This window comes from Mustela nivalis, assembly GCF_964662115.1.
Source record: "Mustela nivalis genome assembly, chromosome: 9".
Taxonomy (NCBI): Eukaryota; Metazoa; Chordata; class Mammalia; order Carnivora; family Mustelidae; genus Mustela; species Mustela nivalis.
This window is the reverse complement of record NC_139028.1, coordinates 47916273-47988361: the sequence shown is the minus strand read 5'-3', so window position 1 is coordinate 47988361 and position 72089 is coordinate 47916273. Positions and strand designations below refer to the sequence as shown.

Below are 72089 nucleotides of genomic sequence, written 5' to 3'. Positions count from 1 at the left end.
AGTGATTATTGATAGATACGTTTTTATTGACATCGTGTTACCTTTGAAGTCTTTCTTTCTGTAGATTGCCTCTATATTTCTGGTCAATGCTATTCTTGGGCTTTTTCCTCCTTTAAAGAAGCCCCCTTAATATTTCCTGCAGTATTGGCTTGGTGGTTGCATAGTCTTTTAAGCCTTGCCAGTCTTGGAAACTCTTTATCTCTCCATCCATTTTGAATGTCAGTCTTGCTGGATAAAGTATTCTTGGCTGCATGTTCTTCTCATTCAGTGCCCTGAATATATCTTGCCAGCCCTTTCTGGCTTGCCAGGTCTCTGTGGACAGAACTGACATTATTCTGATGGGCTTTCCTCTGTACATAAGGATCATCTTTGTCCTAGCTGCTTTCAAGAGATTCTGCTTACAATTATAATTCTTCATTCTTACTATTAGGTGTCTTGAGGACTTTCAAGAATCTGTAATCTTGTGGGGAAACCTTTCGGCTTCTAGTACATGAATGCTGGTTCCATTCACAAGATTTGGAAAATTTTCATGAAGAACTTGTTCCACTATATCTTCTAGACTTCTTTCTTTCTCTCCCCTACAGGGATTCCAATAATTCTGATGTTGGTATGTTTCATGGCATCATTTATTTCCCTGATTCTGTTTTTGTGGTTTCTAAGCTGTTTGTTCCAGGCTTCCTCCTGATCCTTTCTCTCTATCTGTTTGTCCTCCAGATCACTAATTCTATCTTCTGTCTCAGTTATTCTAGTGTTGAGAGAATTTAGATTAGATTGGAACTCATTGAGAGCATTGTGAAGCTCATCTCTGGTAGCTTTAAGCTCTTCCCTAATGTTGAAAACATGATCTCTGGTCGTTTTCAGTTCAGCCCTAATCAATTCTTTTTGGTCACCCATGGCTTTCTCCAACCTAGCTATTTCTTGGATAATCGTTAGCCTGAATTCTCTTTCTGACATATTGTCTATGTTGATAGCCGTTAGCTCGGTTACAGAAGGTCCATCTTCTGTATTTTTCTTCTGTTGGGCATTCCTCCTCCTAGTCATTTTGGTGAGAGATGGCTGAACAGTTGTAGCCGGGTGTATTGACTGTGGTGCAGTCAAAGTGCACCCTGGAATGCTTCTGAGCAATCAGGGTTCCCCACCCAAATGAGAGGAAAAAGAAAAGGAAAAGAAAAAAAGAGACAGGGAGAGAGACAGGAAAGAAAGGTGAGATAAAAGAGAAAGTTCAGCCCAAATGGGCCCCAAGGTAAGATTTATGAAGTATACAAACAAAAACATACAAACAAAAAAACTGATAAAAGTATATGACAAGAGAAAAAAAAAATATATATATTTGCATATATATATACATATATGCAAATAAAGAAAGAACATCGTCAAAAAGAACCCTGAGTGTAAGATTTATATACTATCAGGACAAACATAAAAACACAGAAATACTGGTGGAAGAAAAAGATGGGAGAGTGGTTGTAAATTCTCAGTGTGGGTGAGGAAGGTTGTTTTGTTTCTTCCTGAATGTATCTTGATATCTTTGTTAAAGGATTCAACTTTCCTAAGATAAGGAAGGATTAGGAATTGGTTTTCCTATCAGGGTGGCATTGATTGGGGAAAGGGGATTACCTTGAAGTTTAACTCTATATGAATATTAGAAAATAAAAATTAAAAAAAGGAATAAACTAGACTAAACTAAAATAAAATAAAAAAAATTTAAAAATAGAAATGCAAAAGGAAAAGACAGGTGTATGTATCAAAAAGTTCAGGTTAGAAGGTTATTATGGAATCAGAAGAGAACCCAAATTGCTAAGGAAATGTTGAAAAACAAAAATAAAACGGGGACCATCATGTTACCTGATTTCAAGCTTTACTAAAAAACTGTGATCACCAAGACAGCATGGTACTGGCATAAAAACAGACACATAGACCAGTGGAACAGAGTAAAGAGCCCAGATATGGACCCTCAACTCTATGGTCAAATAATCTTCGACAAAACAGGAAAAAATATACACTGGAAAAAAGACAGTCTCTTCAATAAATGGTGCTGGGAAAACTGGGCAGCTATATGTAGAAGAATGAAACTCGACCATTCTCTTACACCGTACACAAAGATAAACTCAAAATGGATATAAGACCTCAATGTGAGACAGGAATACATCAGAATCCTAGAGGAGAACATAGGCAGTAATCTCTTCGATATCAGCCACAGCAACTTCTTTCAAGATATGTCTCCAAAGGCAAAGGAAACAAAAGCGAAGATGAACTTTTGGGACTTCATCAAAATCAAAAGCTTCTGCACAGCCAAGGAAAAAGTCAAGAAAACAAAGAGGCAACCCACGGAATGGGAGAAGATATTTGCAAATGACAATACAGACAAAAGGTTGATATCCAGGATCTATAAAGAACTCCTCAAACTCAACACACACAAAACAGACAATCATATCAAAAAATGGGCAGAAGATATGGACAGACACTTCTCCAATGAAGACATACAAATGGCTATCAGACACATGAAAAAATGTATATATATATATTAAGATATAATTTGGGAAACAAAAAAGTTATACTGAAATTGAAAAACATAATTATGTGTTGATCATCACAAAGTTTAGTAAATCCTAATGAGAAAGAAGAACACAATTGAGGAAGCTAGCAGAAATCACGTTTTTCCTCTAAATAGCATTATTTTTGGTCTTTTCTTCCATAATTGGCTTTGGTGGTGAAGCGGGGTTAATATTATGTAATTTTCACAAAATAAAAACAATATCAGAAAATAAATGAATTTAAAGAGGGTTTCACAAGCTGAAAGAATTGAAGGAAAAAAATCTCTAATTAGATCTTATATATTCAATCATGTGCTATCTACTCTCTATGGGGCCACTAGCTTTCAGATAAAGTGGTTACTTCCATTCAAGTATATTTGTTTATAACCTTATTTAGGCTGTCATCTCCTATTAGCCCCAATAAAATTAAAAACACTCCAAGAAGTCATGTTTAGATTATTTTAACTACTGTGTATTTATTGAGGATGTATTATGCACTAGACTGTTTTAGTTTCTGAGAGCTGAAAAATATGTAATCAAAGTCAGTGGTCAAGGTTCTCCTGGAGGCAAGCAAGCCTGGGGAAAGGGAGTGTTTGGCAAAGAATCAGTAAGTAGAGTACAGTGAGATCTGTGTCATTATGGAACTAGCATGGGATTTTATTGGACCCAAGATGGGGGAGCAGCTGAGGAAAAGAAAGGAGATACAATTACCAAGGTAATTTTTGCTCTGAACCAAACTTAGTTCAATTATAATGAACTGAAGCACCCCATAATTGGTTCATTCTCTACTGTGTGCTGCATACACAGCCTTAATCTCAAAGTATCATCATCTTTTCTGTTGGAGGCAAGCTATGAGTGGCATCTGTAAGCCTCAGACCTCCCCATCTCCTTAGCCCCCTGCTTGTGTGGCAGCCCAGCATGTCCTCTGATCGAGGACCATGAGCCACTGCCCATTGCCAGAACACACAGGCGGGTGGCAGCAGTGGTGTTCTTTCCCTTAGCCCAGCTATTATGTAAGGCACATCAGGAAAGTATGTACAAAATTGGCATCCAGGTGTTAAGAAAAAAAGAAAAAAAAATACACTGAATGTGCCAGGCCCAACTGAACTCATTGTACTGTCTAGAAACCACTCTTGCTCCAGCTGCCCTTCAGACTGTCTGGAAGAATCACAACAGAGCTGGGGCAAAGTACAAAGGAAGGTTAAAAGAATGCTTTTTAAAAAGAAAGGCTTTTAAAAAGCTGTCTCTCTTAGCTAACTTGGAAATAAAGAGATTATAGAGGGCCTTTTCATTTACTTATTACTATGAGGAGACAATAACATTTCATAACACTATACAGGTGGTAATAACACACCCCTGTAGTATAATTTTTAGAAAGATTGTAATTTTTGCCTACCATTGTTGCTGCATTATACCAATTGTATAATTACTGGATTGGGTATTTTTTCCTGTAGTATTTGCTTGCTTCCCTTTCTTTCCTCTCTCTTTCCTTCTTTTCTTCCTCATATACTCCCTCCTTCCTCCCACTCTCGCCTCTTTCCTATCCTCCCATTGTTCTGTTTCTCTCTATTCTCCCTCTCTGTCTTCTTCCTGGCTTGGTTTTAAGCCTACAATGACCTGATATGCCTGGAAATAATAGTTGTAATCAAAGTATAAATACTATACACACTATCATTAAAGCTGCTTAACCTCTGCATCCTCAGTTTCCTCATCTGCAAAATGGGTAAAACACAGCTTGCTTCCTCAGCTAGCAATTACATAAGATCATAAGATCATATCCTTAATACAGTTGTTGACATATAATAGACCTTAGTAATTTAAGCAACTGCCATTATATTGCCCTCAAGCTTGAATTTTGCTTAGAATTTTTCCTTGAGATACATTATTATAACAAAGGTTATAAAACTGTTTATTTTTAATATTGCCAAGTTGTATTATAAAAAGATGTATGCAAATTTGATATAACATTTTGATCAAACAAGAATAGAAAAAAACAGCTGTTTCATCCCTTATACTGATAATGCTAAACTAATTACATTATTTAAACATAGTAAATGAAATCAAAATGTCTTATAAGAAAACAAAAGCAGTAAATTTGCATAGTCTTTTATATAAAAGAATCTTCTAAAACCACAGAATGAGAAACAAAGCTTGTGATTTCACTGATTTTGCTGCAAGTAAAATAACAGCAACATGAAAAGAGAAATCACAAAACAAAAAAATAACAAATTTGGAATAACATTAGCAAGTATTTTATTGGAAAAGAAAATTTTTTTCCTACTATAGAGTTCTTACAAATCAACAATTATGGATAGAAAAGGGGACACGAAAAAGACATTCATGAAAGCAAGTACCATTGCTAATAATCATTTTGAAGCATGCTTAACCTTACTTAGCTATAAAATAATTACAAATTAAAATGTTGTATCATTTTCTATATCAAATAGTAATTACATGAATTCTATGTATCCTTAATATGCAATAGTATAAAGTCATTAAATTGGTGGGGCAGAATAATATTTAAAATATATATATACATATTTTTTAATTTTTAATTTTTATAAACATATAATATATTTTTATCCCCAGGGGTACAGGTTATTTTTTAAAGATTTTTATTTATTTATTTATTTGACAGAGAGAGAGAGATCACAAGTAGGCAGAGAGGCAGGCAGGGAGAGAGAGGAGGAAGCAGGCTCCCTGCTGAGCAGAAAGCCTGATGTGGGACCACATCCCATGAACCTGAGATCATGACATGAGCTGAAGGCAGAGGCTCAACCCACTGAGCCACACAGGTGCCCCAGAATAATATTTAATGACAAAGACAAAATACATGATAATATAGCTAAATACAAAAAAAATCAGGTAAAGAATGTCCAATATAACATTTAAATATATAATCTGCATATATATATATATATATATATGTATATACACTTTATCATTTATATAGCCTATAGGTATATGCTGTTTATGTATATAAATACATGCATCTATGTATAAATGAGTATATATATACACATACTACATATAAGTGTATATATATCATACATATATTTCTTTATGTATAAATATAGGTATTTACAAGCAAACATGCATGTTTTGTGGGGAGTATCAGAAAGGATATGTATCCCTCAAATTAATTGAGAATATTTCGATATTTGCAGTATGAATTAGATTTTCTGTTAGTTTTTGGATTATATGTATATTCAAGATTATCATCAATAGACATACATTTTATATTAAGAAAACTAATAAATTATCATTAAAATAAATTTTTCATTGGGGCATCTGGGTGGCTCAGTCATTAAGCATCTGCCTTTGGCTCAGGTCATGATCCCTGAATCCTAGGATTGAGTTCCACATTGGACTCCCTCTTCAGTGGGAAGCCTGCCTCTCCCTATCCCACTCCCCCTGCTTATGTTCTCTCTGTCAAATAAATAAATAAAATCTCAAAAAAATTTTATTGAAATTAGCAATGAATTAATGTTTTATTGTGGTTGCATAAATACCATGTGTATATTAAACAAGTTTTTTCCTCATAATTGGTAAAATTAGATAAAAGAAACTCTAATACATTTATTTGATTATTAATATTGTAGAACTTTTTCAAATTTGATTATTTGCATTTCTTTTCTGTAACTTGAGTTTTAAAACTTTTTCACTTACAGGTACTTTTTAAAAAAGATTTTATTTATTTATTTGACAGACACAACGAGAGAGGGAATACAAACAGGGGGAGTGGGAGACGGAGAAGCAGGCTTTGCACAGAGCATGGAGCCAGATGCGGGGCTCAATACCAGGATTCTGGGATCACGACCTGAGCCGAAGGCAGATGCCCAATGACTGAACCATCCAGGCACCCTTTACAGATACTTTATATTTAAAAATGTGATATGTATATAATAGTTACTCACCTTTATCCTATTTGTTACTAGCATTTTCCTAGTTTTTTGGAATGTTTTTGACTTTCTAATTTTTAAAAATTATGTATTTTGTTAGTTGCAATATCATCAAATCTGAAATTATTTTTAGGAATGTTTTTGACTTTCTAATTTTTAAAAATTATGTATTTTGTTAGTTGCAATATCATCAAATCTGAAATTATTTTTAGCTCTCTATTTTAAGACTTGACTTTAACTACTCAAGATAATATTATTTGATAAAGCATATGTTTCATAACACATAAACTTTGATACTTTTGTGGTGATTTTATTTAGCAACCTATCAAATTGTCTAGGATCAACAAGAAAGCAAAGAGGGCTAGGATTCTATTGAAATGTAGCCTTTCATACAAGGTGGTCCATGGATTGAGCTATGTATGCTGCACATTTACTGTTCCTGCATTTAGAAGATGTCATTTCATTTTTTTTCACTTTATTCCAGAATCTCAAATTATGTCTAGTAAAATCATTATGATATTAAAATGACTACAAGGTCTAAAACTCCATTTGGATTATGTAACAACATGCTGACAAGTTGAAAATTGAGCCAAGTAATTATATATATACAAATTCCAAGAACTAAGCTTAGTTTTCTTCCTTTCGTTACTTTGGCCTGTTATTTGACTTTCAAAAAAAAAAAAAATCAAGTTCTGTTCTATACGAACAGACATCTACACATCTCAATTTGTAGAAGAGAAAAATGAGAAGTTTTTTTGTTGCTAGAATGAAAGAAGGGGTGGCAAGTGGTCAAGGTAAAATGGTAAAATTAAGTGGGGTGTCATAGCAGTTAAAGAAGTTGCACCTTTATCCTAGAAGTAACCTGTGCTATTCAAGAGTTTTAGTCAAAGGTGTTACAAAGTAAGTCTATTCTAAAATGATTCAGATTTTGTGGTCACAGTTGGACTTGAAGAGAAGTCTCTGAAACCAAACACCCCTGCACAAGCGTCAACAATAGAGAACTCTGGTTTAATGGAACAAAGAGCTGGTGCATTTCAAATGATTACACTGTAATAATTCTATTGACAAAGGACTGGAAACTGCTCTTCTAAAATATATAATATTTTACATTTGACCTACAGGGTCACAATTTACAAAGTTTACATATATTTATGTCAGTTGGATTTTACAATACCCTTTGGAGTATGTTAGACAAGTGTTAACACTGTTTTATCAATTCCTGCACTAAAACTAGTAATTAGCACAATTCGGTGTAGAGAAGCAATGTAGCCATGTGCAACACCTACAATGGTGGACTCTGGAGTGCAATAGACCCAAATTTCAATTCTGACAATATTAATGGCTGTGTGAGTACTGACTACCTGTAAGTTGAATACAATTTAGTGTCTTCACCAGTACAGTGAGAATAACCATATCTATCTTACATGGTTGTTTTGAATATAAATGAGACAAGCTGCATAAAACCCTTTCTTGCCTGGAAACCGGGTACAGAGTAAGCATTCATCACACCTCAAACAATTTTATTATGTAAGTTTTAAATGATATTAAATGGCAGAATCAGAATCTTTTGTTATCTACCCATTCTATTATTTTAATTTTACATTATACCATTGTGGTAGGTAGGCTGAAAAATATTCCCCAAAGATATCAGCTCCTAACCTGTAAAACCTATAAATACTGTAGAGTTTGAAAAGACTGTCTTTGTGGAGGTGTTTAAGGATCTTGTGATGAGTAGATGATAGTGGGTTATCTGTATGGGCTTTCTATGTTATCACCAGTGTCCTTTTAAGAGGTAGATGGGGGATATTTGATGGTCACACAGAAAACAAGGTAACGTAAAGAGAGAGAGTGATCAGGGTAATGCAGCCAGAAGCCAAAAAGAAAGTGACAGCCAATAGAAAACTAATATAAACAATACACGTTAATTAAAACAGTAATACTTGCTATATATTTTCTTATGTAAAGTATTGATAGCTAATAGTAAAAGAAAAGTACATTTTTGAGTACTTTTTTTTTAGTATAGGCTAGATATTGTGCTAAATATTTTTGATGCATCATTTCATTTTTCAATAATCTCAACTGGCATTTTTTTCTTCCTAATGAGATCCTTGGGTACTGAGAACTGCAGAATTCTACCTTAGATGATACCACTCCATTCTATAAAATCAGAGTTCTCTTTAAGGACACAAATGAACTAGGCACATTTTGGCTCCAGGACATAAAGATTAATCACTTATTCTTATTCTGTTCTGAATTCACCTATACTCATATTTTCTTATTATCAAAATCAATAAAAGACCTGTGGGGAAAAATTTAAAAAGTTATACTGTATGGAAACTTTGGGAGAGGAGGTAGTTCATCTGCAAGATTACTAGGCTTACATTGTCCTGGGTAGAGTTTTTTTTTTTTTTTTTGCTCTTCTGAGGAATATTCTGGAGTGTAAGAGTCTGTAAGATTGTCTAAATAACTTTTTCTCCTTGCTTATTCATTGGACAGGTAAAACAGAGATTTTAGAGACAGCCTTGGGTCATGCCAGAACCCCTAGACCGAGGCAGTCTGACACATCAGTCACCACGCAGAAGACCAAATGCCTAACAACTTCATGGACTGTGATATGAGAGATAATGGGGCCTTTATTGTGTTAAACCCTTAATAATTTAGGATTGTATCCTATAATTGCTCTCGTTAATTATTTTCTTCACATACAGAAATCTATTTATATAATTCCTTTTGTCTAATTTACTCTTCCCTTATGGATCACTGAGATTGAGTTGCAATTTCTACCCTTGACAAAGTAATTAAGCTGAACCTCTTTTCTTCATCATACCCATCTAATCTGAATTTTTCAACATAACCTTTACTTTGTACTGTATTTGGATGTCTATAAGCCTCATTCTTTATGTGAGGAAAAATGGCTCAATTTTGGTATTCAGCTTAATAGATTTTTGTTCTAACCCATAGCCAGACATACTCCAACTGCCCTGAATTTTATTAAATGGTAAGAATCACCACTGTGAGTGATTAAAGCCATTAGCATCTAGAGAAGGACAGATCAACTCTGATGGTCATAAAGCTCTTTCATTTCATAGCTCTGTACTTCAGAAAAAATATCCCAAGTTCTCAGGAATTTGAATTGTCTACGACTGTTGATATTCTCACAACTCATAAATTTCTATATCTGGGATTGTGAGTTCATCACTTGTTTTGGGGGTTACCTTTTTGGCACTTTCTAAGTAGAAAAAAAAATCTTACTTTTTTATACCATAACATAGTACAAGTTAAGGACATCAATTTTGGAGCCATACACATCTGAATTTTAATACCATCAGGCACTTAACTATATGTGAGAAAGCTCCCCAGCTATGACCTTGTTTTCTTCTTCTTTAGGGAGATCACTGCTGGGAAGATTTCTTAAATACACATAGCATGCTACTGATTCTGACCAGCAAGGTCTTCTGAACCCTCACCCTGACCTCAGGTACTCCTGACTGCATTCTAAATATGAACTGAAGACCTGTGACAGCATAGGAAATCTGTAAAAACTCAGATATACCTGTCTCCACAGAAAACTATCCTAGACTCACACTGTGAACTCTAATTTACTTGAAACATTCAGATATAACTTGTAATATACTTCAAGGAGAATGCTGAGATGCTTTCAGTAGATTGTATATTTTTTGCCTCAGTTACCATATTCTGGTTCAATAACAGTCTCTTCTGAAGAGCTGACATATAACCCACAAGTCAATTTTGAAAGGACTTGGTTTCTTGTTTCATTGCAAGCGCACCATGGACTATCACTCCCAACTCTGATTTAATGTTGATATTTGGATATGATATGGATGGCTGAATTAGAAAAGGACAATCATCAACAAATTACAGTTCGGTAGATATCAAATGCCTGACTTCTGTTCAGAAGTGGGTAATGTGATAGGTGTGATAGATGCAGCCATTTTGAGTAGGATGCAGAAAATGATGCTTATGTGAAGGGAGGAAATAGAAGATTATTGTTAAATTGTATTGATGCTCTATAGGAGAAACATGATAATCAATGTTGATAATGGGTAAATAACAACTAGAGAGCTTCTGAAGCAACATATAAAGAAGCCCTCGTCAGCTATAGTGGAAGGATGCAGGCAACTGAATGGCAGATTAAAAACTTAATTGCTATCAGACACATGAAAAAATGTTCATCATCACTAGTCATCAGGGAGATTCAAATTAAAACCACATTGAGATATCACCTTACACCAGTTAGAATGGCCAAAATTAGCAAGACAGGAAACAACATGTGTTGGACGAGATGTGGAGAAAGGGGAACAAACCCTCTTACACTGTTGGTGGGAATGCAAGTTGGTGCAGCCTCTTTGGAGAACAGTGTGGAGATTCCTCAAGAAATTAAAAATAGAACTTCCCTATGACCTTGCAATTGCAGTAGTGCAATTGGGTATTTATCCAAAGATAGAGATGTAGTGAAAAGAAGGGCCATCTGTACCCCAATGTTTATAGCAGCAATGGCCATGGTCGCCAAACTGTGGAAAGAACCAAGATGCTTTTCAATGGATAAGGAAGATGTTGTCCATATACACTATGGAGTATTATGCCTCCATCAGAAAGGATGAATACCCAACTTTTGTAGCAACATGGACGGGACTGGAAGAGATTATGCTGAGTGAAAGAAGTCAAGCAGAGAGAGTCAATTATCATATGGTTTCACTTATTTGTGGAGCATAACAAATAGCATGGAGGACATGGAGAATTAGAGAGGAGAAGGGAGTTGGGAGAAATTGGAAGGGGAGGTGAACCATGAGAGACTATGGACTCTGAAAAACAATCTGAGGGGTTTGAAGTGGCAGGGGGTTGGGAGGTTGGGGGAACCAGGTGGTGGGTATTATAGAGGGCATGGATTGCATGGAGCACTGGGTGTGTTGCAAAAATAATGATTACTGTTATGCTGAAAATAAATAAAAATCAATAAATAAAAAACATAATTGCTAGAAGTCATAGAGCTGTAAAAAACATTTGAATGCTCAGTCAAGGCAGGTTTATTATGCAAAGAAGAAGGCATTGGTAGGAAAAGCTATGATCCTGAAAACTCAGAAAAGTTTATAAGGATGGATGCTCCTAGGGATGTTGATGTTACAACCACATATCTTCACCAAGACCTCCTATGCTTGTGCTGATAGCCAACACTTCCCTTGGAAGAGTCAATTTTTTGAAATGGAATAGACCGCACAATTCTCTCTCTCAGGAGGTGGTATGTGGCCTATTTAGGTCCATGCCCCATCACCTTTCCAAGCTGCCAGACCAAAAAATAGTGTTAAATCCTAGGATAACTCAGCTCTGCATATACTGGTTCTGATAATTGAGGAAAGAGGCTACATATGTAAAGAATTTCAAGAACTAGCTGCATTACACCTAAAGGAAGAAGAAAAAGAACAAACCTCAAATTTAGAAAAAAAGAAGGAAATAATAGAGCTTAGACAGAAAATAAGTGAAATGGAGGTGAAAAATAATCATAGAAAAGACCAATAAAACTAAGAACTGATGCCCTGAAAATATAAAATTGACAAACTTTTCACCAGATTCATTAATTTAAAAAAAATAGAGGAGACTCAAAATGTGAAATGAAAGAGAAATTACAACCAACACCATAAAAATATAAATACTACTTTGAAAAATTAAATGCCAACAAACTGGGCAACCTAGAAGAAATTGATAGATTTCTAGAAACATACAATCTCCCAAAACTGAATCAAGGAGAAATAGAAAACCTGAACATATTACTTGCAGTGAAATTAAATTGGCAATCATAAACTCACAACAAAACCCAGGACTACATGTGGCTGTCCAATTTTCCCAGCACCATTTATTGAAGAGGCTGTCTTTTTTCCATTGGACATTCTTTCCTGCTTTGTCAAAGATGAGCTGACCATAGAGTTGAGGGTCTATTTCTGGGATCTCTATTCTGTTCCATTGATCTATGTGTCTGTTTTTGTGCCAGTACCATGCTGTCTTGATGATGACAGCATTGTAATAGAGCTTGAAGTCCGGAATTGTGATGCCACCAACTTCGGCTTTCTTTTTCAATATCCCTTTGGCTATTCGAGGTCTTTTCTGGTTCCATGTTAATTTTAGCATTATTTGTTCCATTTCTTTGAAAAAGATGGATGGTACTTTGATAGGAATTGCATTAAATGTGTAGATTGCTTTAGGTAGCATAGACATTTTCACAATATTTATTCTTCCAATCCAGGAGCATGGAACATTTTTCCATTTCTTTGTGTCTTCCTCAATTTCTTTTATGAGTACTTTATAGTTTTCTGAGTATAGATTCTGTGCCTCTTTGGTTAGGTTTATTCCTAGGTATCTTATGGTTTGGGGTGCAATTGTAAATGGGATTGACTCCTTAATTTCTCTTTCTTCTGTCTTGCTGTTGGTGTAGAGAAATGCAGCTGATTTCTGTGCATTGATTTTATATCCTGACACTTTACTGAATTCCTGTATAAGTTCTAGCAGTTTTGGAGTGGAGTCTTTTGGGTTTTCCACATATAGTATCATTTCATCTGCGAAGAGTGATGATTTGACTTCTTCTTTGCAGATTTGGATGCCTTTAATTTCCTTTTGTTGTCTGATTGCTGACCTCTAGTACTATGTTGAATAGCAGTGGTGATAATGGACATCCCTGCCGTGTTCCTGACCTTAGCGGAAAAGCTTTCAGTTTTTCTCCATTGAGAATGATATTTGCTGTGGGTTTTTCATAGATGGCTTTGATGATATTGAGGTATGTGCCCTCTATCCCTACACTTTGAAGAGTTTTGATCAGGAAGGGATTCTGTACTTTATCAAATGCTTTTTCAGCATCTATTAAGAGTATCATATGGTTCTTGTTCTTTCTTTTATTGATGTGTTGTATCACATTGACTGATTTGCGAATATTGAACCAACCTTGCAGCCCTGGAATAAATGCCACTTGGTCGTGGTGAATAATCCTTTTAATGTACTGTTGAATCCCATTGGCTAGTATTTTGGTGAGAATTTTCGCATCTGTGTTCATCAAGGATATTGGTCTATAGCTCTCTTTTTTAATGGGATCCTTGTCTGGTTTTGGGATCAAGGTGATGCTGGCCTCATAAAATGAGTTTGCAAGTTTTCCTTCCATTTCTATTTTTTGGAACAGTTTCAGGAGAATAGGAATTAGTTCTTCTTTAAATGTTTGGTAGAATTCCCCTGGGAAGCCATCTGGCCCTGGGCTTTTGTTTGTTTGGAGATTTTTAATGACTGTTTCAATCTCCTTACTGGTTATGGGTCTGTTCAGGCTTTCTATTTATTCCTGGTTCAGTTGTGGTAGTTTATATGTTTCTAGGAATGCATCCATTTCTTCCAGATTGTCAAATTTGTTGGCGTAGAGTTGCTCATAGTATGTTCTTATAATAGTTTGTATTTCTTTGGTGTTAGTTGTGATCTCTCCTCTTTCATTAGACATGAAAATAGACTCAAAATGGATGAAGAACCTCAATGTGCAAAAGGAATCCATCAAAATCTTTGAGGAGAACACAGGCAGCAACCTCTTCGACCTCAGCCGCAGCAACATCTTCCTAGGAACATTGCCAAAGGCAAGGGAAGCAAGGGCAAAAATGAACTATTGGGATTTCATCAAGATCAAAAGCTTTTGCACAGCAAAGGAAACAGTTAATAAAATCAAAAGACAACTGACAGAATGGGAGAAGATATTTACAAACGACATATCAGATAAAGGACTAGTGTCCAAAATCTATAAAGAACTTAGCAAACTCAACACCCAAAGAACAAATAATCCAATCAAGAAATGGGCAGAGGACATGAACAGACATTTCTGCAAAGAAGACATCCAGATGGCCAACAGACACATGAAAAAGTGCTCCATATCACTCGGCATCAGGAAAATACAAATCAAAACCACAATGAGGTATCACCTCATACCAGTCAGAATGGCTAAAATCAACAAGTCAGGAAATGACAGATGCTGGCGAGGATGTGGAGAAAGGGGAACCCTCCTACACTGTTGGTGGGAATGCAAGCTGGTGCAGCCACTCTGGAAAACAGCATGGAGGTTCCTCAAAATGTTGAAAATAGAACTGCCCTATGACCCAGCAATAGCACTACTGGGTATTTACCCTAAAGATACAAACATAGTGATCCAAAGGGGCACGTGCACCCAAATGTTTATAGCAGCAATGTCCACAATAGCCAAACTGTGGAAAGAACCTAGATGTCCATCAACAAATGAATGGATCAAGAAGATGTGGTATATATACACAATGGAATACTATGCAGCCATCAAAAGAAATGAAATCTTGCCATTTGCGACAACATGGATTGAGCTAGAGCGTATCATGCTTAGTGAAATAAGTCAAGCGGAGAAAGACAACTATCATATGATCTCCCTGATATGAGGAAGTGGTGATGCAACATGGGGGCTTAAGTGGGTAGAAGAAGAATCAATGAAACAAGATGGATTTGGGAGGGAGACAAACCATAAATGACTCTTAATCTCACAAAACAAACTGAGGGTTGCAGGGGGGAGGGAGGTTGGGAGAAGGGGGTGGGATTATGGACATTGGGGAGGGTATGTGCTTTGGTGAGTGCTGTGAAGTGTGTAAACCTGGTGATTCACAGACCTGTACCCCTGGGGATAAAAATATATGTTTATAAAAAATAAAAAATTAAAAAAAAGAACCCCAGGACTAGATGGCATCACAGGAGAATCCTACTAAACATTTAAAGAACAGTAAATAGCTATCCTTCTCAAACTATTCCTAAAAACAGAAGAGAAAGAAACTCTTCCTAAGTCATTCTACAAGGTTATCATTACTTTGATACCTAAGCCAAAGACACTATGAAAAAAGAAAACGAAAGAACAATATCTCTGATGAATATAAATGCAAAAATCCTCAGAAAGTATTAGCAAACCATATTCAACAATATGGTTTTTAAAGGCCTAGTTTACCATGATCAGTGAGATTTATTTTAGGAATGCAAGGATGGTCCAATATCCACAAATCAATCACTGTAATATACTACATTGACAAAATGAAGGATAAAAATCCTGTGATCATATAAATAGATGCAGAGAAAGCATTTGACAAAGTTCAACCTCCATTCATGATAAAACTTTCTAACAAGTATAAAGTAAACATACCTCAACATAATAAAGATCATATGAAAAAACCACAGCTAACATCATACTCAATGGTGAATCCTCAAAGTTTTTTCTCTAAGATATGGCACAAGACACAGATATCTACTTGTGACGCTTTTATTCACCACCATACTGGAAGTTCCAGCCACAGTAATCAGACAAGCAAAAGAAATAAAAGGCACCCAAACTGGTAAGGAAGAAATAAACTGTTCACTATTTGTGGATGACATTATACTATATACAGAAAATCCCAAAGGTCCCACCAAAAAACTATGAGAACTGATAACCTCAATAAAGTTGCAGGATACAAAATAGGTAGAAATCTATTGTATTTCTATGTACTAATAACAAAATACCAAATAGAAAAATTAAGAAAACAATACCATTTACAATTACTCAAAAGGAAAAAAAATAATACATAGGAATAAATTTAACCAAAGTGGTGAAGGTCCTGTACTCTGAAAAACATTGAGGCACCAATGGAAGAAACTGAAGACATAACAAATAAATGGAAATACCTAGCATGCATGTGGATTAGAAGAATAATGTTAAAATACCCATACTACCAAAAGCAATCTACAGATTCAATGCAATCTCTACAAAACTGCCATTATTAATTTCCACAGAACTAAAATAATCCTAATATTTCTGTGAAACCACAAGATACCCCAAATAGCTAAGGCAAACTTGAGAAGGAAGAACAACGCTGGAGGTAGCACAATCCCCAATTTTAAACTATATTTCAAAGCTGTAGTAATCAAAACAGTACAGTACTGGCACAAAACAAACACCTAGATCAATGGAACACAACAGAGGGCCCAGATATGAACCCACACTTATGTGATCAATTAATATATGACAATGCAGGCAGGAATATAAAATAATAAAAGGACAACCATTTCAATTAATGATAACAAGAAAACTGGACAACTACCTGCAAAAGAATGAAACTGGACCACTTTCTTATACCATACGTGAAAAAGAACTGAAAATGAATTAAAGGCTTGAATGTAAGACAGGAAACCATACAATTCTTACAACACAGGCAGTATACTCTTGGGCATCAGCCTTAGCAATATTTTTCCAGAACTGCCTCCCCAGCTATGTGAAACAAAGGCAAAAATAAACAATTGGGAATACAATTAAACTAAAAAGTTTGGCACAGCAAAGGAAACTATTGACAAAATGAAAAGGCAACCTACTAAATGAGAGAAGGCATTTCCAAATGATATATCTGAAAAGGGGTTAATACGGTAAATATATAAAATATACAAAGAACTCTTACAACTCAGCATCAAAATATAATAATTGAATTAAAAATGTGCACAAGATCTGAATAGACATTTATTCAAAGAAGGTATCCAAATGGCCAACACATGAGAAGATGCTCCAAATCAAGAATCATCAGGGAAATGCAAATCAAAACCACAATAAAATATCCCCTCACAACAGTCAAAATGGCTAGTATCTCTCTGTATTTATGAGAAAAATAACTAATAGTTACCAGAGGCGAGGTTGGTAGAGGGACAATAAAATAAACTAAGGAGATTAAGAGGTACAAACTTAGAGTTATAAATAAGTCATGGGGATGAGAAGTACAGTCAGGAAATATAATAAATAATACTGAAATATCCTTGTAACAAGATGACAACTGTACTTATCATGGGTAGTGCTGTGTAATGTTTGCTTATTTTTAAAGCAGGTTTACAAGTATCAGCTGGAGCTAGGAAGAATATTTGTAGGATTGGACTTTTAGGATTCTTGATTAATGGGGTCAAAGTGTAAGACCAGGTAATAAAAACTTTAAATATAAAGTGAGTGATACTTTCTTGAGATACAGGCTTTAACACACTGGCCATGAGCTGAGATGATAGGGCAAATTCACTGTGTATATAGTTCTTATAAGCCTGGGAGATAAAAACCACAGCCAATACTCCGTGTAGTAGAAATACCTAAGTTTTGTTCTGATAGATGGCAAAGGAAGAAATAAAGAAGCTAAGGAAAATGAACATGTTGCAAGATATACATGATGTAAAACTAGAAGATCTGGTGAGTTGTCTTCCATAAGGCAGCTCAAGATATGTATTACTGGCCAAAAACATCATGAAAGCACTGGAGAAAGTAATTCCAGGATCAAAAGAAGTTCTGTGGTGATTCTCCTCTGTAAGTCAGGGCCAGCTGTAGAATGATGTTACATAGCCTTCTCATTAACATACATGGAGATGATAAGTTCCTAAAATAGGAGGGGCCACTTGGTCCTGCATTAACAACTAGAACCAGGAATCTTCAATTATCATAATAACCAACAAGGTCAAGAGAGCAGGCAATAGCATTTGACCTCCGGGGAGTTGAGATCATTAATGTAGTACAGTGTCCATAAAGGTAAGAGAACAAGGATGTTATTTAATATCTGTTATATTAAAAAAAAACAAGAATAAAGAGACAGACTACAAGAAGGTACTCATTTCAGGGGGATAAAAAGTTGATGAATCTGAGGGGTTTGAAGTGGCGGCAGGGTGGGAGGTTGGGGTACCAGGTGGTGGGTACTATAGAGGGCACGGATTGCATGGAGCACTGGGTGTGGTGAAAAAATAATGAATATTGTTTTTCTGAAAATAAGTAAATCAATTTAATAAAAAAAAAAAGTTTATGATCCCAGCCATCAAAAGAAATGAAATCTTGCCATTTGCAACAACATGGATGGAACTAGAGCGTATCATGCTTAGTGTAATTCTAAGACCTGAACTGATTTTCAGACCCATGGAAATCTAGGGAGAAAAACCCTATAGTACCAACGGGAATATACACTCTGAAGATTCTCCAGTCTTTCCTCATAGACACCTATAGCCAGTCACTCAAGTGACTGTACCTGGGGAAGTGGGAAATGAGAAGATATACTGAGGTCTACTGAATATTGAAGCTGAATTGGAACCCACACCTGGAGACCCACAGGGTCATGATGACCCCATTATAATTGGAGCCTATTAGAGTCTTACAATAAATTTTAAAATGGAAACTTATTTAAAGTCTAGTTACAGTGAGTGCACTTTGTTCAAGAACCCATCCAGGGAGTGTGTGTGTGTGTGTGTGTGTGTGTGTGTGTGTGTGTGTTTCCTGAGTATCTGAGGGCACTGTTGAAATTCACTGACTTGGCAGGTGGAGTAACTCTAATTTTAGATCATCAGATACCAGGTTTATGGAGTAAGATCTATTATTATAAGGAATGTCAAAATAAAACTTCTAAATGCCCTTACTCAACATGCACAGACATCAACATAGGCCAGAATGACAGAGACTAATGATACCATAAGAAGACCTAAACCAATCATAGTTGGTGGAGCCTAGAATTTATCCATTTTATGTGCCATCCTGGCCCTCACAGAAACCAAATGGATCCTAGAGAATGGACACAGAGTACCACTGATGTAATAAGGTAGAATCTCTGATCACAACTGTTCTGCTGCATGTACTGTAATTGTTAGACCAGGTACAGCAGCCCATGGTATGTGGCTATTAATTTAGCAAATGTATTTCTCACTACAATCAAAATGGCATCAGAAACAGTTTGCATCAATGAAACAAGATGGGATTGGGAGGGAGACAAACCATAAGTGACTCTTAATCTTACAAAACAAACTGAGGGTTGTTCGGGGGAGGGGGGTTGGGAGAAGGGGGGGTGGGGTTATGGACATTGGGGAGGGTATGTGCTTTGGTGAGTGCTGATTCACAGACCTGTACCCCTGGGGATAAAAATACTTGTTTATAAAAAATTAAAAAATTAAAAAAAAAGAAAAGAAACAGTTTGCATCTACATGGTATGGAAATTATTCTCTTATACTTTTGTCTCACGGCTGTTTATACTTTCATTCTGTGTTAAATAATCTAAAGAGACCTAGATCATCTCAATCAACTGTGTGTGGGATCAGAGAAATCACACTTATGTGTACACTGACAATAGTATGCAGATTGAAAAGAGAAGCAAGGTGACTAGTACAATCGAAGACTTTGTAAGACAAAGTGGAAGAGAAAACCTGTGAAGATTCATAGACTGGCCATCAGTGAGAACTGCTATCAATTTTTATGGGTGCAGTGATCAGGATACTCTCATCAAAGTAAAAGATAAATGACTACATTTTGCAGTAGTAAGAAAACAGCATTGTGCCTGGTAGCTTTTTTTGCATTCAGGAGGCAATGTATTCCAGGAATATTGGCACAGGAGGCTTTCAGCTTAAGTGGAGCCAAGAGAACGGCACTATAGTAGACATGGCCACAATCCAATCAGCCCTTCTTCTCGGGACATAGGATTCACAGAACCTAGAACGTCAGAAGTGTTGGTGGTAGAAAGAGATGCAATCTAGAACTCAGAGAAAGTTCTGGAGGGCATAGTCACAATGCAGGACCCTGGGACTTCAGATAAGGCCATGCCCTCTGTAGCAAGGTGTTTTATAACCTTCCATAAACAGATCTTTTTGTGTTACAAGAACACAGTAGAGAAAAAAACACTTGACTATGGGATACCAAGTGAGTAGGCATTCAAAACTATTAATAGCTCCGTTTTGTCACACTTGTCAAGTTATAAAATCAGATGGTCTGAGCAGTAGTCCACAGTAAAATGGAAATGGTACAGATTTCAGGACCAGAAGGCTCAAGTAAGCCCTGTGTGCAGTGGCCAAGACACCTAAATTCACTAGTTGTTAAGTTTTGATGTTGAGAGTTGCTGGGTTTGTATCATTTGCTTCCCAGTGTAAACGAAAAATATTGATAACCTCAATACGTTAAAATATTTTTCATAAATCAACAATTGTATTGTTTTTATTTCAATAATTTCCCTTTCATCTTTTTGACCCCTACTGCTTCTATTAGTAACCCATTCCTTTATTTGCAAATTATGTATTAAAGAATAAATATTCATAACAATGAATATAAGTTCCCATGAAATTCTGTGTAAAATCATCATGGATAGTTTTATAAACTAAAGATCAATTGTTTAACCAAGTTTTAAAGAATTCAAATAGCGTCTATATTAGGATAAAAAATACTAGAAATTAGGTGAGTAATATACAGTGTGCTTGTGTAATTAAGTTTAGGGTGAAAGCAAAATTTTAAAGTAAAGGACTTACAAACCAAATTCCATTTTATTTAATTTTCTGATATAGGACTAGGAAACTCCACTGGCTGAACCTTATGTCTTGGTTAAATCACTGGAATCTTTAGGTGTCTTATACAATATCACTAATGTGGCTCAATTAAATAATAAAACTCAGAAACGCAGCAGCACAATATGTGCCACATGGATGGAAAACACATTATGACAAATGCATTTTCTGAGCATTACAGTTCAACACCTCTCATCCCTCATGGTCTGCATCTTGTTTTTGCCAAAAAAATAAAAATGAACCCTGAAATATGAAACTTCTTTCATCTGTGGACTTTTGTAACTTCTATAGGCCACTGAGAACTATCTCAGATTTTAGAGCCTATCTCTTCTGGTCCAAACACTCAGTGTGTTTCAACATTATTCTTTGCTGTCTTGTCAGATTTATAGAGAAAATGTTAGAAGCAGACAGTAACATGGCTCTATGATAAACCTTTGATGAAAATGAAGGTTCTGATTTAGCTAAATCAGTAAAGGGAACATAAAAGGCTTGATTCTGAGGATGTAGCTTGGCTCTATAGAATCTAATTAGTAGCAAACCTTCAGGACGGTTGAACAAAAGTATAGGAGCATTTTTCCTGGTTTACATTAATGGGATATATTAGATATACTCCATAGTCCAATTCTATGCCAAGTGGTTGCCGTAATGGTATGTTATTAGTAGTCAGCCTTGGTTCATCTTTCTGTCAACAACTGGAAAAAAAAAAAAAAGAAAAGAAAAGAAAAGAAAAAGAAAAAGAAAGAAAAACCGGGATCACTGGGGAAAATTTATCAAAGTATCAAAATTGCAGTGTTTTTCATTGGCACAATAGTCCTCTATGGTCTGGTGGATAATCAATCCACATTCAAATTTGGTGAGGCTCTGCTAATGCTTGTAGCCACTGATGTTGCATGGACAATACCTCTTAAAATCTTGACACACACTCTTTCTGTAACATCAGACCACTTGGATTGCTTGTTTCATTATTGAAAATTTATAGTTTCCTGGGGATCTCTAGGTAATCTTGGTTTTTTTTTTTTTTTTTTTTTTTTTTTTCCGTTTGTGGCTGGTTTATTTTGCTTAGTGTGATTTCCTCGAGGTTCATGCATATTGTAGCCTGTGATGGGATTGCCTTCTTCTTTTTTTTTTTTTAATTTTTTATTTTTTATAAACATATATTTTTATCCCCAGGGGTACAGGTCTGTGAATCACCAGGTTTACACACTTCACAGCACTCACCAAAGCACATACCCTCCCCAATGTCCATAATCCCACCCCCTTCTCCCAAACCCCCTCCCCCCAGCAACCCTCAGTTTGTTTTGTGAGATTAACAGTCACTTATGGTTTGTCTCCCTCCCAATTCCATCTGCCCTATGACCCAGCAATTGCACTACTGGGTATTTACCCTCGAGATACAAACATAGTGATCCAAAGGGGCACGTGCACCCGAATGTTTATAGCAGCAATGTCCACAATAGCCAAACTATGGAAAGAACCTAGATGTCCATCAACAGATGAATGAATCAAGAAAATGTGGTATATAAACACAATGGAATACTATGCAGCCATCAAAAGAAATGAAATCTTGCCATTTGCGACAACATGGATGGAACTAGAGCGTATCATGCTTAGCGAAATAAGTCAAGCAGAGAAAGACAACTATCATATGATCTCCCTGATATGAGGAAGTGGTGATGCAAGATGGGGCTTAAGTGGGCAGAAGAAGAATATATAACTTAAACTTTTAAGAAAATATTTATGTCAACAAATTTGAAAATGTACAAGTTCCTAGAGAAATACAGCTTACCAATCTGATTCCAAAAAAAATTGGAACTTGAGTTATATTGTAACCACTGAGTATTGGGACGTCAAACATGCCTCCCCTCTGCCCTGTGTGAACAGACATGGGGGCGTGTGTGCTCACACGCATGTGCGTGCGCACACATACAGACACACACAATCACAATACTGACGCAAATGATACTAGGTATGTTCTGTCCAGTATCCACAGTAAGGTAACTTGTAAAGAGCTAAATGGTGAGAAAAGGGACATGGGGGAGTTGACAAAATTGAAACAGTTTGAAAAACGAAGGACCATTACAAATATGGTGTTAAATGGTTAAGTGATAGAGTAAGAATTTGTCCTAATAATAACTGTTATATATTTTCTCCACAATCTTCAGTAATGCAGAACAGTTTATGAATTTTTGTAAATTATGCCATAAGGATATACATAAAAAATTAAAGGAGATAAATTTAGCACCTAGTGTCAGTACCCACAACTCCTGAAGCACAACCCAGGAAGTCGACAGTTTAAGTCCCATAGAAATTTTCAGAGGGCCTTTCAAAGTTCTTGTTTTCTGTCATGTATTCTTCTGTGTATGGGAGGATTCATTTACTTAACATCTATGGGGGCTAAGAACAATCAGATGACATCTCAGTGACACTACAACGATAGGCATTCTTTCAGCTTCATAATGTAAATGCTGATCTTGTAATAAGCACATGCAAGGAGAGGTGAGGGTCCATCGCAGATAGGAAAATAGACTACAGAATTATATTATTACCTCCTTTTTAGGTATTATAAGCAAGTCTACCAGGCTAGGAGTTTCACATGGGCAAGGAATGTGTTGGTCACATTTGCATATGTTCATCCTTAGGGATATATTAGAATACAAAAATTACATTTTTGCACTGCACTTGGATGAGTCCATAGAAATTAGAAATCTCCATTGAAACATATTTATGTTGTTTTCATGACTAAAAAATGTGCATGAAATTCAATGTGATACACTTGAAGTTATGTTAAACTTATTTTTATATATTTTGAATTCAAAATAGGTAATGCTTCATTCTGAAACTATATTTCCAGACATTTTGTTGGGTACTTTTAAGCCATTAAAGTCCTCATCTCCCCTATGGGGTCCTAGGAATCCTCCAGGGTTCTGACTCAGACTTAGATTCTAAAGATATTAACCATATTTCAACAATTTTTGTTGTATTGATTGCATAAAACTATATTGTGTTTGAATGGTTCTTCTGAAGGGAAAGTTTCGGAATTATCTGTCACTAATTCTATGACTCTTCCATGTGGTTGAGATCTGGAGATTGTTATAGGTGAAGCTATTAGGCACTGAAGCTATGTAGCTGGGCTTTCTTTAAATCAATGCATTTTAAGTATGAGGCATATAATCTCTAATTCTAAAACAGCCAATACAGTTGCAGAGCTTTAATCAAATTGGATGAGAGAGGGAGAGCTGTTGATTAAGGCATAATTCAATTCTAGTGACTCTGGGATATTGATTGTTTTTATGAGCTCTGCTTTTATAAGTTAAATGCTAAATAGTGATGCTGAACTAGTTATGTGTTATTTGTATTCCTATCACCTAGGCCTTTGGCTTCATATTTTAATTTTTCTTCCTTTTCAATTATAATTTCCCATTTTATTTTGCCTTGGCTATGAGTTCCAAGGTGCACTTTTCTCAATATATTTGAGTAAACTCCAACCCTCCTTTGTTTTCATTTCATTACAGAACTTTTCATGTATCATTCCAGAGACCTACTTAGTGCATTATTGAGGAATTTGGTGTGTGTGGGGGGAGGGGAGGCGGGGATGCTGATTATTTATTTTAGAAAGCTATGAGACAAATGACTACCTGCTGCCCTAAGGTTACAACCTCTTCATGGGATACATAAGAATTCCTAAGGCATAGTTAATTGAGAGAGGAATTTTCATATTTTCCTCTGAATTACCCATCTCCCCTCTCCCTTCCACCAAATTTTCAGGAAAGAAAGGGGAGAAGTATACTAAAGACTAGTTTATGTGGCTGTATCCTGGGTTGGGACCAGGGTATTCTGTCCTCAAAGGAAACAAGATCATTACTGGTAACGTTTTCTTTTCACAATTCTCTGGAGCCAGAAAAGAAGGGCTCCTTTTGCTCAAGTTCTCTTTTTCTCTAACTCAATTTTTCCTTCCCTTAACTGTAAACTTTCTGTGTAAGACTTAAGTGGAAAAATAGGTACCCTTAAATAGGTATTAAAAGACTGCCTAATTTGAAACTTCTCTTGATCACTAAGTGGAGAAAACTCCATTTAGAACACTAAAATGCACTTTCTCAAACCAATAGCTTAGCTTTTATTCCAAATTTTATTTTTGAATGTCAACAGAAAAATACTACTTTTCTCTCTCTTCATGACTTCTGTAACAAAATTTAATCCACACTCCAGGAAGAGGTAGTATAGGTCAACTGAAACAAAGGTCATGTGTTCAGAAGGATAAAAATAGAAGTGCATATTATTAGCTTATTTAAAAACTGTCGCCACTTCACTAAGACTGGGAAGGAAACAGTCTGTGAAGCTTATCTATTTCATAATCCACCAATATGTTCACAAAATAGTGTAAGCCAAATATGCATATCTTTTGAAACGTGCTGAATGTGTCCAATAGAAAAATATAGCCTAAGAAAGATATCTTGAGACTCTTCTTCTTTACTGCATATTCATGGATAGAAAACTTAAATATGGATTCAATAAGAAGCTGTACTTCACAGGCAGCCATACTCAGTAACTACGTATATAGCTCCTGACTTATATAGCTCCAGACTTTATAGTTAAAACAAACATCTCAAATCTCTTCCTGAAGTAACAGTGGCTTCAATTCAAATTTTTCAAGACTTTCCCTGATGTTTTCATTGTATACTTGTCAATAAAGGTCATTTGTTATTGGATATATAAAATTACTTAATGTATATAAATTAGCAAAGACTTTTCTATAAAAAGACAAAATAGAAAAATATTTGGTATTTCCTGATTTAGGACTCAATAAAACAGATCTGAAAACTTACTCATGTTTCTTCTTAATGGTCAATCTATTCTAAATGACTTTAAATTCCTGTCTCTATTTGTATGTTTTTATAACCTACCCTGAATGTCAGACAAATATGTAATTATTCAGATAAAACAGGATGTGCTAATTATGTGCCTATGTATGTATACATATATACATATAACTTGTGCATGTTTTATATATACTATATATATTATATACATGTTATATATATAATCCACAGTGAGGAGGGTAGAAGGTAATGAAGCAAAAGTATTGAGAACAAAAAAATTAAAGTGGATGAACTTATTTTTGTTATATGTAGGTGAATATTTGGGGAATCCAAAAAAATGTCTTATAAAGTATAGGAAACTTATGAAATCTATGTAGGAGGCAAAGAGGAAGCAAAAGAGGGAAGAAAAAGTAAAAGGATATGCTTATACATTTAAAAAAAGAAAAAAGAAAGAAAAGGGACACAGGAAACATTAGAAGAAGATTGCACTCCTTTTGAGCGCTGGCCTATATGGAAATTGAATCTATGCCTTGGGCTTAATTAGTTTAAGCAATTCAGCGAGTGTGCACTTATACTGCATGAATTAAACAGAAGGTGTACTTAATGTGAGGCACTCTAGATGCCGAGCTTGAGTTGTTGAACAGTATGTATATAAATATTCATATCTAAAATATTTTTCTTGATTAAAAAGTATTCTGTGAGTTTCTGAAAGTTTCTTAAATAAAATTCATTCAGTTTCATAAGTCATGAAAAGAAAAGGAATTGATAAAATTAAAAAAAAAAAGCAATATATCAAGCAAGATGGCTGAGTAGGTCGTCTTCCAACATATCCTCCACTTGACAATGACAATTAAATTTGGGATCCTTCCATGGACAGAAGTGCCCTTCGTGGAATCTGTGGGATCCAACACCACAGACTCGGGACTTAGAGTCTTGCCCACGCATGCACTGAACAATAGGCAGACAGATTTTGGTACCAGCTACAGACCCTGAAGTAGCCTGTGGAGCAGCTCCAGCCTCTCTTAGCTGCAGTCTGGAAGCCCCTGGAGAACACTGACTTAGACAACCACCAACATACAAGAGAACCTTTGTGGAAACCCAGCATCCAGTGAAATTCCAGTACCCCCACTGAAGGAAAAAAAAAAAAAAAAATTGAGCCTGGGTGCATTTGAGAAGGTAAGAGGAACAGTTTGACTTTAACTATGTCACCCCTCCCAAAAGGCAGCACAGGAGCCATCAGGAGTGAAGGAACATGAAGGTGTATATGGGAGCACTAGGTTTTCCCAGATGTTAGGCCTGCTGTCAAAAAGGCCCCTTTTTCTCTCCCCCACTCCCCCCATTCAGAGTACTGAACTAAAAGCTACATGAAAGTGGTGGAGTTTGAGAAATGGGATGAGAGTGGCTGGGAGAAGAGCAGCCATGACTCAGAAATGTGTCAAAGGCATGCAGATCTTACTAATAAGTGTGTCATGAACTCCATTAGGAAACTTACACACAAGCCACTGGGATGCCCCTGACTTCCTAAACTGGCCTATCCAGTGCTTGAGATGCCTAATCCACAACTCTTCTAACCCATAGCACACTCCCTGCACACAATCCCGACTGCAATGAGAGGGAGGTTTGGTAGACAGTTGGACAGCACGTTCAGAAAACTGGCTTGAACCTGTGGGCCAGGAAGACCCACAAACTTTAGCATAGCCCTTGGGAAAGGAAAAGGGAGGCTGTTAGCAAATCGGTCTGGAAGCACAACATATTAAAACCTATGGGATGTTGACCAAGCGGTTTTAAGAAGAAAGTGTATAGTAATAAAAGCCTGCATTAAGAAAAAACAAAAATCTTAATCACTAACTTTATACCTCAAGGAACTTTATAGAAAAACAAAGCCCAATGCTAGCAGAAGGAAGAAAAAAACATGGACTGGAATGGAATTAAATGAAACAGACAAAAAAGACAAAAGATCAATGGAACTAAGTTGGTGTTTTTTTTTGTTTTAAAGCTGACAAATCTCCAGTGACACTAAGAAAAAAAGACTCAAATCAGAAATCAAAGAGGATACATTACAACTAATGTCACAAAAATCAAATATCATAAAATATCATAATATAATATAATATATTATAATATAATATAATATATATTATATCATATTATAATAAAATATGATAAAAGGCTACTATGAACAATTAAGTACCAGCCAATCAAGAAATAAACTGCTAGAAATAGATACCTTACTAAGACTGAGTCATGTAGAAAATCTGAACAGATCAGTAATGAGTAATGAGATTGAATCAGTAGTCAAAAACCTTCCCCAAAGAAAAGACTAGGATCATGGTTTCGTGGGTGAATTCTACCAAACATTTAAAGAAAAAATAATATCAATTCTTCTAACTCTTCAAAAAAATTGGAGAGAAGGGAATACATTCATGCTTATTTTATAAGGCCAGCATTACCTTGATACCAAAACAAAATAAGGACACTACAAAAAACAACAGGTCAGTATTTCTGATGAGTATTTCTGAGAACTGCTCTTGAAGGCATTATGCTAAATGAAATAAGTCAAAAAAAGACAAATACTGTTAGATCTCTTTTATGTGGAATCTAAAAGAGCTGAACTCCTAGAAACAGAGAGAGATTAAAGGTTGCCAGAGGCTAGAGTGTGGGGGAAATGGGGAGGTGCTGGTCAAAGGGTACAAATTTACTATTAGAAGATGAAAAATTTCTGGGCATCTAATTCACAGCATAGTAACTATAGTCAACAGTATTGAACTATATATTTGAAAGCTGCTAAGTAAGATCTCAAATATTCTCACCACACACACAATGACCTTTATAGGAGATGATGGACCTGCTAATTTTACAACGTATAAGTGTATCAAATTAGCACATTGTACACCTTATATTTACACAATGTTATGTATCAGTTGTATCTCAATAATGCAGTGGAGGGCAGCATTATACTTAAAGTATCAAACAGTTGAAGGGAAGGGAATTACCTTTCACATGTATAAGATAATACATAAAACATCCTTGAAGTAATTTGGCCAAGTTCTTAAAAGAGAATTTTTGTCAAGGAATACGTTTTTAAAACATTACTGAAAATTGAAAATATGACTTCCTCCTTAGTTCACTGAGAAAGACTGCTCTCTACTAATACTTTAAAAGTCAGTCCATATTTTAGACAGCAATTTTGACATCATTTGCTATATAAAAACTATCTACTGTAGTCTTTAAATGATTTAGTCAGTGAGTTGGATTTTTAGTTTTGCTTGTATTTAGGGCAGAAGTCACAGTCAGTGGCATGGAAAGCAAATTATGATTTAAAGACTGTTAAGTACTCTTAACTCTAATAAAATAGACAAAAAAATGTTTCTGAAATAAAAAAGGAAGTGCTCTGGCAAGACACTGAGGCTTTAGAGGAGATGAAGATTTATCTGTTACACTATTCTATCAGTTTGTATCCACAGTCAAATGTAGTGGAAAGAGAGCCTATTATGCCCTCTGAGTATAATAATTCAGGTAAGAGCAAAGCTGCCTGCCTTAGGCAGATCAAACAAGTGGTCCTGGTTTGTCTTCCTTGTTCCTCTCCACTTTGTTCAGCAGACCCCTCATCCATCAGGCTCTCACATTTCATGATTGATTCTCTCCCTCTCAACCCCCTTTACTTCATTCTCTATGATCTGCTAGATGAAGAAATTATCGTAAAACCAGCACATATTTGTTTCGTCGGGATAACCCAGAGTTACCTAAAATTTTAGGACTACCTTCAGTGCACCATTTTGTTCCTTCCTAAAAGCTCTGGAAGTTGATCCTTCTACCCCTTACTCCTTAACTTGACATTTTTCTACTTCCAACAGTTTCTCTGTATTCTCAAGATTGATTCTCAAGATTGTATTCTCAAGCTTCTCAACCAATCTGTATTCTCAAGATTGGTTATAGGTGTGAATAGAAAATCTAATTATTCCAGAAGTTTTTTCAAAAATTTTTTTTTGTCTATCTTATATAATGGAATGCATTTTAAATATTATTCCAGGTAATACAGTAACTCATACACAAATATATATATACATATTTGTAAATACGTATGTGTAAATGCATGTACGTGTAAATACGTAATTTGTATTTTTAAAAGATCCCTGATTTAATTAGTTGCTGGTCTGCTTAGCTCCATATAGAGAACAAGTTCTAAAAATGGAAAAATTGAGTCTGCTGGAATTCCACTAATTGCAACTCATCTACTGAAAACACATATAGAAGCTGAGAATGTAAAGATCTGTTTGAAGGCACTGGAAAACTAACAAGGCAATGAAAGGACGCATAGAAATGAATGCCATATAGAAATGACACACAATGAAGGACACATAGAAATGTTGCTTTTGGTACATACGGGACCATATTGTCTCTAAGGTATCGGTGCATTCCAGGAAAGCATCTGTGAACCAAGGAAGGGGAAGAATGCTAATAGTCTTGAATGTCTAAGGACAAAAAGTAGAGTTGAAGGTTATCATTGGGAGAATGTCATGGGAAATCACAAGCACTCTGGACAGAAACACCAAATGGATACATTATAGGATTAAGAAAGAGATACAAATAGAACTACCCTTAAGGACTAAACGCAAAAATTTACATTACCTTATTCCCTGAGATTATATTTATGTGATCCAAATGGCTAGTGCCTCTAGCCATCTGCCAGAAACAAATGTAAATTTTCTCTGAAGATAACATTATACATAGCCTCTAGTCTCCCTCCCCCCAACTATATCTAAGAAAATGCAATGTTCATCACTCAAACAAAAATAATCAGGCACTGAAGGATAGGAGATGAAGCCAAAATCCAAGCAAAAAGAAAAGACAAATCATTAAGGTCTTGAAATAAAGGATTATTACACAGAGATTTTAAAATAACTATTTTGAATGTGTTAACAGAAATAAAAGTGTCAAAAATCTGTTAGAGAATGGGAAACATTTTTTTTGAAGAGGAAATTTCTAGAACAGGAAGGTACAACAATAAAAAAAGTGAGAATTTACAGTGTTTAACAGTTGTTAGACACAGATGAGGAAGGCACTGCAAGATGGGACATGTGAAAATAATGGGGATGAAGCACAGAAACACAAAATGCTATGTACACTAAAGGAGACCTACTGAGGATGCTGCTTTTAAAGAGTCAGTGATATGTGTATCTGAATTTCTAGGATATGATCTTGTATATGAAGGACAGAGAGGATGCAGAGAAAGGAAGAGAAGGAAGAGAAGGGAAAAGGATAAAGAATAAAGCAGAAGCAATACTTCCTATATTAAGGACTGAAGTTTTGTTTTGTTTTGTTTTCAGAAAGAGGAAAGAGTGAGCTGCAGATGCAAGAAGTTTTATGAATCTGAAGTGTGTTAGAGGGGCATCTGGGTGGCTCAGTGGGTTAAGCCTCTGCCTTCAGCTCAGGTCACGGTCTCGGGGTCCTAGGATCGAGCCCCAAATTGGGCTCTCTGCTCAGCAAGGAGCATGCTTCTCCCTCTCTTTCTCTTCCTGCCTCTCTGCCTACTTGTGATCTCTCTGCAAATAACATTATTCATAGAATAAGGATGACTCAGAAAGAGTCTGGGCAAAATAGCCATGTAATAAATTTCAAGAGACTTATTGTATTATTGTATTAGCTCATCAAACTCAACAACAGTATAGGCACTATATTATTTTTTCTTCTAATTTACAAATGGGAAATTAGGATTGAGTAATTAGGATTTTTTCCCCCCAAGTTCACACAGAGACTAAGAAGTGCCTCTAGAACTGCAATGTTTGTTTGATATAACAACCCAAACTCTAAACCATTCTATTCTACAATACTTCAATCATGTTGACATATAAATTTTGGCTCAAAAATTATGACTTTCAAGGTCTATCATTTCATAAATACTATTATATATCCAGATAAGTGTTGTAGTTCTTTCTATTCACCCACACATCCATTAACACACATACATTTATTTAGTACCCTCAGTGAAGTATACACTTTTATAGGTGTTTGGGTTACATTAATGCCAACTGTGAAGGGTCTGAGATATTTTCCCTACTTGGAAGCTAATCAGTTAATCTGTCATGATTTCATAGATGTGGACAAAGAAGAACTCCTGGACCAAAGACAAAGGAATTTATTATTTCTAGAATAGCAGGCAATATAAATGTGTGCTGGCACCAGCTCCCTTAGTCCTAAAGACATACAGAGAGGCAGGGAATGGCTTCAGAGCAATCCGTGCACACAGTGGGTTTGCATTACTCCTGCGAAAGCCCAAATTCAGTCAACTCCAATCTTTTACAACAGGATGCTAGCAAACATGCCCAACTTTTGACCTGCTGGGAGATACTATACTTATTATATTGGGAAACAAATAAACAAAAACTCGCCTTCCATTTTCAAGGAAGATGCTATCTATGATATCTTCCAGGACTGTTTGCTATACAAAAATCCCTGAAAAAAAATATTCCAGATCAAAAGGCTACAGTGCCTCGGCTTATAAGAAGTGTAGAAATGAAAATGACCTGGAGCACCTGGGTGGCTCTGTTGGTTGGGTGGCCAACTCTTGATTTTGCCTCAGGTCATAATCTCAGGGTGGAGCCTGCTTAATAGGTCTCTATCCCTTCTCCTGTGCCCCTTCTTCCACTCACTCACTCAACCAAACAAAACAGCAAAGAAAAAACTGAAAATGGGCCATGCAGAACTCTCTCAATAATTAATGAACAGACAAAAGTTCCTCCTGGTGAAGCTTATATTGTAAGACTAAAACAGTAAATATAATAAATGAGTTTTTAGCTTTAATACAATAAGTGTTAGGTGGGAAAAAGAGTAGGTAAAGTTACCTTTAAATACATGTACAAATAGTTGTCGAAAGTAATGTTATTAAAATAGGTTTATTATCCCTGAGCGTGGCCTATCTTCATGTGTTGATAAGAAGCTTGTTGGGGACACATGGCTGGGAGATTAGGCGAGTGCAATATAAATTTTGGTTGATCAGACTAAGTCTAGATGAGACTGTAAGATGAGCAAAGAATCAAGCTATTGAAGGAAAATTTTTTCCTTAGTATTGCATTCTCACCTGCTTTTATATTAATTTTGTTGTTCCTGGGAAGAATGAATACAACTAAGAGAAAACAAGCTCATAATGTTGTTGATTGTAGATCAAGTCTTCACAAGAGGGTAGTTAAGAATATAGAGGAGGAAACCTCTCTTAACCAGCATTTTTGTATATGGAATTTATTAGACATAGGAGTATATACATAGATTTGGGGTTTGATTAACAGCTGTATTCAAGTCCCCCCAAATTTGAGCTGTTAAAGCAATTCCAAAGTACATTGGCCTATTTTATAACCCTTTTGGTACCCATTCTCTTATAAATGAGAAACCAATTTTCTCAAGAGAAGCAAACAAACAAAACCTCCTTTTGAGTCCCCAGAGATTCAAGCTGACTTTGCAAGCCAAGCCCAGGAGGTGAAAGTGTTTCTAATCTTGGCAATGCACATTTTCCTTGCTTGTGAGATCTTTTCTGGTCATTACCCATGGTGCTCTCTCAACTCACAGTTAATTCATCCAAACTGGCTTGCATCCTCTGGGACCCAACAGGGAAGTTTGGGCCTACTTATGGCTGCAGGAAATGCTATTCTGTGTATTTTCAGTGAACAAGAAAATGATGGTTTGGATACTGTAAAATCCTGCAGTCCCTTGAGGACAATATACTTCACATAAGGCAGGATGATAAAAAGATACAACTGATTTTTACACTGATCCACCAAAGTGAATTCTGAGGCGTAATATCATTAGAGGAAATTTACACTACCATGTAATAGGATAATATATATATATGTATATATATATATATATATATATATATATTAATTATATAAATACCCGAATTAGGTTTAAGGATTTGGTGAAAATTAATGTACTTTGTATAACTTACCAAAATAAATGTCCTGCTGACTCAGCACCAGGAAGATTACTTGCTTGACAGAGAGTATAAGAAATATAGTTCTGGGTACAGAAATCTCTTTTTATCACTTATTTTTCAAAATAAAGTTATATTTATAGCCAGAAGTTTTACAAACTCTATAGATTCTGTAGCTGCTAACTCCTAAAACGATTGCCTAAGGGTGCAATATTTCTGAAGTGTAAATTAGGCTTTTGGTTTCTGTCAAAAGTTGCATCAGTATTTTCTTACACATATGAACACATTGATTTGCATTCTCAGATAAAGGCAGCCACTTATCACAGAGTAAAATGGAAACCTAGTTTTCATCTGCAAATCATAAGAAGGACATAATGGTGGATGTTGTTGTGTAAAGGACTGTAAAATTAATTTGTGTTCCAATATATTTAAGTATTTTACATTTTGTGGAACTGACTCTCAGCATTTTCATCATATTCTACTGCACTAGGACTTGGGCATTTAGGAATTAGTCTTGGAAAATCAAATAAATCTACTATCTAAAGAACATGATTTTCAAATTTTTGTATATTTTTATAATATTACATCATGTCTCAACAAACTGAGATAATCCACTGGAATATAGTTAGCATTCATAAATGTGAGACACTGGAAGAGGATAGCATATTAGAGAGGCTACATTTAGGATGCTGGAAGAAAACTCTACTCCAAGAATGTAATTTCTTAAGAAGTTTGCCTATCTCCTGAATTGGGGCCCTGAAATTTTTCAGACATCATAACATGAGGAAAATGTAGGGATAATGAATGCACCAGGAATTATACAGGGAAGCCCAAGAAAGCAGTCCCTGAGAGAATGGGAACTCTTGAGGTAAGTCTTATGATCATCTTTCTGTCTGCACAGTATTTCTAAATGTCTATAGCAAGATGGAACCCTAGTAGGACAGTAGTTCTGCTGTGAAGGATGAAAAATCAGACTTTGTAGCTACTGACGGAGCTGGGATTAGTGAAGCAGAGAACTGGACAGGAGGGTCCCTCTACCCCCATAGCTGAAGTCTAGGTTTGCATACACAGAGTGAGACTATGCAAGGCTTAGTAGAAAGCAGTTGCATTATAGGACAGAATTTGTAACAGCAGAGACCTGCCCCCATTAAGACAGAATTCCTTAACACTAGGAAAAAACCGAGACACAAGAAAGGCTTACCTTTAGGAATAAGGATGCTCTCAGGAGTACAAGCTACTCTAAACACCCCCCACCACCACCACCAACAAGTTCTCAAGGCAAACTCAGATGATCTAAGGAAAGACCAAGTCTGGAGTTTGAATCTGATTACAGTGACTTGGATTTGCTGCAAATTTATCCTGACAAAGTGTAAAACCAACATTACACAATGTAAGCCCATCAGCCATTATTGAACTGCCTAATACAACTCAGAAACTTTCAGAGGAAAACAATGGACACAGTACCTTTAAATTATGTCATAATTAATGTCTGGTACACATGAAATGAGACATGGAAAGAAACAGAAAAAATGCAATTCATAATCAAGAGAAGTCCAAAAACAGGAAAAAAACAATAACCCCATAAAATGTACAAATGATTTGAACTCCTATATCAAAAAGGAAATATATTTATGATGTATGTTCAATAAGCATATGTAAATATCACACTATCATTAGTAACAGAAGAAATACAAATTAAGACCGCAATTAATCACTACTTTACACTAAAATAAAAGTACAATAATGCCAAGTATTGGCAAAGATGTACTGCAACTGGGAATCCTCACACGTTGGTGGGGATTGTGTAAAGTATTCTAATGAGGTGGAAACTAGTTTGGTAGTTTCTTATACATTTACCATATTATTCACCAATTCCACTCACTCACAGATCATTCTAAAGGAATGAGAAGTTATATCCACAAAGAAGGCTGTGATCAGAAGGAGCAATCAGCGATCAGAAAACAGATCTTCAAAATTCTGAGGAAAGACCTTTTTGCCTACTCTTGTTCCTAAAAGCTATGTTTAAGCTCTTCCAGGAACATGTGCACAGCTGTCTATGTGGGGGCTGGGGTAGGTAGCTGCTACAGAGCTAAGAGCTGAAATTGCGGGACATCAGTCACGATTTGCCTCCAAGTCTTTTTCTGTTAAGTCATAAGCTTCAGTAGGCGCCAGACTTCCAAAATTGTTACAACATAAAGATTCTGCCAGTGCAATTGTTGTAGAGGTTGGGAGACGGTTTCCTGGTACCTCCCACTCCGCCATCTTTCAAGAATCCTGTTCCTCATACTAACTGGTTAATGAAGGTTTAAAAAAAAAATTATTTTTTTCAGGAATTAACAACGTGGCTGGGATATATTATTCTTTTAATGTATTTCTTGAATTTGATTTGGTAGCGCTTTGTTTAGAATTCACGGAATAGTTTTCCTTTCTTGTAATATCTTTATAAGTTTTATGAAAGGTTTATGAAAGGAGGTTTGAGGTCTTTTTTCCATTTTCTAAAGTACTCTGATAAGACTGATTTACTCTATAAAAGCTTAAGGAATTTACTGATGAAGCCACCTAGGCCTGGAGATAACGTTGTGGTAAGTTCTTAGTTACAGATTCCATTGCTATAATATTTATTTAGATTTTCTAATCTTTCTTGATCATTTTTGACAATGTATTTTTCTAGTCATTCAACAATTGCATCGAAATTTAAATTTTGCTATGTTGAAGTTTTACATTAAAGTAATACTCTCCCATTATCTTTTTTTCCCCCTCCCATTATCTTTTTAATGATTTTAGAATCAGTATTCAAGTCATCATTTTCTTCCAACCATGGTCTTCCACTTTTTTCTGTTGGGTTACAAGTTTAGTCAAATAACTTTTGTATTTGTTGATATTCTCTATTACAAGTTTGTTTTCTATATCATGGTTTCTTCCCTTTTCTCATAAAGTTGTCCAGCTTCTTCTGATTATAGATTTTCAGTCTTCAACCCTTTTTTTTATAACTACAAATTTCTCTCTAAACCCGACTTTATTTGAAACCCACGAATTTTTTGATATTTCATTATCAAAATACATTTCCATTAGAATTGTTCTTTGCACCTCATTAATAGATTTTTTTATTTCAACTTGGTTAGATTTTAGTTCTTTTATTTCTCCAGAAAGGGCTTTTATATCTCTCGAGAGGGTTTCTCTAATATCTTCCATGCCTTTTTTGAGCCCGGCTAGAACCTTGAGAATTGTCATTCTGAACTCTAGAATTGTTCTTTGATTTATATAGTGTCTAGATATATATTGTTCAATTTCCAAACATTTGAGTATTTCCTTGTTATCTTTTATTATTTATTGTAACTTTTACTCTATTCAGAAAGCAATCTATATAATTTAACTCATTTAAAAACTGTTGTGACTATTTTATGACCTGACTTGTTATCAATTTGATAATCCCTCCAACTTAATTTAACAATATTCTGCAACATGGGGTGCCGGGTAGCTCAGTCAGTTAAATCTCTGACTCTTGGTTTTGGCTCAAGCCATGATCTCATGAGTCATGAGATAGGGGTCCCCACTGGGATCCATGCTCAGTGCACAGTCTGCTTGGGATTTGCTCTCTTCCTCCCCCTCTGCCCCTTCCCCAGTACATACCTTCTCTCTCTAAAATAAGTAAAATCTTTTAAAAAACTATTCTGCAACTCTTCTGTAGAGCTTTTTCTTCTCTGTAGCACTTTCTATAATGAAATGTATTAATTGCCTTAAAATTTTCTATAGGTTTTTGATTTTACATCTGCTTGAGGTATCCATAATTAAAATGGATATATTAAGATCTTCCACTATGTAAATTTTTCTAATTTTTTTATTTGTGTTTTATATATTTTTTTTATTTTTTATTTTTTATAAACATATATTTTTATCCCCAGGGGTACAGGTCTGTGAATCACCAGGTTTACACACTTCACAGCACTCACCAAAGCACATACCCTCCCCAATGTCCATAATCCCACCCCCCTTCTCCCAACCCCCTCCCCCCAGCAACCCTCAGTTTGTTTTGTGAGATTAAGAGTCACTTATGGTTTGTCTCCCTCCCAATCCCATCTTGTTTTATTAGGAGAAGAATAAATGAAATGTGTTTTATATGTTTAAGAGTTTTGTTATATAGGCATATATGTATAGATGGATAGAGGGATATTTAGAAGTTCTTTTAATCTTCCCATTGCATTGGTCATGCAATATTATGACATACACCCTGTCTTATCGCTAGTGCTTATTGACTTAAAACATATTTTCACTTATAGTAATATTGCCATAAAGGTTTTTGGGTTAATATTAGTGAGACCTTTTTGGGTTTTTTTTTGACCATAATTTTGCTTTCAATCCTTATATGTCCTTATATTGAAAGTATACAATATATAGTTTAAATGCATATCCATGCAATGTGTAGTTTAGGTTGTCATCCATCCTAACCATTTTATTCTGTCAAATGAATATAGTCCAAGTAATATTAACATGCAACTGATGTGTTAGAAAACAAATAGAAGAGGGATTAAAACCGATCTGCTTCTCCTGCATTTTACTTCTCTTTATTCTTGTTTCTCTGAAAAAGTATTTTTATTATAATTTTTATTATTCTTATTCTGCTATATAAGCTTACATAAATTTATCTTGAAACTTATACATTCTTTAATAATCCTTAAGATTTTATTAATTTGAGAGAGAGAGCACAAGAGAGAGCAGAGAGCACAAGTGGGGAGGCAGGGGTTGAAGCAGAGGCAGGGAGAAGCAGAATCCCCAATGATCAGAGAGCTGAGGTAGGACTCAATCCCTGGACCCTGAGATCATGACCTGAGCTACAGATAGACATTTAATGGCCTGAGTTACCCAGGTCACTCCCATTCTTTAATATTCTTATAGTCATTACCCTAAGATGCCAGTTACTTAGCCACTATCTCCTAATTCCAAAATTATTCACTTTTACTCAGTTCTCTCATGCTGGACCTGGGCTGCTACAGGTTGCACTTTTGTTTTCAGAGAACTACCAGGGCTTTGCCTTACAGTGTGACTGAGAGGTAGAAGTAGGGGAGGACAGCATTTTCTCTACTATTTTTCTTGTTGTTACTGTGGGCATTTCTCCACAAATGGCAGCAGCCATCAGTTCCAGTACATAGTTTTTAAAAATATTACCAGATTCAGCTTTAGCATGAGGCTCACACATACCACTGCCAGACAAAGCCTATACCTTAGAAATCAGAGTTCCTGTTAAGTGAGGCCTCTGTGTACTCATCCTCGAGTACATTCATCACAGTCCTAACTCATAGGTTAAAAGATTAAGTAATTTAATGCATATTAACACTTGGAATGGTACTATAAAACATTATAAGTGTCATATAATATAATCTATTTATATCAATATCTAACATATACATGTACATGATTATATATATATACATATCCATCCCTTGACCTTGAAAGATATACTCTATAAAAAGTGATTACACAATCCTATTTATTATGGATTCCCTCAATTATATTTTTGACATTTGAAGAACTAATTGATGTTCCAGAATCATCATCACCGAAGCCAGATCTCATTGTTACATGAAGTATACGTTGAACCAAAAGAGAGAGATTGGACGGAGTAGGGACTATCTCAGACATCACCTAAAAGTTGATTTTGTTTGTTTTAATGTGTCCTAAAGACAAAGTACTGAAACACAGGTCCTTTTGAGTTTCTAGTTAATTAAATCCGAATCAGTTTAGTCAAAAATAGTCACTAACTTGTTATTATTATTGTTTTTCAATTAATGGACAGAGTTCTTCTTTTGCCTATTAGGCTATCATTAACTTACTGGGATTTACCCTAATCCTCCCAGACCCCCCCACCCCAGTCTGAAGTAGAAGAGTATTGTAGTAATTCAGCAAGGATATTTGAAATGAGAGTATGAAGTTTTAGGTTCTAATTTCATAGGTGTTATTTCTTAGGTCTGGTATTCCTGGTGGATCAGAAGCTACTGACATCATCTGGGAGCTTGTTAGAAATGCAGAGATGCAATTTTCAAAACAGGAAGATTTGGATTTTTTGAAATTACCAAAATTCACTGGAATTGTGAATATGGTGAGTGATGGAGAAATGGATTTCCTTGTACATAACTTGAATTAAATTAAGAAAATATTGACTTAAGAAAGTGATTACTTTTTTAAAAAAGTCTAAATAAATTTAAAGTAAATAATCATATCTCATCCTTAGAAATAGTATAAGCAGACCTTATCACTTTTGGAATCTTCAGAAAATTGTGACTATTAGAGGAGCTGTGAAATTATACATAAGAAATATACTACATATCTTTATAGGTTCATGCGTTAATAGGTAAAATAAATTAAGATTTATCACTTAAAATTCATTAATCAGAGAGTAAAAACATGGGCAAGTTTGACTACTACATGTGATTTTCAAATGAATATTTAAAACAATGCCAAGCAGCAATCACTCATATTGAGTCTTGACTTCAAAGGCCAATTTGTATTCAAAGAAAATGTTATTCATAGCAAGAATTTTAAATTATAGTGTGAAAAAAATTTTGCTTCAGTTATAAAACAAATTATATGAGTTGTTGAGAGAATGGCAGAGATTTCAAGGAACATAATGTATAGAATTAGATAAATTATTTAAGGTTAGTTCCTAATTAGGTTTAACAACATCAATAATTAACAATTCCCCAAACTCAACAAAAGTGCTTTATTCTTTTCAAAGAGTTTTTTATTTCCTTATTAGATGCTCACATCAAGTCCCCAAGGTTACTTGGGAAAATGTTACCCTCATTTATTGGGTAAGAAAAGTGAATGGTGGAGACATCTGCAGACAGCTTGTTTTGAGTACTATCATCTGTCATCACAGGATTACAATGGAATTAATGTTACAATTAATTACTTGTTATCTCAGTGCCTACCTCATAATCTGTGAGATATCCCGACATTTTACTGCATGTACCTCACTTTTGTCTGGATTCACACGCCCTATAATAGTCTATGAAATCAAGTTTACAAATCTATCACAATTAAACAGAAGAAACAAGAACAAATCAACAAAATCCTAACTATCATGACTATATGGTAAGTAGTCACGACAAAGGAGAAAATCTGTCAGTCATTTTAGGATAAACAAAGGGAAAGCATGCTCTTTAACTAAAACAATAAGCATCTCACTGGCCCATAGAGAGGGAGAGGGAGCATGAAGGAAAGAAAACACAGACACCCCCAGAAAGGAAGAGAAAATGAAGACACTTACCAGTGAAAAAAATTTAATATGCATCGCTCCCTTTGAAATCAGATATAGACCACAGGAAGGCATTGGGCGACTAGCCACTGCCAACATTTTAAAAATTAAAAAAATACCAACAGCCTCAAAATGGGCAGAAAAATATCTCAAGGGACAAGCACAGAGGCAGTCTTAGCAGAAAAATGCTTTCTTTTATCATCACCATCTTCATCGGTATTGTTAATATTTTGAATGTACTAGGTTTTATGTAAAGAGCTTTAAAAACATTGTCTACTTTGCTCTACAATGCAGTTTCATGAGGTAATTTATTGTTTTGTGTTCTATAGAAAAGAAAACTGAAGAGCTGAGAAATTGAGTAATTTGCCCAAGATTAAATAATCAAATGGATTACAGTCTGTGTCTCCCCTAGCAAAAATTACACGCTTCTACCTTCAAAACAAATTTCCTTTCATAACACTCAGAAATATTATGGCGCAATTAACAGCAACTGCAGGTTATCCCAGGAAAGCAGATCACTGTTATAGGAGACCTCCTGTGACTCACATTGGAATTGCCCTCAGAACAATGGCGTCCCAGTGTGAGAGGAAGACTGTATGTAAATGCTACCCTAAATTTACGGAGGTCAATTCTTGAATCATATGTCTTGACTCTTACTATGGACTGCATGTTATGTCCCCCCAAAATTCATACCTTGAAATACTAATCCCCAATGTGATAGTATTAGAATGTGGGATCTTCTTGGAGGTGATTAGGTCATAAGTGTGGAGTCTCCATTAATGAATTAGTGCTTTTATAAAAGAGGCCTCAGAGAGCTTTTTCAGCCTTGTCATCTGAGTGCACAGTAAGAAGATGGCTGTCCATGGACCAAGAGTAAATTCTCACCTGACACCAGTCTACCAGTTGTCTTGATCTTGGACTTCCCAGCCTCTGGAACCACGAGAAATTAATACAGGCTGTTTGTATGCTGCAGTCTCTATGATATTGTATTATGGCACACTGAATGGAGTAAGACAGCCCTCTACCATATTAAGTGAGGATTTAGAACTTTTCCTTGTTCACGAATTCAGAATCTTTAATTAAGGAAGTTTGAAACTGTCAACACTCATTATTACCAAATCATTCTCACACACATTCTCACTTTTTATTAAATCTTAGCCTTATTAAGGGTAAATACCTAGGATTAACCCTGCGTTTTGCATTTATTACTGACAATTCCACATATGTTTTTCCTATTGATTATGTATCTCTCAGAGGAAAATTCAAACATATATTCAGTATTTTAAGATTTTTAGTTTACCTATATATAATTTTATATACAGCTAATACATACTTGAGCCTTCTAACTATTTGAGATGATTTTTAATTCTGCTAACATGTTTCCATATCTTACCTTTTTTCATCTTTGGCTCTTATCTTCACATCTAAGTCTATGCACTATGATTATATGACCTTATTTCAGAGGAGCCATACTTTTTCCTATCTTAATCAAGATGCCAAGTCATTTTATAACATCTTTTTTAATATAACCTTTGAACACTTCATGTGCCAGGACCCATGTAGGTGCTAGTGATGGAAGAGGGAACAAGACTTAAATCCTACTGTCAGGGAATAAGCAGTAAACGAAAGTGGGAGACTCAGACCAGTCACACTGATGGCCCTTGTGTTGTTTTTATTTTACACTATCCCTTCACAGCTACTTGTGATGGTGAATTTTATGCATCAAATTTGACTTGTGCCACCAGGTGTCCAAATAATTTGGTCAAATATTCTAATGTTAGCATAGAATATATTTATGAGTGTGTCCTTGGATGAAATTAACATTTAAGTTAGTAAGCTGAGCAAAGCAGAATGCTCAGTGCTGGCTGATGCTCTGTATGTGCACAGCTGGAATGGCCAGCCTCATCTGCACATAGCTGTAGGGGTCCCATTGTAGGGACCTAGGCTGGCAGTTTGTACCTGAGCACCTGCACAGGCGCCTGGGCTAGGACCTGGGCTCTTGTGAGGGAAAAGAGAGAGAGGGAATGGAAGGATCTGGGTGGCTGGTTCCCACAAATGTGAATGCCCTTGGGGCAAAAATTGTTGAAATCTGTAGGGGGTCCAAGGCATTTGCTAGCCATTAAAGTGGCAAAATCTGCAGGGCTGGCTGCAGAGCAGATCCATGAAGCTCCATAGCTCCCACTATGTGACCGCTGTTGTTAGCCCCTGCTTTTCATCTTATTCCTAGATCTCTCCGTAGTGCTCAGCTTTGCTGGAATGAAACCGAGGTGAGACCTTCATGTGATGCCCTGAAAGTCTGAGGAAACTGCCACCCAACCCTCTCTTCTGTTTCTAATCGAGGGAGCTCTTTTTAGCTGAGAAATTCCCTTTTAGCACAGTGCAATGCTGCCTTGGAGAACAGGATGACTGCAGGTAAGTGAAATGGTCTTCCTTCTAGTAGGATTACCTTCTTAGCAGTCATTCTCAGGTCTTTTTTTGTTGCTGCAGTGACTTGCTAAAAGTTTCCCAAGAGCTGCTTTTGGTCTGGGATAGCTGTCAGTCTTTGGGGGAAGATGGAGGCAGGTCGTCATTTTGGCGACAGGACTCCATGAATCCTTTCTCTCTCTGTCACACACATGCACACACACACACACACCTGGTTTTGTATTAATTAATGCACCCTAATACAGGTGCAATGTTTTTATTTTGTTTTTCCTTTTATGCATTAGGTAAAGGAGAAATCTGTCCAGCTTTTGTAATTGTGGCTTGTCATTAGCAGCACTCATTACCCACTTTGGTGTGTCAGATCAAATACAATTCTTGGTCATATAAACCTGAACTTTATATGGTACCTGTGATAATTACATCTTATGGAAAGAGAAGTTGACATTCAGAGTATGACATGACAGCTTATATAAGCCTACCTAGGGTGAGAAAAAAAATGGGTGATTATGAGGGGTGCAAATGTTGTTCCTATGGCATTTCCATTTCTCAGTGAATTAATCATTCACAACTCTGAATTTATAAGTGTCTTAGGAGCTTGCTTAAAGTGTTTCTACCTCTGAGATATTAATATACTCCTGGTATGCTGATAAAATCAATGTGCTGAGCCAGCAAAGGGCCATATCTGAAGCTTAATAAATTCATCAAGATAATGAATTTAATCCCTCCAGGCTTCTTGGCAGCGTTCTTGTGTGCACTTTTCAGCCAGAGAGGTAGAGGAATCAACATTTCTTTAAATAAGGGGACTAAACATTTATTTTTCTTTTGAAATTTCTACCAATGGATGTAGAATGCAGAAGAGAGAAAATCAAAGAAAATAGGTATTCCAATAGTATGAATAATTTAATGTCTAATTTGTTTAATTAAAAAAAATAGAAGGTAAATAATCCCTAAAGACTGACCTATGTAATTATATAGTGAATAATAGCATAATTAGCACTAGAATATAAAATCATCAAGGGTGGTAGTGGTAAGTAATTCAATTCTGTATTCCTAGAGCCAAGCATGATATCCAGCACATAGCAGATGTTTAATAAATATTGTGGAAGGGACAAATATTTTAACAATAGTGAACTATTAAAAGAAGACTGATAAACACATTGCCTGATTAAGTATTTTTATTCATGACCTATGTTGGGCACAATCTCCTAGTATTTTCCCCTTTTCCCCTAGAATAAAATATCTAGATTTTAGTTGGTTACATGGTCATCAAGAATAAAGTTTCCATTTCATATTTTCTAAGTAGAGTCTCTAGGTAACAGTATGCTAACCAATAAGACAGAAGTGTTCTGTAACAAATTCAATAAATTATTTATAATCTTTTTTTCTTTTTTTTTAAACCCTTCTTTGCTTACATCCTTGAAATACAGACATGATGGCAGGAACTGTAGCTCCCGTTTTGGCCTATGTGGATGAGTGCGACATCTGGGGGTTGCAGAGAAATGAACTGCAAAGAGATGGCGTCTCTGAGACCCTAATGTTACAGGGTCACCAGAGAAGAATCAAACTGCTTATCTCTTAACTTCTATACGTGAAAGAAATAAACTTAAAGAGTCGCTCTCATTTTATTGCATTTAACGCTCACAGCTGCACATAACTTCACAGAGCCAAACAAACACACCTAATAGAAAACAGCAAAGGGAATTTCTGCTTTATTGTGTTACATCTACTAAAACCTGACAGGAGGGCTAGTGAGAAAAGACACCACAGAAATGCCTTCAGAAGTTAGAATTCAACTGTGGCTCGAGTGTATTTGTGCACAGAAACAGAAGCAGAGCAGGCCACAGATGGTCTGATGAAAAACATCAGCATGATGGAACAAGAAAAGAAGAGCCAAGAAGGACAGGAGATACACATGCTTAGTTGTTCTCTATTGTTTTCAATTACGTAAGCCCCTTCTTAGAAAATAAAGCAGGAGTGAGAGATGGGAGAGGAGAGCTAGTAGCATTATTTTGTATTGTCTTAAGTCCCATTTTAGAAATCTGAGGATAAGAACAGAGTGATTCTCCAACATTTATAAGCTTAGGTAAAATAATGTGGTGCTATTTTCTGTTGATATGTGAATGATTTTGTTTTTCTGGGTTTTCTCCCCAGTTGATCTTTTGAGTTTTCCTTCCCTGAAATTTGGTCCAACAATAACTATTTGAACTAAAGTAGACACCTGACCCAAATAATCACTTCCCAGAAATGTGGAATCATGTAATGTAAGATAGAAGATGAATCAGACTTCACGAAGAGCTAGATGGTAAATTCTGTACTCCAAGAGCTACGGAATGGCTGTTTAAGGCTATGTTGACCATGAAGAAGTTTTCATTAGTTGCAGGGAGAGAACAATAGAGAAGATTCATGCTCTAAGCTGAAATGAAAAATGAGTAATGGGGAAATGGCTTTCAAATTCTTAGGTCTATTCCCTTCCTGAGGACCAACTCGCCCCTACCTTTGCGTCCAAGAATGTGTGATATTCATCTCGAAAGTCCCATTTGTGCTCAAGCTATTACTTTAGCCACCAAATTAATAAATTCTAAAAGGGGATGACTCTTACTTTAGACTGTACTATATTTATATATTTCAACCCGTAACTTATTATATTCTTGATTTAAGTCACACAATTTCAGTTAATTTTAAGAATCTATAGTATTAATACCAAGTGAAGATTGCTTGTTCCTGCCTTAACACTGAACAAATCTGTATGGTGTTATATCAATTTAGATGTTTGACTGTTGGTAAGTAACCCCAAAATAATTGCTTGAACTTTATTATTTTATGGAATAAAAAGCCCAGGTCACAGTAACTCAAGTATGCTATTAGTGACCAAAGTTTTTTGATGTTTTAGTTCTGTCATAACAGTGTCAGTCTGTTTTTATGTTTGTTGCCTCTGGATTTCAAGAGAGCTAACCCACTTCCAGCTTCCTCTCCACACTCAAACAGGAAGAAAAGGGAGCAGAACCTCTAAAAGGAAATCAAAATCTCTTCTAGAAGTTCTCAGAGAAATTCTGCTTAATGTCATTAGGCAGAACTATGATACACAGCCACACCTAGATGTAAAAGAGTCCTGGGAAGTAAATATTTTTATCCAGGCACATTAGTGCCATCACAAAATGAGCCTTTGATATTAAGAAATAATGAGAGAATGAATACTAGGATCCTATTGCAGATAACACTAGGAAGGTTACAATATTAATATAGCAAACCAAGTTTAAATACAAAAACTAAAACTAACAAGAGGGATTGGCATTTAAATCAACTAGGTTGTTTATAAGAAAAAAAATGCATAGGCATTTTTTAGTGAAATTCTTGATGTGGTTGAGGGGAAAGATGCATTATAAGTAATTTAAATAAAAATCATATCAAAATCCTATAATTAATCCTAGTCATTAATTTTAATTGAAAAATTTCAAATAGAATACAGGAATGGTAACTCTTGGTGAATGTATTGACCTTTTTGGTCATATTCATTGTTTTCCTTTAGCACGTGTCTGGCATACACCTGAGGCTCAGTAAATATAAATGATTTATTGATGTTGCTAATATCTCCTCTACATCTTCTATATTTACCATAGATTTTATTTAAAAAAAAAAAAAAAAGAAACAACTATGAATTTGGGAGCACCTGGGGGGCTCAGTGGGTTAAGTCTCTGCCTTCAGCTCAAGTCATGATCCCAGGGTCCTGGGATCAAGCCCCACATTGGGCTCTCTGCTCAGCAGGGAGCCTGTTTTCCTCTCTCTCTGCCTGCCTCTCCGCCTACTTGTGATCTATCTGTCAAATAAATAAATTAAATCTTTTAAAAAAAACTATAAATTTGTCTTTTAAACACAATAATATTTTAAAAAAATATTAGCAGAAAGAAAATGCTAAGAAAGCCCAAGAGAGAAATCCTGGAATGTTCTAGGGAGGACTCTTAGACAATACCAAAAGATTCCACAGACAGAAGACAGAATAGGGCATTCCATTCTGGGTACCATGAGTGAGACAGAAGTGTGAGGTATGATTAACACAGCTATTAAAAAGTTTGTATGTATTCACAGGGATAACTAAAGGAGTAGAGTGTTTTAAATGTCCTTTGATCATGTTTTGTTTTATAAACACACACACACACACACACACACACACACACACAGAATACTCCCTGGCATATAGTTAATGTGTTTGTTGCTTCCTACTGAAAAAAAAAAAAAAGATGGAATATTGTCTATTGTCCATCAGGTAAGATATTCTAGTACCCTAGGAAGCATGTAAATTTTCATATATATTGCAACATTCTAAGTATGTAAGGCCTACAAACATCCTGTAGAAAAATCTCTCCATCCAAAATTATGCTAACCTACCAAATGTTTCAACTAACAAAAAAGGGAAGAGAATCTACCCTCCCTCAAGGGAAGTAATAGATTCATGCTTAGATATGTGCCTTAGCAGGGAGTACTCCAAATCCTCACATTTTCATAGAATTAGCTTCCACTCCATGGAAAAGAGTATACTGAAGGAGTTTGGGTTCTACCCCTTTTCTTTTTCGTCCCCAAGGTGAAGTGATTTATCTGATTGTTGGAAACTGTTCATCCTCAGTGTTGACACATTTTCTCCTCTTTTTCCCCTCTTTTCTATTGCCTACCCTGAAATACTCAGTCTTTAAAAAAGTTTCAGGTAAGTTTATTTATTTTAATGAGAAATATTATGAAGTTCAACTCTGATGTTATGTCAAGCTTCAATCTTCGATTCAGGTTTATTAACAATATTTTGATCTCTAACTCTGACTCATTCTGCCCAGAACGCAAAGGAAGAATGGTCAAATCAATTACTACTCAAGCCTAACAGGTCTGCTCATCATTTTGCCATAGGGAAAATAATTTTTTTTTTTAAAGATTTTATTTATTTATTTGACAGAGAAATCACAAGTAGGCAGAGAGGCAGGCAGAGAGAGAGAGAGAGGAGGAAGCAGGCTCCCTGCTGAGCAAAGAGCCCGATGCAGGACTCAATCCCAGGACCCTGAGATCATGACCTGAGCCGAAGGCAGCAGCTTAACCACTGAGCCACCCAGGCGCCCCGGGAAAATAATTTTTTTAATGTACCTTTTTTTCAGTGTTCCAAAATTCATTGTTTATATACCACACCCAGTGCTCCATGAATACGTGCCCTCCTTAATACCCACGACCAGGTTCACCCAACACCTACCCCTCCTCCCAAAACCCTCAGTTTGTTTCTCAGAGTCCACAGTCTCTCATGGTTCATCTCCCCCTCGGATTTCCCCCACTCACTTCTCTTCTCCATCTCCCAACGTCCTCCGTGTTATCCTTATGCTCCACAACTAAGTGAAACCATATGATATTTGACTCTCTGTTTGACTTATTTCACTCAGCATAATCTCTTCCAGTCCCGTCCATGTTGATACAAAAGTTGGGTATTCATCCTTTCTGATGGGGGGAAAATACTCCACAGTATATATGGACCATACCTTCTTTATCCATTCGTCCATTGAAGGGCATTTTGGTTCTTTCCACAGTTTGGCAACTGTGGTCATTGCTGCTATGAACAATGGGGTACAGATTGCCCTTCTTTTCATTACATCTGTATCTTTGGGGTAGTGCAATTGCAGGGTCATAGGGCAGCTCTGTTTTTAAAATGCAAAGCAGCCCTCTCCAAACTCTGCCCTTCAAACAGTTACCTCAAGATAGCCTCCCCTGCCTCTAGTAACAGACCTTCACAAAGTCCCTTCCCTGATGCTGCTACTTACCCAATAGGAGTTGGTCAAGTACTATTAGTGTACTTGGGATTTTAAAAAACCCTAAAACTTTCATGGATGATATTTGAATGTTTCAAAATCTTACTTTATATAAAAAAAATAAGCAAGAGTAAAATGCCTGGACCGATTTTAATGATCTCCTGAAACTTGCATGTCACGCTTTATTAAAAACAAAACAAAACCATGATCTCAAACTAGGACTCCCACTGATTTTGACCACAGATAAGAAAAAATGGTGATGTTTTTAAACACCATTTTGATTTAGAGTATTACTTTAGCCCATAAGTTAAATCTGGGTTAAAAATTGTTTGTGTATAAAACCCTTTTTTTTTGTTTTGTTTTGTTTCCTGGATAGTTCTTTCTTCCCTCTTCCAAACAAAAGTGTCAAAATCAATCCTATACTTGTTCTAAAGAAAACTATATTTTCAGTCAGATACTCTAATTGTCTGCTGTTCCAGGGGATTATAATTTCAGAAAATAAAAGACCAATGATCAATTTTTCAATTAAGTGGATTATGCTTGCACAAATCACTTTCAAGATTTCTGAAATGCCTTTAAAAATAGTATTGTATTTATGAGTTATTCATGGTTGACAACCACTGCAAACCAAAGTAAAATAACTTTTGTGAGAATAAGTTCTATACTATTTCATCACATATTTTAAAAATCTATTATGATTCTAAATGTTTAGAGATTTTTAAAAAAGATATCATGCAACAGTTGATTTCCTAGCAAAATATAAATAACCAAAATTGATCCAAGAAGAAAAGCTAGAATATACAAATAACTTTAGAAGGTATGTAAGGTAATGTTTTTGCCTTAAAAAATTACTATAAAAGAAGGCAACAGGACAAGATAGTTTCACAGAACAGTATATTAAATCTAGGAAATATATTTGCTCTTAGAGCTCCTGAATCTGTCATTCAAATCTTTGTTTTAAATACTCAGAGTATCATCATTCTATATTTCTACCATTTTGTGTTTTAGTATAATACTTTCAATTTCCCCCAAGCCACTATTTCAGAATAGTCATTTATATTTACATTTTCTTGTGTCTTTAAAAGAAAAATCTCTCTCTATATAAACATGCATATATATATATTTTGTGTGTATATATATATATATATATGATTTTCTTCATGAGTTCATTCTTTAGTTGCAGTATTATTTTAGCAGGGACCATCTGATGTGGACAGAGTAACAGAAATCTTATAAATTTGAAAGTCTTATGTCTGAAAATGGATACTCCGAATATATAAAACTTTTTTCAAAATTCTATAATAAACTAATTTCTAAAATGGACAATTTAAATTGATACCTCACCAAACGCTATATATTTGTTGGGCAAAGAAAACTAAATTAAAACCACAAAAACAAAATAAATAAAATAAATAAAAACCCATTATTTATGGGAATTCTAAAAGCATTGGTCATAACACCAAGTACTGACAATAATGTGGAAGAACTGACACTCTTTGCACATCTGGTTAAATATAAAATGGTACAGCCTCTTTGAAAAACAGTTTGGAAGATTAAAAGAAATTTAAATATAAACAGCATATGAATAGGCCATTCTGTTTCTAGGTATTTAAAGAGAAATAAAAGCTTTATTCCTACAAAAACATATTAATATTCATAGCAGTTTTATTTTCAATAACTAAAAACTAGAAACAAACCAAATGTCCATCAACAGGTTAAAGTGTAAACTGCAGTATAGTCATAAAATTAAATACTATTTAGCAATAAAAAAATAAATGAAGTATTAATTTAGGCTTTTTGAAAACCACTGGTAAAATAAGTAACATAGGTGAGTCTTAAAATTGTAGGTAAAAGAAACTGCACCAGTGAATTAATCACTTATAAAGCTAGTATTAAGGTTAAAAGACCAAAGTAGTAAAACCAATTAAATCTAGAATAATTAAATGATACACTAAATAAAAAGATCCAAAATACATTAAAAACAAAATATTTGTGTATGTTGGTAAAAATGTAGCACTTTTAGATTGTTCTTATACCTAAATGATCATCAATTAAAAATAGATTATTATGTGGTACCTGAGTGGCTCAGTTGGTTGACTGTCTGTCTTGTGATTTTGGCTCAGGTCATGATCTCATGGGTCCTGGGACAGAGCCCCACTCTGGGCTCTATGCTCAGCAGGTGTCTGCTTGAAAGTCTCTTCTCCCCCTTCTCACACACAATCTCTCTTTAAAATAAATAAACCTTAAAAAAATAGGTTTTATATTAACCTCACAGCAACCAAAAACCTATATATATGCAAACATAAAGAAAATAATTCAGACAGAACACTAAAATTCATTAAATTGAAGAGGAAGAGAGCAAGAGAAAAATAAATACAACTGCAAAACAATCAGAAACAATTAAAAAATGGCAATAAATACATACCTATCAATAATTACTTCAAGTTTAAATGGACTAAATGCTCTATCAAAAGACACAAGGTAACAGAATAGATTAAAAAAATAAAGACACACATATATGCTGCCTTTAAGAAACTCACTTCAGTTCTAAAGACACATACACACTGAAAATGACTGGGTGGAAAAACAGATTCCATGCAAATGGAGATGAAAGTAAAGATGAAGTAACAATATTTTATCAGACTACATGGACTTTAAAACAAAGTTTGTGACATGAGACAAAGGGCATCATATTGTTGGAGAGGATGAAGAGAAAGCGAAACCCTCCTACACTTGGGTGGGAATGCAAGCTGGTGAACTCACTCTGGAAAACAGCATGGAGGTTCCTCAAAAAGTTGAAAATAGAGCTACCCTATGACCCAGCAATCACATTACTGGGGTTTACTCTAAAGATACAAATGTAGTGATCCGAAGGGGCATGTGCACCCAAATGTTTATAACAGCAAGGTCCACAATAGCCAAACTATGGAAAGAACCTAGATGTCCATTAACAGATGAATGGATAAAGAAGATTCTTCATCTTCTTTATGAAGATAAGATATATATACACACACACACATATATATATGTGTGTGTGTGTGTGTGTGTGTGATATATACACACATACACACACACACAATGGAATACTATGCAGCCATCAAAAGAAATGAAATCTTGCCATTTGCAACAATATGGATGAAACTAGAGGGTATCATGCTGAGCAAAATAAGTCAATCAGAGAAACACAATTATCATATAATATCCCTGTTATGAGGAATTTGAGAGGCAGAGTGGGGGTTTTGGGGGTTAGGGAAGGAAAAAAATGAAACAAGATGGGATCAAGAAGGAGCCAAACCATAAGAGACTCTTAATCTCACAAATAAACTGAGGGTTGTTGGGGGGGTAGGGAGAGGGTAGTTGGGTTATAGACATGGGGAAGGGTATGTGCTATGGTGAGTGCTGTGAAGTGTGTAAGCCTGACAATTCATAGACCTGTACGCGTGGGGCAAATAATACATTATATGTTAATAAAAATAATTAATAAATAAATAAAAGAAGGGCATCATATAATGATTAAAGGACAAATATAATAAGAAGATAAAGCACTTATAAGTATATATTAACTAAACATAAGAGTATCTAAATACATAAAACAAATATTAACACATGCAGAGAGAAATTGACAGCAAGGCAATAATGTAACAGGACTTTAACACCTCACTTACATCTAGACAGAAAATTAGTAAGTGAACAGTGGCTTTGAACAATATATTACATCATATAGACTTTGTGTGTGCGTGTGTGTGAGTGTGTATAATATAATAATATTATATATATATATATATATATATATATATATATATATAAAACATTCAATACAAAAACAGCAGACTAAACATTATTCTCAAGTACACATGGAACATTCTCCAGAATAGATCACATTAGGCCATAAAATAAGTCTCAGTTAATTTAAAAAGGTTTACATCATTTCAAGTATCTTTTCTAATCACTAAACGAAAAGAAAATTTAAAAAAAAAAACACAAACATGTAGAGACTAAAGAACATACTACTAAATAACCAAAGTATCAATGAAAAAAAATCAAAGAGGAAATTTAAAAAAAATACCTTAAGGCAAATGAAAACACTTCAAAATTAATGGGACACAGAAAAAGAAAAACAGTTATAAAAACAAAGCTTATAGTAATACAGACCTAACCCAACAAACAAGAAAAAAATCTAATTTTACACATAAAGGAACCAGAAAAAAAAGAACAAATCCCAAAGTTAGTAGAAAGAAGAAAATCATAAAATCAGAATGGAAATAAATGAAACACAGAACCAAAATAATAAACCTGATAAACCTTTAGTAAGGCTTATCAAGAAACGGAGGACCCAAATAAATGACAAAAAAATGAAAAAAAAAAAGAGAAGTTACAACTAATTCCACATATATAAAAAGAATCATAAAACACTACTAAGAACAATTAGATGCCAACAGATGTACAACTGAGAAAAAATACCTAGAAACATACAATCTTCCAGTCTCAATCAGGAAGAACTAGAAATTTGAATAGACTAATTACTAATAATAAAATTTAATCAGTGTTCAAAAACTCCCAACAAACAAAAATCCAGAACCAGACTTCAAAAAGTGAATCCTATCTAATATTTAAAGAAGAGTAAATACCTATCCTTCTGAAACTATTTCAAAAAATTCAATTCCAAGCTCATTCCTCAAGATCATCTTTACTCAGATACTTAAACCAAAGACATTACACACAAAGGAAACTACAGGTCAATATCCTTGATGGAATTAGATACAAACCCCTTGAATCAGAAACAAAATTCAACAATACTTTAAAAATATTATAAGCCAGGGGTGCCTGGGTGGCTCAGTGGGTTAAAGCCTCTGCCTTTGGCTCAGGTCATGATCCCAGAGTCCTGGGATGGGGAGCCCCGCATCAGGCTCTCTGCTCAGCAGGGGGCCTGCTTGCTCCTCTCTGTCTGTCTGCCTCTCTGCTACTTGTTGTGATCTCTGTCAAGTAAATAAATAAAATCTTAACAAAAAAATTATATGCCATGATCAAGTGAAATTTATTCCAGAGATGCAAGAATAATTCAATATTTATAAACCAATCAATGAAATCCAGCACTTTAACAAAATGGGATGAAAATCATATGATCATCTCAACAGATGCAGAGAAAGCATTTGAAAAATTTAATATCCATTCATGATAATACTCTTGAGTTTAGAGGGAACAAATTGAGTTTAAAGGCAACATACCTCAACATAATTAAGGATATATATGACATACGCCCAGAAAGCTTTTTCTCTAAGATCAGAAACAAGACGTGGATACCCATTCTCCCCAGTATTATTCAACACACTATTGGAAGTCCTAGCTACAGCAATTAGGCAAGGGGGAAACAAAAACAAAAACAAAAACAAACCAAAACAAAAAACTATCCTAATTGAAAAGGAAGAAGTATCACAATTTGCAGATTACATACTATATATAGAAAACCCCAAAACCTCTACAAAAAACCATTACAATAAATGAATTCAGTAAAGTAAGAGACAAAAATCAATCTACAGAAATATGTTGTATTTCTTTTGTTCTTGTTGTATTTCTACACACTAATAAACTATCAGAAAGAAATTTTTTTAAAAAAATTAAACTCAAGTATAATTAACAGTGTTGTATTAATTTCCGATGTACATTATAATCTAACAATTCTATACATCTCCCAGTGTTCATCAAGATACCTGTATTCTTAATCCCCTTTATCTATTTCACTCATCCTCTCACCTGCTTCCCCTCTGGCAACCGCTTATTTGTTTTCTGTATTTGAGAATCTGGTTTTGGGGCACCTGGGTGGCTCAGTTAAGCCTCCAACTCTTTGATTTCAGCTTAGGTCATGTTCTCAGAGTTCTGGGATTGAGATCAGCATTGAGCGCCACACTCAGAGGGGAGTCTGCTTGATATTCTCTCTCTCCTGTTCCCTAACCTCTTCCCCTGTTTGCGTGCACTCTCTCACTCTTAAATAAATACATATTAAATAGAGTTTTTTTTTTGTTGTTGTTTCTTAATTTCCACATATGAATGAAATTATATGGTATTTGTCTTTTTCTGACAGACATTTCACTTAGCATGGTACCCTATAGGTCCATCGATGTTGTCACAAATGGCAGGATTTCATTCTTTCTTTTAGGGCTGAATAATATTCCATTATGTATGTATCATATCTTTATCCATTCACCGATGACAAAAGGTAAGAATATACAATGGGAAAAGCCTGTACCGTCTACCAGCTAACTACTTATTTAGTTTTAGCTGTTTCAAGTTTTGAACTCCTGCTAGAAAGGATGCTATTTTTAAAAATTCCACTTTTAATGCATCAAAAAGAATAAAATACCTAGGGATACATTTAACCAAGGAGGTGAAATTTATACTTTGGAAATTATAAAACATCACTGAAAGAAATTGAAGATGACACAGACAGATCACTCTCATGGACTGGAAGAATCTTAAAATGAATTGAAAAGAATTAGATGAACTAAAATGAATTAGAAAAAATTCTTGAAATGTCCACACTACCCAAAGAAATCTATAAATTCAGTGCAATCCCTATCAAGATACCAATAGCATTTTTCATAAAACTAGAACAAATTATCTTAAAATTTGTGTGGAAACACAGAAGATCCTGAGTAGCCAAAGCCATTTAAAGAAGAACAAAAAAGCTGGAGGTAGCACACTTGCAGATTTCAAACTACACTACAAAGCAACTGAAATAGAACAGAGAGCCTAAATACAAACCCATATTTATATGGTCAGTTAATCTACAGCAAAGGAAAAATATGCAATGGGGAAAACACCATTTCTTCAATAAATGGTGATGGGAGAATTGGACAGCTACATGCAAAATAATGAAACTGGACCACTTTCTGATATACCATATACAAAAATAAACACAAAATAGCCAAAGGACTTAAATGTAACACCCGAAACTTAAAACTCTAGAAGAAAACACGGGCAGTAAGTTCTTTGACAATGATCTTAGACATAAATATTTTGGATATGTATCCTCAGGGAAGGGCATCAAAAGCAAAAATAAAGTGGCATTACATTAAACTAAAAAACTTTCATACGGTTAAGGAAACCATTAACAAAGTGAAAAGGCAGCCTATTGAATGGGAGAAGATATTCACAAGTGATGCATTTGATAAAGATAACTCTTTATCATCTAAAATGAAGAACTCCAAAACTCTATCAAAAAACCATCTGATTGAAACATAAGCAGAAGCTTGAACAGGGATTTTTCCAAAGAAGACCTATAGATATTGACAGGCACATGAATCAGATGCTCAACATCACTCATCATCAGAGAGAAGCATATCAAAACCAGAGTAGAATTGTTACCTCAAATCTGTCAGAATGGCTATCAAAAAGAAAACAAGTTTGGTGAGGGCATGGAGAAAAAGGAAGTCTTGTATACTGTTGGGAATTCCAACTTATGGAAGTATGGAAGCTCTTCAAAAAATTAAAAGTCATACTATATGATTCAGCATTCCATCTCTAGGTATTCATCTAAAGAAAATGAAAACAGGGGCGCCTGGGTGGCTCAGTGGGTTAACCCTCTGCCTTCAGCTCAGGTCATGATCTCAGGGTTCTTGGATAGAGCCCCACATCGGGCTCTCTGCTTGGCAAGGAGCCTGCTTCCCCCTCTCTCCCTGCCTGCCTCTCTGCCTTCTTCTGATCTCTCTCTGTCAAATAAATAAATAAAATCTTAAAAAAAAAACCAAAAACAGTAATTCCAAAAACTATAGGCACCCCCTATGTTCACTGAAGCATTATTTAAGATAGCCAAGATATAAAAGCAGCCAAAATGTCTATTAATAGAATGGATAATGAAGATGTGGAAATACATACAAAATGGAGTATTACAGATATGAAAAAGAATGACGTCTTGCCATTTGTGAGAAAATGGACGGACCTATAGGGTGCCATCCTAAAAAAGGAGACAGACAAATACTGTAGGACTTCACTTAAATGTGTAATGAGCAAATGAACAAACAAAGCAGAAACAAGCTCATAGATAACAGAGAACACACTGATGGTTGCCAGAGAGGAAGGGTGTGTATGTGAGGGCTGGTGGACAAATAAAGTGAAGAAAATTAGGGATGTAATCTCCCAATTATAAAATTAAGACCTACATATGTAATGTACATCATGGGAAATATAGTCAATAATGTAACAACTTTGTGTGATGACAGGCTATCATTTCATAATTTGTGGTGATCATTTCATAATTTATATAAATACCAAATTACTGTTGTACACAGGAAACTAAAAAATTGGTAACATATTTGCAACCAAATTTGTAAAAATATTTTAGAACAGCAGAAAAATCCAATTTAAATGGGCATATGAAGTTGAGGTATAATTATGCAAATTGTTCTTATTAAAACATAGTTAATGCTAAAAATATATAATATACTCAAAAAAGAACATAATTTATTCCAGTTATATAAAATTGTGGAAAATGCAAACTATGAATTCAGAAAGCAGATCAGTGTTATTGAGATGGGGAGAAGACAAAGGAGGAAAATTATTAGAAAGACACATGAGAAAATTAATGAGTGGTATGTTCATTATCTTTCTTTTTAAAAAATATTTCTTCTTTCTTTGAGAAAGAGAGAGAGAGAGAGAGAGCACAAAAGCCAGCATGAACAGGAGGTGAGGAGCAGAGAAAGAGGAAGAAGCAGACTCCCTGCTGAGCAGGGAGGCAGCACTGGGCTCTATCCTGAGCCAACCCTGAGCTCATAACCTGAGCTGAAGACAAATGTTTAACTGACTGATCACCCAGGCTTGATAGGTTCATTATTTTAATTGTACTGACGTTTTAATGCTGGAAACATATAAAAAACTATAGCTATTTACTTTTTTAAAATTATCTTATCTGAAGACTCAAAGATACCCTCTTATATTACATTAGAGAAGTTTTATAATATTAGCCTTTACCATTTAAGTCCATGATCCATTTTGAATTAATGTTTGTACATGGTACAAGAATCAAGGTGCATTTTTTGCATAAGGAAGTCCAAATTTTTGAGCGCTATTTGTTGAAAATATTATTTCCCCACTAAAGCATCTTAGCTGTTTTTGAACAATTGGACAGAAGGTAGGGGTCTATTTTGGGATGTTCTATTCTAGTCCATTGATCTGTGAATCCTTATGCTAGTGTCAAACTGTCTTAATTATTCTTTCATTATAGTAAGCTTCGAAGTCAGTGTATATTCCATCCCTCTAGTTTCACAATTCTTTTCCTCTAGGTCTGTTATATTTTTTCCTAAATTTTAGCATTGGTTTGTCAATGTTTATAAAATAGCCAGCTAGGATCTAAGTAGAAATTGAGATTCATCTACTTAGTAATTTGGAATAATTGCCATCTTAACAATTTTGAAGGCCTGTGCCATGAACAAAGAAAGCATACCTCTCAGCAGTATTTTGTTGTTTTCAGTATGCACATTTTCTTAGTATCAAGAATCTTTCTATTGTTCATTGTAAGCACATAGAAACACCATTAATTTTTATATATTCATCTTGAATCCTACAGCCTTATTAAATGTTCTCAGTACCTACAGTAGCTTTTGAGTAAATTCTTTGGTATTTTTATTTATACAATCATGTTTTCTAGAAATAAGTCAAAATTTATTTCTTCTTCTCCTACCAGTCTTTTTGTCTTTTTCATTGTACTGGTTCAGATCCCAAATACACTGTTGGCAAAAAGGGTAGAAGGTGGGCATTCTAAACTTGTCCCTGATCTGAAGAGGAAAGCATTCAGTATTTCTCCATTTAATATAGTATTAGCTATAGATTTTTTTATAGATGCTTTTTATTAAGTTGAGGACATTTCTTCCCATTCCTGATTTTGTAAGTATCTTTACCATATATATATTTTTCCCTAGCTTATTGATAGTTACAGTAACTTCAGAAAAATATATGTGCTTATATATAAATATATGCATATTATATATATGTACATAGATAAATACACATGTAAATGTATTTATGCACACATAGATATTTAAGTTGCTGCATTGCTATGGAAATCCATCAATCAGGCAGCTAGAACAAACTGACTTGTACCAACAGTGAGCCAGAGAAGTTCATTTGAGGAAAAGCCTAGTAGTCTTCAAGCAGCAGAATCTGGAAGTCAACATTGTTTTTCAGTGTGAACATCAAAGCAAAATTGTTCACAACAGCTTCTCTCCTAACCACACTCACAATTGTACAAAGGTGATCTTCTAAGATTAAAGGGAAAATAAAAATAGTTTAGATCCCCATTCCAAATTTAAAAAGGCACACACTGAAATCAAACAGCATAGCCGCAGACAAATTTACATCATCAATCTGTCAGCAATGTGAGTGAAACCCATTTTGTAAGCATTAGTAGAATAGGACAGTGAAAAAATACAGGTCTCTTATTACTTATGCAGTATATTTAATGCAAGGTCAGAACACTTAAGAGCCACAAACTGCAGCAGACAACAAATGATGAACATCAGTACTGGTTGTTGGAATAGAGCTCCAATTAGATTCCTGGGTAATATTACATGTTCTAAAATTATTTGCAGGGTACAGCATTAAAACACAATGCCAGACCATATTTCTTTTTTAAGGAGAACAACCAAGTTTTTTTTTTTTCTGGTTTATTTCAGAAACAGTTAATGTATCAAATTCAAATCCAGTTCCTTATTTACAAAACTAGTTTTGAAGAATTAATCCTCATGGAAAAAAATGTGTGTAAAGACCTCCACAGAAACTTATTCTAACATTTCTTTTGATAAACCATCATAGTACTAAATAATCTTCATGCCTCAAAATCTATATCACTATTTTACATAAACCTGATATCCCACAGTTTTAGCCTGAGTCTTTCTCTTCTATCCTTTCAGGTAATAAAACATCTTATTATTTTCTACATAAAGACTTTTAATGTTCCAAAAACAAACAAACAGTTTCTCATCTTTCTTCCAATACATGTTTCTTCTACTTTGTTCTTTGAACCATGGAAGATAAAAGGCAAAAGTCTCACTGAGAGGAGTGGGTGATCACTTTGGCTTTGTCCTACAGTATCTTCATAATTCTCTTGACTGTGGATGGATCTCACTCTCATGCCAGCCTCTTTCATTTATTTAATCACTGCTAAACTTTAAGGACATTCTAATGCCTCTTCTACTGCCAGCTCTCTTCTACCTTCCCCACTAAAGTGCAAGATTCTTGGTGCAGTGCAGTATGTGAAGACCTAGAGCATGTGTCATCAGACATGATACACTTTTATAAGGACATCCTCTCCCCTTCACTGCTTTGGATTTTGGGATATTCTTTTATGCACATGTATCTTTCATTCTCAGTTTAATCCAGTCAAAAATATCAACCACTAGGACTTCTTTAAACTTTTGTTTTTGGTCAGTTTGCCCCCAGCACTTTCATCCTACTGAACCTCTTACAAATCAGGAAGTTCCCAGCATATAAAGAAGAATTCTAGAACCACACATTTAGCAAACCATTGAATAAGGGGCTGGATTCTGGGGAAACACTGGTGAGAAAACATATATAGTCTCCCTGGAAGCCTCATTTTGTTCTTGTCTGACTCTATTATCCCAAATACAATTCTGTCATGTAGTCATTGAATCTGCATTTTGACTTGCATTCTCCAAGTGTTTGAATCCCATATTTTCAAATACAAATGGACGCTGGTTTCCCCATGACATTTGATACTGTGGACAGTCTCTGGGAATACATCTAGACTTTAGTTCTTTCCCCAAGTCCCTGCAATGGCTGGCATCTTACCTTAATCAGATCTGATTCTTCCCAACACACAACACATATCCAATAACCCTTTTACAATAGCCCCTCTTTTATATACACATATGCACACAAACAACAGGCTGTTTTGGAAGGCGTGGATAATTTTCAAGTCTACATATTTTAATTGCTTCTTCTTTGTTCTCCTTATCCTACTGATTATCCTGTTTCCTTTTACTTACTTCCCTTCTTTAATTCTAGATCCAAATATTTAATGCGTTTATATTATTAATTTGAAGATATCTTGGTTCCTTGACCTTCAAGACCTCAAACCCACACATTTTTGTAACTTGCTTTTATTATTTGACTTTGTCTTTGTTATTGCATGGTTAATGTTTTATATTCACCTAGAGACCATGGCAATGGGTGCATTTTTATATAACTAAAAATTAAATGAATAAATTATAAACAGATGTGTCATTTCCTGTATATCTGCCCAGAGACAGAGGAAATGGCTACATTTTCAAAACCAGAATACAAATAAATAAGCATTTCAAAATCTGGGTAAAGAATGCCCTATGCAAACTAAATTATTTCATTTCACATTTTACAAATGTCACTTTCCACATCCAACAGACAAGAAGAATGTCATAGAAAAAAAGCAGATATAAAAATGACCAGTACCCTTTCATTATACTTATTATCCTTACTTCTGGTGCAGAGGTTTTTGGTGCCATTTTCTGTGTGAAGGAGGCATCCGAATTTTAATGTCCGATACCCGACACGGAGAATAGCACGCAAGCCTCCTAAGAGGACCGTGACCTTAGTGTGCAAGCTCTCACTCAGGTGGGTGTAGCAAAGACAACTGCATGGGCTCCAATGAAACAGCTTCCCCTAAAGAACAAAGTACAGTGGTCTCCTTTCACCTGAACATTAGCAACTGTACGTTTTACTGTAAGGGCTAAGATTCTAATGAGATGTGGCACAACATAAATACAGCTTTATAAGAATGACAGCAAGGAGAATTGAAAACATCATTATCACTTGATGATGGCAACCCTATGCGTTTTCCCCAGAGCTCTTCCTGCCCCTACAAAACAGTTACAACTTTCTTTGCATTTTCCATTCATTGTTGTTCACAAAAGTGAGAGCTGTAATTCTTATATTCCTCACCCTTCCCATTTTTAGTGGAGTTACATGTTCATTGGTGACATCTTTCTGAGGTGGTGCTGAATAACAAAGAAAAAATAATGATGAACATTGTATAGTATAAACCTTAATCATGCTGTTAAGACAAAAAAATGTTTAAAAATATGTTTCTTTGTCTTTGTTATTTCATATAATCCTGATGCTTCAGGGAGAAAAAAAAAAAAAAAAAACACTCCCTGAGGTTTTTTTGCTGCATCTATCTTATAAATGATTCCCTTTGATCAAAATCTAGTGCAAGCTCTCCTTTTTTTAGAGTCATAGAGGCAATGATTTCATATTACAGTATTTCAACTCTTGACAGCTCAGTGGGAATGGGGAAAAGGAGGAGGGAAAGTATCTAAAGGAGAGGAAGAGATGGGGCGAGGAATTCAAAGTCAGACTAAAGATGACAGGCAAAGCATGGGAGCAGCTGTACAAACTGTTACTTGATCTCTTCCAGAGATTGGTATGCTGGGGTGAATGACAACTTCTAATTAAAATGGTGGCTGATTATCATGTAAGAAGTGACACAATTTGTCTAAGACCTAGAGTAGAAGATAAATCACTTTTATTTGTAGAAAATTCTAATTTAAACATATGCATTTTTAGAAGAACATCTGTGGTGTGTTTTTGATGGGAGACATGTGGTAATTAAATCCTTTTAATTTTGTGACTGAAATGTTCATATTGTATTTTTGTCCTGTATCAATTTTTATATTTCCATAAACAAGAATAAAGCAAGTCCTCAATACTTACATGCAAAATTTTTAAAAGTTTATATAATTTAGAGTTTTTAAGTACTAAAATTTAGATACCCAGGTCATAACTGCAAGTTCATATCTCACTGTAAAATCTGTTGGAGTAATAATTTCCAAAGCTAAATGACCTCTTTAGTGGACTTATATCTATTAAACCTGATTCACAGGACTTTTTCTGGGTAAATGCACATAACTATCCTTAAAACACTTGCTGCCAGATTTTTGAATTTTTTTAAACTTTTTGAGAACTTGGAAACACATAGCCTTATTTTTTTTCTTACCTTTTGCAGGAAAGAGAAATACTTTCCAATTGTACATGCACAAAAACTGTTCTTACTCTTTCATAGGAAAAACACATTTCTCTGATTCCAAAAAGCTGTCTATGATTTTCCAAAAATTGGTCTGATTAAGAATACCATATGTGAAGAAACAAATATCTCAAGATGATAATGAATGCTAAATAAGCAGATAATAATTTATAATAATATATACATATATAGTATAGAATGTATTAATAGATAATGTATTATATATAATATACATTTTATATATAATTTAGGTCTATAATATACAAATATATACTGAGGATATGCATGCAATTGCATGTGTGTGATGGATATCATGTTAGTGCAAATGATATATATGCATATATAATAGATACATAGGTATATCAAACATATTAGTTTATATGTATGTATTTTATGTATATATATTTATCATTAATCTATGATATACATGCACTATACATCACATGTATGTATACACATATGGCATATACATATACATACATATACAAATATATACCTCACACATTTTATTTTATGTATATGTTTGTACCATGAATCTATGATGTATACATATATGTCGTATATGTATATGATATATATACATCATACTTTTAGTTGGCCCCATTTACCATAAGCAATAAATGCTCACGGATGAGAAACAGAAAGCACATGTATTTAGATAAACAATCTGCTGAGAGCCTAGGCAACTGTGTATTTTGTTCTCCTGAGATTTGGTTTCTCTATTGCCTTTGTGTTTTGTGGGGTCAGTATGAGTAAGGGAAGAGACGAAGAATATTTACTATTAAAATTATTATTCTGTAGTTTTATGTTTATATCACTGGTAATCCATGGAGGATTATCCTTTGGAGAAAATACTGGCATACCCATTTCAGAGATGAGGGAGTAGAGGCAAAAATATGTTACACATGCTAGAAAATAACCTGTGTAAGATGTAGAGCCTGAACTCAAACTCTGCTGCTCTGGCTCCAAAGGGTTCTTTGCATTTTATCAAGCTGCTTATTTTCTCAGTTTTAGACAGGATGTGAGGCATTATTCATCTGTCCTTGCTCTTGCAGGGTTCAGAGAGAGATTGGCTGACAATGACTCAAGAGCTCAAGTATGGTTTTTTTGTTCCCTTTGCATTTCTTAAAATGCTAGTTAGTTTAGACATACAGAGAAAACAGGGACTTACAGGGTGTAGCAGTTAATGGAGGATCATGATGGTAGATAAGCATTTTTTTTTCTTTCTCCTTTCCCCAGTGGTGAATGATATCATATCACGTAAATAAAGCAAGCAAGCTTTCCATTTGATTTACAAGAAGAGAGTAAATAGCGTATGTATCCATTTTGGAGAGGTAATTTCTCAACAAACATGTTAATTATCAATGGTTATAAAGATGGCTCTGATAAATGAACTTTAGGTGGGGTTCATAATAGACTAAGGTTAATTTGAGGTCACACCTACGGCGAGTAAGTTTCATCTCCCTTCACAGTCTTTTCCCTCTCCCAGAGTGTACAGAGCACAAACTCTCAGTCATAGACTTCATTGCTCATACTGGCTCAATCAAAGAGTAGCACAGATGGCATAAAAATACTCTGGGTGAGGTAAGCTGATGATAAAAGCAAAGCTGGATATGCCCCCTTGGAAGTCAGTGAGTCCATATTCAGTAGCCTCCAAGAATTAAAAAAAAAAAAAAGAAAAGAAAAACAAAACAAAACAAACAAACAAACAAACAAAACAATTCCAACTCTTAGGTCCATCTCCCTTCAAGATCCCTATCCCTTTCCAAATAGGTTTATATACCACCAGAGTTCCACATTCTCCTAGTTCTTGTAGCTACAGAGCTTTTTATCTTATTTCCATCTCACATCACATTGCTGTTTTCTCTTCATGATTCTGGGTTAACTTAAATAGGAAACCTAACCTGTTTTTAAATTATTTCTTTGGCAGTGTGACTATCTGAACATGTGTGGGGTAATGGGGAAGGGGAGGTGATAGAGAGAGAAAGACTTTAAAAGTTGTTTGGTTGATGGAATAGTAAGAAATGCTAGACATTTCACACTAACCACTTTCCACCACAGATTTCAGCTCCCTGGCCAAGTAACAAACTATCTGAATGACTTCTGTGTGCTTATTAAGGGCTGAATTACTCAACGATTACCTTTAAAGTCCAGAATATCAAGGAATTCATGTGGAGAAAAGTGACGAGGGAAAACTTTTTCTCAAAATTTCTTAAAGCATTAGAGACAATTGAAATACAATCTGAACTGGAAAATGCTACTCCAGTTATCTGCCACTTAGCTTGGAACGTCTCATGAAAAGCTGCCAGATCCAGGAGAGCAAAGGTCACATCTGAAGTACTATGCACGGCCATTGCTTAACAGAGTCTGGAACAGACTCAGACATGTATTGAATGAAAAGAGAACTGTTTTTAGTTTAGCACTTTGTTTTTTTTTTTTTTTTTTTAATTAATTTTTTATTTTTTATAAACATATATTTTTATCCCCAGGGGTACAGGTCTTAATTCCTATTCTCCTGAAACTGTTCCAAAAATAGCACTTTGTTTTGTTTTACATTATTTTCCTGTGCCATTTTTGGGTTTCTGCTTCTGTACTAATGCTGGTATTTCTACTTCCTTCTATTTCCACTTTCTATTTCCTAGGAAGTGTGTGTGTGTCTATTAATTGTACATACATTTTGGCTTTATTATTCAGTGAGGAGCATGTTAAATGTGGTAGAACTGTGAGGAAGAAGTCAGTTAAATTTACCCTTCCAAGGAAGATGTTGGAGAAGCAAACCAAACAGAAATCTAAGGCAAGTAGTTTGGGAAACACGGACTACAAAAAAAAAGGAGGATGGTAGAAAATGAAAGCTCACCACTTTAACATTTTCTCATAGGAACTGTATTAGGTGTTTGACAGAAATTATCTCATTTAACCTTCAATACAGTAAGATGATCTATTCATTGTAATTTGATTTTCAGAGAAAATTTTAAGATCGAAGAAACTTTCTAATTTTTACAATGTCACAAAAAAGTAGTAAAATATAAGTCAAACTGAGGTCACTTGTTTTTCAAATACCTGTGTACATTTTCATAATACACTGTACTGCCTTTTAAGAAAAAGAACAACTAAAATAAAGGTTTTGACATATATTTAAAATCTCTTCTTCCACATTTGTGCTTGCTCTTATAGTAGAAATACTTCCTGTGACTTGGATTGGCAATAGGAAAGGATATGCTAAGGTATGCTTTTTTAAAATACAAATTAAACAACCAAGACTTGGACCCCTAACTCCCACTATATGCAATAATTAACAGAGAATGAATTAAAAACTTAAATGTAAGAGCTGGAAGTATCAAACTTTAAGAAAATATAGAGATACATTTTCATAATGATGGATTTGGCAACAGTTTCTGAGATACAGGACCAGAATTACCAGCAATAAAGATTAAAAACTGCTAAATTGGACCCTACTTTAAAATAGCTTGTTTTAAAGGACCTTATCAAAAACATGAAAAGAGGGGCAGTTGGGTGGCTCAGTTGGTTAAACATCTGACTCCTGTCATGATCTCATGGTCGTGAGATTGATCCCCATGTGGGGTTCAGCTCAGTGTTGAGTCTGCTTAAGATTCTTTCCCTCTCCCCTTACTCTCCCCTTATGTCCACTTGCATGCTTTCTCTGTCAAATAAAAATTAAAAAAAAAAAAAAAACACACACATGAAAAGAGAGCCCACAGAATAGGAGAAAACATTTGCAAATCATACACCTGAAAAAGGCTTGTATTGGGAATATCTAAAGAATTCTTACAACTCAATAATAAAAAGACAAATACCCCAACTAAAAAAAAAAAATTAACTGAATGTTTCTCCAAAAAAAATATATAAATGGTCAATAAGCCCATGAAAAAATTATCATTAGTCAAATGCAAATTGAAATGTCAATGAGATACCAGTTTATATGCACTAGGATGACTGTGATCAAAGCGTCTGATAATAACATCTGTTGGTAAGGATACAGAGAACTCAGAACACTCATATGAGGCTGGTAAGAATGTTAAGTGGTGCAGCCACTTTGGAAAACAGTCTGAAACTTTCTCAAAAAATTAAATATAAAGTTATCATTTGACCAAGTGTTTCTACTGCTATGTATAACTCAAGAGATAAAAATATGAACAATACCTGTACACAAATGTTCAAAATAGCTTTATTCATGATAGACAAAAGGTAGAAGCAACACAAATTTCCATGAACTAATGACTGGATAAAAAAAATGGGATACATCCATATTATAGAGTATCATTCAGCCAAATATAGGCATGAAGTACTGTTAGATGCTACCACATGAATGTACCTTCATTCATGTGGTAGCATCTGGTATAAACATTTATACCAGATGTTTATAGCATTCTGGTATAAACATAACATTGTATAGTGTAAAGGGAGTAGACTTACAAGTCAGATCTACTGGGAGTTACCTTCCAAATATTAAGCTCTTGTATAGATAGTAACAGATAGTAACAGAAAAGGAAAAAGAGGTAGGAACCATTTTTTTAAAGTCAAGCTAACAGTTAAAACCATAGCATGAAAAACATTTTTTAAGCAAAAAATAAACGACAATAACAACAACAAATCCAAACAGGATACCTTTCTCTATGAACCTGGATCAAAGTCCAAGAATCCTTCAAAGAGCGCACTGTAGGAAGCCAGACTCAGTTAATTAAGGATAGAGAAGAAGATCTAATACTTTGTCTATCATACCTTCTTTTAAAATTCAGCTCATACTATGTGCCAGACTTAGAAATAAAATGAGTGACATGCTATCCTTGCCTTAAAGCAGCTCATCTATTTTTAAGTATATGTGTGTAAGTACACACACAGTCATGTGTATGTATACTAATATCAATACTGTGTTGCACATGGAAATATGTATGTTAATTATAGCAGGATTAACTTTACTTGGTGGATATGAGGTAGAAGGAGATGGTCAGTATAGAGAAACATGTCCTATAAAGGATATTATTTGAGCCAGATTTTGAAAGATGTGTAGTCATTTATTAGCTAGACAAGGATTCAAAACAAACTTTTAAGCATAGTGAGAACCAAATTCACATACAAATGGGCGTTTGGGAAAAGTGACAAGGTAAGTGCTTAACTTGTTAGTGAGGGAAAAATATCTAATAAAAAGTCCAAGTCAGGGGTGCTTGGGTGGCTCAATGGGTTGGGCTTCTGCCTTCGGCATGCATCATAGTCTCAGGGTCCTGGAATCGAGCCCCACATCGGGCTCCCTACTCGGTGGGGAGCCTATTTCCTCCTCTCTCTCTTCCTGCCTCTCTGCCTATTTGTGATCTCTCTCTGAAATTAAACAAACAAACAAACAAAAGTCCGAATCAGGGCGCCCAGGTAGCTTAGTTGGTTAAGCAACTCAGGTCATGATCTCAGGGTTGTGAGATCAAGCCCCACATCAGACTCTGTGCTGGGGATGGAACTTCTTTAAGACTCTCTCTCTCCCTCGGCAATCTCCCCACACCTTATTTAAATCAGGTGCTAGCTAGATTTTAGTTCTAAAGTATGCAAGATACTCAATTATCAGATTATTAGTAAAACAAGATAAACAATTTTTTTTTATTGCAACCTACTATAAAACCCAGCACGGAGGCACTCTAAATGGATTATATTGATAATCTCTTTAATGGTACTACATCAGGTGAGGAAATACGTTCACACCAGTGTAAGTAAGTCTTCCAAGATCCAGGAGATAATCACGGTAGACAAGATTCAAATCCTAGAAAATGACTTAAAAATCTAGGGTTTCTTCAGTATGCCTCTCTGCAACCCAAACCACCCTAAATATATTACCAGACACTTACGGGTGTGTTCGTGACCTAGAACTAGACAGGCTCATCAGTCGAAACAGATTCTCAGCAACGATTTTGGGGTAGGTATTTTGGGCAGGACTTCCAGGTTGTTATCACAACATGATATAAAGGGATTTAGTCACTAATCTTAAATGGGAAGCTGACACAGACGTAAGGCACAGCAACAAAAAATGAAGGCACAGTAAAAGAGATAAAACAAAATGAGGAAGCGCTGAAATTCTAGAATTGAGCAAGTCAGAGATCTGGTATATCATCTGGACGCTTTCCAAATTCCCCTCATGGAAGCTGGAAAATTGGAAAAATAGCCTGAATTCTTTGCAAGCAATAGAGATGCTAGGAAGAGAGTTAGGAAGGAAGCTAGCACCTGAAATTAAGCACGAAGACTAAAAAAGGCAACAATTTAAAGAGGCAGTATGAGGTTTCATGACCAAATTACAGACATAGAAATATTACATAGTATATTGAACTGCAAGTTTACCATGATTTGGCACCGATCCAAAAATATGTACAATTGAACAGTAACAACAATAACAAGAGCAAAACTTTCTGTTGTTCTTGTAAGCACATTGCTGGCAAATGGTGTGAGCTGGTGTTTAGACAAGTCTCCTATAGTTCTAGAGCTGATCTGGAATTATTAACGGGGACATCCTGCTTATAAGTGAAGATAAGAAGTCTGGGGACTACTCAGTATAAACTGGGAATAGAGGTCGATGGAATACATGAAATCACATTTCTGTAGTCATAGGCAGAACCAGTCAGAACAGTGTGTGCTGAATGCCAATGCCTGGCCGAAAAGAGTGAATGTGGCTGAAATCCACTCATGATCTGCATACCAAGCTATGTACTCCTGTTTGGGTATGAATCTGCCCATGGGAAGGAGAACTAGGGATTATCTGCGAAGCAGCAACCCTTGATTTTGGAGGGCCTTAAGGTAGTGCTTTTTACCAAATTACCCTATGTGCGGCTCTTCTTCCCCCCCCCCCCCCCCACCAAAACTCTCCACAATCTGGCAACAGTTCTGATCCCAATACAAGCTTGGAATGCACTGGAAATCTCTAATCCCAAATAAAGGATGAATTGGAGAATGTTCCTCAACAAAGACTTGGAGGCTTTAACCAAGACTCTTGAATTAGTTTGCAGGGTAGATAATAGGCACAGAGAAAATGGGAAGGAGACACAGTTATCAGAACTTGAGAATATGGAAAGGATGACAAAGAAATTTTTATAAAAAAATAACAAGAGATCTTCAGTCATATTATTTTACTCCAAATCCAGATCTAACATCTATTTATAGTATAAATTCAAGAATGTTAATTCACATCTCTCTTCCTAAGTTTTCTCACCTGTAAGTGGAGTGAATAATGAACTATTATTCAAAAGGTTTTAATGAGAACAAAGAAGGTAACAAATGGCAAAATGTATGGTAGTAGGAAAGGACCCTTTTGCCCTTTTTTTGTTCTCTCTCATTTGTATATTTACCCATCCATACATATGCACACACACATAATCAACTTGAGCAAGCCATTAAACTTCTCCAAGTCTCATTTTTGACATTTTAAAAAGTAAGATAATATACTCTCTCAAAGAGTTATCATGAGAATTAAAATACTGTAAAATTATTAAGCTATAAACCATAAAGCATGCAATTACCAATACAGAAGAATGGGCAGCAATATTATAAGGTTACAACATAGAAATAACAAATACATATTTGAATTAGGCAAAATATGTTAATTTTACTGAAGTTTTTAAAGCCCAACTAGCTTTCGATATTCAAGTAGAACTTCAAATAATACAACATGCAGCATGGCTGTCAGACAAAGGTAGGAATTTAGAAAATGAACATGTTTAGATGAGACAATAGAAGTGGTATACGGAATAATTAAAGTGGAGGTGAATCTAGGAAAAGTTTGCAAACTGACCATGAAGTACCTCCAATTGCAGGTAAAGAGTCCACTAGAATCAGGTAGCAAATTAGGTTTGATTAGCTCTTTGAAAAGATAGTATTACATTAACTCAATTTACCAGCAATAAGACAGCCTGAGTATTGATTTCCACTTCCTGCCACCTACTTCATAATTTCATTATAAATACTGCATGGCATGATGTGTAAAGAACTAGCGTATTCCTGGAACTCGATAAATAATAGATATAATTATGAAGCATGTAGGAGGTCATTTTAAAATATACAAGATGAAATCTTTTATCTGTAGATCGTAAACCTGTGAAAATTATCTCAAAGGATTATGCAGATTACACATTATGTATACTGCTTAACATCTCAAACCTTTAAATTTTATACCTTTAAACAATAATTAAAAACACTGTTATCCTAGTGAGAATTAAATAATGTATATGAAAGTCTCTTGCTGGTTGCAAAGTGTGATTTTAAAGCAATGATTAATTCAATGTAAGTTGGAATGAGGACTTTTTTTTTTTTTTTTTTTAGTCATAAACCCATAACCAGTTCATAAAGCACTATAAACTCAGTTGGTAAAGGCTTTCAGAGCACTGAGAAAGTTTATGAAGCTAATAAAGCTAATCCAGACTTTTTAAGACTTAGGTGAGATTTTAGTTTGAAGTGTCCAAGAGTTGAAGTCATTTTTTCCCCCTAAACTGACAAGTGCTTATTGAGCACCTACTATGCAAAAACCCTTTTGTAACTGCTGTGACAACACAGAAATGACAGTCACAAATTTTGTGCCTGCTTCATTTATCTTTTCGGTGAAAATTTACAGCCTTCCCATTTGCCAAGATACAGTGCCCGGAGCTATCCAAGCCCTACTGAGGAATCTGCCAAGATGTCAAATGGCTTTATGTTGGTTTCCTGGGCCTAAGAGAGGTACTGAATTACCCACATTTCCTTGGTTATATGTTGCCCACAGCCCTCAGTTCAGGATATTAATCAAGAATCAATTGTGCCACTTCCTCCCCATCTTCCTGCCCTATTTCTATCAGTAATATCCTTACTGCTCTCCCAGGTTCATGCCTTGGCTGTCAGCACTTACTCTTAGTCTGCCACTCACAGATAGACAGAGTCAGCCCAGAGCACAACCCCGCTGGACCCAGACTTCACCTCCACCATGGTTACAGCTCCTACAAATTATAATTGCGAAGAAAGCCTAAACTAAACACCACCAATATAAGTTCTTTTTTTAAAAATGAAAATGTCGAATACCCAATAACTTACTATGCTGTGCAATTCTTTAAGGCTGATTTTTCTTTGAATTAGCTAACTTTACGTAATACAATTTCATTGGCC

The 72089-nt window shown here is 35.3% G+C and overlaps 1 long non-coding RNA gene across 1 annotated transcript; it reads left to right on the top strand.

Annotated features, from left to right (window-relative positions):
* Positions 1 to 20012: 20012 nt before the first annotated feature.
* LOC309840462 lies at positions 20013 to 44767 on the top strand. Its single transcript, XR_014298611.1, has 4 exons — positions 20013 to 20138; positions 39476 to 39608; positions 42994 to 43178; positions 44618 to 44767. It is a non-coding gene; the product is annotated as an uncharacterized lncRNA (long non-coding RNA).
* The last annotated feature ends 27322 nt before the right edge of the window (positions 44768 to 72089 follow it).